At 43.9% G+C, this 72089-nt stretch overlaps 3 protein-coding genes across 3 annotated transcripts in view; 1 reads left to right on the plus strand and 2 right to left on the minus strand.

The window, feature by feature from the left end:
* The window catches only part of LOC311309519 (cytochrome P450 2K1-like), a gene marked incomplete at both ends in the record, with an annotated part of 7573 nt that extends 5222 nt beyond the window's left edge, over window positions 1–2351 (minus strand). The window contains one exon of the mRNA XM_084438843.1: window positions 2160–2351. Within this exon, the coding sequence (XP_084294969.1) occupies window positions 2160–2351 (192 nt within the window). The remainder of the gene's footprint in view (window positions 1–2159) is intronic.
* Window positions 2352–33300: 30949 nt separating this feature from the next.
* LOC311309443 (tetratricopeptide repeat protein 39A) lies at window positions 33301–53878 on the plus strand. Its single transcript, XM_084438740.1, has 18 exons — window positions 33301–33487; window positions 35871–35975; window positions 37031–37162; window positions 39376–39431; window positions 39767–39834; window positions 40274–40338; window positions 41037–41136; window positions 42742–42807; window positions 43104–43212; window positions 43622–43689; window positions 44374–44433; window positions 44656–44817; window positions 46304–46395; window positions 47108–47228; window positions 47324–47435; window positions 48247–48361; window positions 49884–50000; window positions 53156–53878. The coding sequence occupies exons 1-18, from the start codon at window positions 33453–33455 to the stop codon at window positions 53265–53267; spliced, it is 1695 nt and encodes a 564-aa protein (XP_084294866.1). The 5' UTR covers window positions 33301–33452; the 3' UTR covers window positions 53268–53878.
* Window positions 53879–54248: 370 nt separating this feature from the next.
* Window positions 54249–56519, minus strand: gadd45gip1 (growth arrest and DNA-damage-inducible, gamma interacting protein 1; the record flags this gene model as incomplete). The annotated part of the gene is made up of 2 exons (XM_084438262.1): window positions 54249–55146; window positions 56119–56519. The coding sequence occupies 2 exons, from the start codon at window positions 56517–56519 to the stop codon at window positions 54846–54848; spliced, it is 702 nt and encodes a 233-aa protein (XP_084294388.1). The 3' UTR covers window positions 54249–54845.
* Between the last annotated feature and the right edge of the window lie 15570 nt (window positions 56520–72089).

Consider the following 72089-nt stretch of genomic DNA (forward strand, 5'->3'; position numbering starts at 1 on the left):
AGGCTATGTATTTCACCAAGTGATAAAAAAAAATAAGCCTGTGAATAGCTAGATATAATCAAGTTTAAAGCTATTTATGTAGCCTATTTATCATTTTGAAGGATGTTTTTGTACTTAACCTACACTGGCTGGCAAGTTCGTAAGATGCAGTGTTGGAACAGTGTAATTCAAACAGGCCCAACTGTCTTTACATTTATATAGCATGCTCCAACACCAGAATCAGCAGGCCTACTGTAGGCTGGTACAGTATGTCTGGCTGAGATGAATGATATTGACGCGTTCTGGTGTTGACACTGATGCAGTTAAAAAAAAAAATAGGTCCAGGCTACTTGCACATTTAACTTATTTACTAAGCCTATTTACTATTACTTTCCCAGCTGTAGTGTTGAATTTATTTTAAGTCAAGTTCCATCATAATGTTTTTACATCTGTGCTGGCAGCATGATGTTTTGCCATACACCAAATCCTAGTTTTGGTGTGCCACTGAGCATCCTTTTGTATCCAACAGGAATGCGCACTCATCCTTGATGAGTGACATCTGGCTAACATCCGAAATATATGTTGGAAGGACATCTTATATTTAAGCAATAAACCACTTGAGGCCGTGTGTTATGCCTAGTGATTTTATAACAGCTAGGGGGCGTTGTTAGGCACGACGCGAAGCGGCCTCTCGTGGTTTATTGCTTTTATACAACGGTTACTACAGCCATTAGTGTAAAATAAACACACAGCAATGTAAAATATTAACATTTATTCAAAACGAAGCATCATTCCCTCAATTCCGCCGCGCAAAATAGTTCCCCTAACAAAAGGGTTGCCAAGCAACAACAACAACGCATTGGATCAAATGGGAGGCACGTTAATACTGAAAATGGAATGATATGCGGTCCCAGGTGTGTTACAAACAGGGTTGGGGAGTAACGGATTACATGTAACGCCGTTAAGTAGCCTAATCAGATTACAAAAAAACAGTAACTAATCCGTTACAGTACAATTTAAAATAGGTAATCTAGATTACAGTTACATTTGCTTATTAACGGGGATTAGTACAGGCGTGATTACAATGACCCCTCGCCTCCTCGTAAGTTTTACAAAATATCTTTAAAAAAAGAAAGAAAAAGTAGTAGGCTAGTAATACCAATTGCGCGCAGCGCGCCAACAAGATTCCCACTGATGTGCTCGTTGGACACGCAGCACGGGCATCATGGCAGAACCTCAATGTGCATTAAAATCCCGGAAATACCAGCATTTTTTTTATTTATTTACCCGTCACAGAACCACAACAATATTACAGCACAGTGTAACTATGCCTCCCAGCCAACAAAACCCTCTCGACGGCCAAGGACTCAACAACGTCCAACCTGAAAAAGCATTTGCCGGTAAGTTAACGTTAGCTAATGTCAAATGTTAGGGTAGCTAATGTTCAACCAGAAAACCAGACCTAAGCGCCCATTCAGATTATTTTCACTCAATAGTGCCTGTCGGTGTTATTCAAGAGCTATAACTAACTGCCTGGGAAAACTGGTCAGTGGGTGCTTTATCCATAATAAGGCTGTGTGTCCACTGGCAAGCTGTATAGCTGAATAGCGTCAATCACAGCTGCTTAAAATGCATTAGAGCTGGAGTTTAGAGCTGGCTCCGACGTTTACACCTAACGTGTAACGAGTGTAGTGTTTTGCAGACTGCAATTAACTAGCCACGGCAAGATGACACGCACCCTAACCTCTTGGTATTAAAACTTGGTCTAACTGGGCAGGCGCTGGGCAATTGCTGTTTAGCTATGCTGTCAGCTCTAGAAAACAGAAAAATAATAAATAATGTAGGATTTCTGGTTAAATACACAGTACATTTTATTTAAAGTAATCCAAAAGTAACTGAAAGTAATCCCTTACTTTACTTTTAAATTGTGGTTATCGGATTACGTTACTGACTACAATTTTTCACAAGTAACTTGTAACTGGATTGCTTTTTAAAAGTAACCTTCCCAACCCTGGTTACAAAGTATTTTAACACGGCTTCCAGCCAATCAGAATCAAGAACCAGAACTAACCATTGTATAAATAGATAGGCTATGAGCCCCTTAACTCAATCCAGCATAATGTCAATTTAGCCTGGATTTGTTTAGCAGCTAACTACGAACAGGCCACTGGTTGGCTCACCTCACACAGGGTGCGGTAGGTCCTCTTGAGATCCAGCAGCAGTAAGTTACCCAGCAGGGGCAGTGGCCTGGGTCCTGGAGGCTCCTTCACCTGTTCCTGGGACCTGAAGGAGAGGAAGTAGAGGAGCAGAAGAAACACCACAGCCCCTAGCAGGGTCACCGAGCTGGGAGTCTGGAGAAGAACACCTTCCATTGCTCTACCTACTGGCTCTATCAGCAATGTGTTGTGGAAAACACGTTTGTGCTCTGGCACACAACAGATCTCAATGGAGCCTCAGGTAATGAGCTCCCCAGCCTCTGGGGAAGTGGAGCGAGAAACTGCCTGCGAGGAGGGGCACGTTTTTCTTGTTTTCTAGTTGTTCAGCTACAGATGATTCCAAAGCTATGGAAACACTCTACAATTGTTCCAGTAGCCAAGAATAACACCCCTGAAATGAGCTTTGAAAGAAGCGTCTTTCTATTGGAGGAATTATCTCCCTTGTCGTTTCACGCACAATTAACCATCACCTTGCAATCACGATAGATAGGCCTATAGCACAGCCGTCACTATTCACAGCTGTCACTAATGTATCGGCCGGCTCTACAACAAGCTAATTTGCTAGAACCAATCACTTCCGTGTATCAATCTCACACGCTCATTCTCGAATCTAACCCACCAATAGCAGGCTTATCAGCTGCTTTAAATGATAGGTTCACTGAATAACACTTTAAGCCCTATTTCTAGAGCCCCTAGCATGTTTCTGAGACGTAGGCTACAGGTTAAAATTTCTCAAATACCACCACCCCAGACCTAGGGCTGATTTTCGAGTGCGCGCGCATCAGGCATTACAAGCATAGGGCCTCGTTTAAAAAAACAACAATGATAAACCTGCATTTCAGACTCGGGAATGGCGTGGTGTAATCTACCGGGCTGCTCTCCTGTAGACGGTAGGCTAATTGCCATACGAATGTCGAAATAACAGCTAAAATCAAATATAACTATTTGAGAGAGAGAGAGATGAACACAGTAGGCTAGGGACATATTCACAGAGCACTAATGTTGCCAATGAGTTTTAAATCTTAATTCAGAAAACCCGCATAGTTTGTTGTCAGACAAAAATTAAAAATCTTTCTGCAGTCTGAACTCACAGTAGCAGAGATTCCACTAGACCTATAGCCTATATTGGGGGGTTGTTGTACCACCACTAAAAATGGACAGTCTGAGCGGCCAACACTGGTGCGGTGTTGGGTCGGTGGAGAAGGATGGAGATCTGAGGCCATGTAGGTGCCCAAAATAGTGAGGGCTGAGGAGTTTATTGCACCAGTGTGAATAATACAAAAATAGGAATTAATCAATAATAATGAAAAATCTAAAGTAATTTTATCCGGATACACAAAGCAAAGTCAACTTAAATTCAACTTATAATAGGCTACCAGAAAATAACGCGGCAGAATGCTCCGTAGCCAAGCTGCGCACACTCTCCTGTCCCGAGCCGGACTGAGGCGAGGCCATTTATCCCCGCAGCTCCGCACTGGACCGGATTGGCAGAAACCATTAGGAAAGAAGAAGAGGGAGGAATTTCCAAACTAGTTTAGTAACGCAAGAAATACGGGCGCGCAAAAGCGTGCACCCGTTTACCAGCCTGGGGCCTCATTTATCATTGAGGTACGCCATATTTTACACGGTCTTTTTCGCGATTTCAGGCGTACGCCATTCCCCCCCCCCCACATTGCGATCTATCAAGCCGAAAGGGCGAAAATTTAGTCGCCTTTCTACACGCTTTTGTAGGACACCTCTCAAGTAGCCGTACCGATTTACACGGTTTTCTACACCCTTTTTGAACACAGGGGGAACTGGCGACGCAGGTGGTGCGTCAGTGAATTACAATGTTTGATGGAGAGAATAGTGGACTGCCTCCAGTCTAGCCCCTACCCTGCTGTGCGCCAGGGTGAATGAGTCATGCGTGGAGCCAGGCCACCGTGCCACTACACTTGTGATGAGCATGTCGGCGTCACATATGATTTGGGTATTTATAGTGTGCACATTTTTGCGATTCACATAGACGTATTCATTCACTGATGGTGCCCTTATGTGGGTGCAGTCGCCATCGCCATCTTTGGAGTTCTATCTCGGCCAGTAGGCCGAGTAGCGCCGGATTCATTTAGGCTCGCATTACGCACAGGAGGACTGTCATTTATATGCTTACCAAACAGCAAACAGGTCCACATGATCACATATTAATGACGATCTAATTGGTCAATTATTGCCATTTGATGGAGTGCCTGCATTAGGTGTGTGACATATAGCGCGGAAAGGTTTGGGACAGCGCATAGGTTCAGTTTGGGGAACAAATCCATATCGGACCATTAATGAGCCGGTTAGAGGACACGTCTAATCTTGCATTGCGATATATGTTGGTGCTGAATTGGGCTATTAGCCTACATGATTGTGCGTTCATGAACTGTCGCTCTTATTCTCTCCATCAAACATTGTAATTCACCGACGCACCATCTGCGTCGCCAGTTCCCCCTGTGTTCAAAAAGGGTGTAGAAAACCGTGTGAATCGGTACGGCTACTTGAGAGGTGTCCTACAAAAGCGCGTAGAAAGGCGACTAAATTTTTGCCCTTTCGGCTTGATAGATCGCGCTGTGGGGGGGGGGAAATGGCGTACGCCTGAAATCGCGGAAAAGACCGTGTAAAAGAAGGCGTACCTCAATGATAAATGAGGCCCCTGAACCGGCAAGGCGCCGCGGCACTCTTCGCTCCCCACAAACAATTCACTCCCGCCCCACATCCCGAGGTCGGACTCAGCTATTTGAATTCGGTAATAATTCGCTTCATGTAACATACAGGACTTCATACCCTTCAATAGAGTCGCAGATAGCTAGACTGCCTTATACGGCTATTCTTACTGGTAAGCAGTGCGCCGAACCCGCCTTGAATGGCGAGCGCGCACGCTAAATGCGGGACTAGTGAACAAGGCACGGGAGAGCCTGTTCACATGTAGTGTAGTCAGTGCCGGCTCCAGCTTTTTGGGGGCCCCAAGCACAGAATAAAGTTGGGGGCCCCAAGGACCTATTAGATATTCATTTAAAATCGAATAGGCTACTTAAATCCGTTTTCTATAGAGCTATAATATTGTGAGAGATCATGTTAGGTTATGTACATGCCTTCAAAACCTTTGCCTTCTGCTTTTCTTTGCGGCAAAGTCATCAATAATGTCATCATAGGAGAGATGCTGGCCCAGCTCCCGATTGATGCTCAGGATGGAAAGTCCACTCAAACGGTCCTGTGCCATTGTTGACCGCAGGTAGGTCTTGATTAGCTTTAGCTTTGAAAAACTCCATTCTGCTGAGGCTACAGTCACTGGAAGAGTGACTGCAATCCTGAGAGCAACCCAGAGGTTAGGATACACTTCTTTCAGCTGCTTGTCATGGATGTACGTCAGCAATTCAAGTGCAGTCATTGTCTGAGATGGAAGACCTGATGACAAGTTTTCAATTTCTTCTGCCAGTTCTCTCCCGTTGAAGTCAGATACACCATCATGGCTCAGTATCTTCTCCACCGCCAAGCAGTCAGTTTTCAAAGACTCCCTGGACATTCCTGCTCCAACTCCACTATTGAAATTCAGCAACACCCCGAATTTGTCTTTTACCTGCTCAAGTGTCTGGAATCTTTCATTAATGGATGTTAAGGCAGAGTCCACAACCATGTTAAAGAAGCTGATTTCCAGGTTCTTCAGTGCATCACTTACTGACTTGTTAGGGGCTTCGTAAGAAAAATGCCTCTTTGTGTTTCTGAGCCTTTTCTGTTTAAGAAGAGGCTCCACATTCATCTGCTCACACATCTCCTTGGCAGTTCTCAAAGCCCCTGCAAACCCTGTATCTCTGTAGGCTGTAAGAGATGTTTTGGCCTTTGAAATGAGGTCCACTGCAATATCCAGTTGCATTGAAGTGGACTGCAGGAGCTTGTTTATCAGGTTAATGTTGGTGAGAATGTCACACCAGACCACGGTGCAGAATATAAAGCGGTAGGATCCAACTTCCTCAGCTAGGGCTTGTGCCTACACCTTGGCAACTGGATCCCTGCAGCTTTCCCTCACTTCCAGTAAGGCCTCCCGGATCTCAGCAGCCTGGTGTCTCACAGCCATAACACTTTGGAGTCTGCTTTCCCATCTAGTCTCACTCCATGATTTAAGAGAGAGATTGATGTGTGTTTTGAGAACTGTCCATCGTTGAGTGGATGACGAAAAGTAAGTGAAAAGCTTTTGGACATGTCCAAAATAGCCAACTGCATCCGTGGATTTTGCTGCATCGGCGATGACTAGGTTCAGTGTGTGCTCCACACGGGACAAACACAGCACGGGGGTTCTTCTCCAGTAGTCTTGCCTGCACACCTTGATTCTTTCCCTTCACGTTGGCCCCATTGTCATATGACTGCCCTCGACAGTCATCAAAAGGAATGGTTAGCCCCTCCAGTCTGTCCAAAATGACATTTGACAAATTGAGCCCTGTCGTTTCCTCCACAACCACAAAGCCTAGGAAGTGTTCCTTGACCTCTGGTTTCTGCTCAAATGTCACAATATGGATTATTATGGACATCTGTTCCTGGTGGCTGATATCAGGGGTGCAATCCAGAATGATTGAATAGTACTTTGCCTCTTTAATATGTGATACAATGGTCTGCAGCAATTTGTCACTTGTCAGTTTGATCAGCTCATTTTGTATATTTTTACCCAGATAGTGAGCATGAGTCTTGCCATCTTTAATCTGGGCTAAATGGTTCTCCATTACTGGGTCGAATTTGACAAGAAGCTCAACTTCTTTCAAAAAGTTGCCGTTGTCTGGTTTGTATATGGTGTCGGTTGAGCCCCTGAGACCGAGGTTGCGTTCAGCAAGAGACTGAATGATGGCTATCAGTCGTGTGAGAATGTCCCACCAACGCTTTTTCTCAGCCTCCATGATGGACATCTCAATGTGATCAATAGTCTTGCCTTGTTTCAAGCGCATTTCGAGTTCTTTCCACATGATCATACACTTTCTGTGCTCTGCACTACCATCGTGTGTTCTGAGATCTGCATTTATGTTTGACCAGTCAGAATGTCCACCTTTAGTCAATCTGTAGTCCTTCTGACAAAATAATTTGCAACAAAAGCAATACACTGCATTGCCTTTAATGGAGTACATAAGCCAGCTTCTACGTATGTTTTCTCCATTCTCCAGCTTCCTGTACATTAAACTGTCATGGAAACCCCCTCCCGTCTGGATTTTTGGGGAAGGAAAACTTTGAAATGGTCCACTGTAAACTAAATCTGTTCTCATAGAATCTGTTAAAACAGGTGGCCAATCAACAGGATCAAGAGGTTTCCCATATGAGAGAATAGGGCTGTGTCTTGATTGTGGCTGGTGTGATGGCACCCTCTCATCTGGGTCTTCACTAGCTGAGTGTGTTTTGTGTGATGTCCCCACACCTGGATCCTCCTCACTGTCTGAGGATGCTTGGCATGGCACCCTCTCACCTGGACCCTCCTCACTGTCTGTGGGTAATTGGTTTGAAGCCTCTTCGGCTGGATCTTCACTGGCTGAAGAAGGCCCTGGTGTTTTGGTAATATATTTTAGCATTGCACCTGTGGAATGACACACACAAAGAGTAAAATGAGTAAATTTCTATAAATATTAAATAGACATTATAGACAGCTTACTTTACAGACTAAGGGTCATATTTACATTATATGTTTTAGATATGCAAACCAATACCACAACCTGTAACTGGTGCAATGCAATCACCTTGACCAATCAGAGGTTTTGCACTTGCTAAAGGCTTCAGGGGCCTTAAGATTTAAGAGAGTATAATTTTTATTGTATTTTTATGTATTCATCTATTCAGGCTTGGAGTGAATGTGACCTATCTGACTTTTCCACAGGGTGGCGCCATTGGCCTACTACTAACGTTGGCTATGGGCTATGGCATTTCTAGTACCCAGGCAAATAGAACGTGCGTTCAAACGCACTTATTCGCACAGATATTCATGACAGTGGCTATGGATTTTCCGCACACTGCCTTGCTGTAGGGTGGACAGAATTCCATCTTCTAACATTTCCCCCTCCTCCTCCTCCCTCTGCGCAGAGAATCGTTTTGCCATCTTTGTGAAGATAGTCTAACCTAAAGCGGGAATATGGGAGCAAACAGATTGTCGATAATGTATAATATTTATGTTCATGGTTCTCTGTAAAGCGCATTGTGTTGCCTCTGGGTATGAAATGCGCTATACAAATAAAGCTTTGATTGATTGATTGATTGATATGTAACCCCTTTTTTTCTCGCTTCTCTGCTCCCGATTGCCATGTTCTTTTGGACGACATTGCTGCTGTTCTGATGTTGGCCGTTTCTGACAACAGGTACACCAAAGCGGCAACGGGGGGGTGGCGGCAGCGGGTCTCGGAGGCCCCCTAGCGGTGGAAGGGCCCCACGCGCAGCGCGTTATGCGCGTTATGGGACGGCCGGGCCTGAGTGTAGTATATTTTTATACTGTATTACATCAATCACATTTGTATTACTCTCATGTAGTAATCATTTATTAGAATAATGAATAAACTTCACATTAGTTGAAACTGTATTAATTTAAGGAGTTTAACATGTGAGTTACAACAGATGGCCTCTGAGTCAGCATGATTCTTGTCTATAGCAAATGGTCACCTCTGGAGTGAGTAGCCTACAGTCTTATAACATGATCCTAGGAGGACACAGGAAGCTCCTAGGGTCCAGGGGGCAGAGCTCAGCTGATACCTTGACCATTCAGAAGACTAGTTGATCTTTTGTGACCATATCTGTGTCAATTAACATTCCTTGTATGCAAATGTGTTTGTCATGTGAGTCCTGACTTGAAGCCAGTTTAAAAGCTGAAGTCACAGAGCCCTAAACTGAACCCCATTAACACCTTTGGGATGAACTAGAACGGAGATTACGAGCTGGGCTCTCTCGTCCAAAAGTTTCAAAGTTCCTGAGAAGGGCTAACATTTCAAAAACTTTTAATTTGAAGTTTAGTGTCACTTCCCATTCGCCCTCTCCCCCTCCCGCTCTTGATTGATTCCATTGACAATGTGTTTGATTTCATAAAAAGAAAGAAAAAGCAATCAAGCAGTAGGCTAATAGGCTGCACCTTTCAGAAAAGGATACACGAAAAATAACCAAAGGGAAAAGGCAATCAAGCATCGCTATCGCTCTTCATGTTTGCAAAAAAACAAAAACGGTTACAGGATCATGAATTCAAGCAGTGAGGAGGGTCCGTGTAGGTCAGGGTATCATCGTATAATTCCTTATTCCGTAATAATTTCAAAACGAATAAACGGTAAATCGACCATAATTCTGTTTTTTGTGTCTAAACCAATAATGGAAACACCTCTTCCAAAATGGCCTTTTTTTGGTTCTCGGCTCGTTCCTTTTATCATTATTCCTTTTGGGACTGAAGAATGTGCCCACAGTTATCTATCGCGGTATATTCATTATTTGGTTTCGAGCCGTGAAATGGATAAATGAAATCACATGGTCTGTTGGTCACGTGGCCCAGTCTAGCATCACGGGAAGCGAAAAAACGTGTTCAAACATTACAAAATAAAAGTCCATTGCATTGAATGGCCATCTTTCAAGGTTTAATTAACACACAAGTAGCGTATATATATATATATATATATATATATATATATATATATATATATATATATATATACATATAGCGATGACACTATATGTAGTTTTACTTCAATGCGTGCTGTACTTATGTATGGATGTTTTTATGTGAGTATAGGTGCCTCAGCATCCTGAATATGTAGCAGAAATATCCCCATGAAACACAATGGGGATCACTGTCCGTTTTGTTATTTTGAGTGATATAACACAACTCTCAGCTTGTGCAAGTTGAGAGGTTTGCCCTCAGTGAAATAAGAGTTATGACCAAATTCAATCATCTTTGTGGGCATTAACAGTCAATCTTGGAGTTTTAAACAAGCCCATGGCCACCACAAAACCAAAGCCTTGCTTTTAAATTTCAACTTTATTAAATGAATCCTTTATACCCAGGGTTCTTTGGTGAATGCATTGAATATGGGACAGTCGAGATGCAGACATGATCTACTTCTTGGGGCAAAGAGGCTCCTCCAGCTAACTGTTCTCCTGTTTGAGGCGTTCATGATCCTGCTGCTGCAGGCAGGGTAGGCCTAACACCAAACCCTGCAAGCAAGGATGACCCCTACTCTTTCAGATAGACCCCAAGAACCCAGGATGATGTGAGCTCCTTCTGATAGACCCTACCCACCATGAATAACCCCTAGCCTACATCTTGACCTTGACCTAATCTACTTGAGCTCACTAGCATAGGCACCAGTAGGGTGATGATCCTTCCATGCTCCTACATATCTTGGGTCAATCATACATGCACCTGTGTGGATTGTTATTAGGAAGAGCCAATCCTGATTTTAGATCTGTCTTTTAGATCTGATTTGTCTGACCTAGGAAGTTTAACCCTCCTGAACTAGTTTGTGTGACATGTTCCACCAGCAATAACCTACAGTAGTTGTCTAGGTAGCTTTTAGCACCTACTGTAGGGCAGACCACATTATCAATGTACTGATGATAAAATATAGTCTACATTTATCAGTCTGGAGCAGCAGCACACAGGATCACAAGGCCCTACAGAGAGTGGTGTGGTCGACAATGTACCTTAGGGGGCCACTCCCCCACCTTGAGGACATCTACACTAGAAGGTGCAAGACCGAGGCCAACAGAATCCTGAAGGATCCCAGCCACCCAGGCAATGGACTGTTCTCTCTTCTTTGGTCAGGGAAAAGGTACCGCACACATATGGCAAACACAGACTCAGGAAGAGCTTCTTCCCACAAGCCAGCCGGCACCTGGATGAGTTCAACTAATGTATACAGTGCCACTATATCTAGTGTGTCAGACTATCTAGTGTATATGTGAATCCTCTGTATACATTGGTATTTATCCTGCTATGCAATATATGTATATCAAGTAGTGTACAGAAGCTGGTTACCCTGAAACAGGCTTGTTCTGTTCTGACTGCTGTGTTGCTTCAATGACTCAGTGTGCTACTAACCGTTTTCTGCCTCCCCTAGTGCCTCTCTCTCTCCCTCCTATCCTCTAACCAGGTCCAGTGTCAGCTGCGGAGCTGTGGATATCGTAGTATTTAGTACACACACACACACACACACACACGTACACACAGACACACATCATTCCACATCCGGCTTAGGCCTGGACCTGATGCTCTTAGCCTTTCTTGCTCTGAAAATTTAATTTAATGTATTGTTAAATGTTCTTAGCCATTAGACAAATATACTCCAGGAGCTTGCCCCAGGTTGCCTGTTTCAATATCTGTGTGGTCTGTATGGCTCTATGTGCTACTAACCCTGTTCTGCCTTCCTTCTCCCTAGTGCCTCTCTCTCTCCCTCCTATCTTCTAACCAGGTCCAGTGGATGCCCCACTGTCACCAACAGACCTCCCGGAGTCCGATAGATACCCCCGTGTCTGCTGTGGATGTCGTAGCATGTCTGTAGAATGTTCTCTCTCCTATGATGCTTTTAGCCTCTCCTACTCTGAAATGTAATTTAATGTATTGCTTTATAAATGTTCTTGGCCGGTAGACAAACATACTCCTGGAGCTTGCTCGATCGCCTTGTTGAGAGGGGTCAGGGAAGAATTTTTACAGCTCACTTATCTGGCCCCCGGGTGATTACTGTTTTTTTGCTTCCCTCTGGAATATGTAGAGAGTGGGTCGTATGCCCACCTCCCTTGTTCTCTGTAAAGCGCATTGTGTTGCCTCTGGGTATGAAATGCGCTATACAAATAAAGCTTTGATTGATTGATTGATTGATATGACATCACCACACATGTAAATGCAGACAACAGTATTGTATATACTAATATCTCACCCCCGGGATTATTTATTCAAAGCTATAGCATGTACATAACACAGCGGGTATGTATATCCATAATAGCACATCACGGAGCCTGCAGCTACATTTCACTGTGAATTCCAAGATTGACTGTTAATGCCTACAAAGATGATTGAATTTGGTCATAACTCTTATTTCACTGAGGGCAAACCTCTCAACTTGCACAAGCTGAGAGTTGTGTTATATCACTCAAAATAACAAAACAGACAGTGATCGGCATTGTGTTTCATGGGGATATTTCTGCTACATATTCAGGATGCTGAGGCACCTATACTCACATAAAAACATCCATACATAAGTACAGCACGCATTGAAGTAAAACTACATATAGTGTCATCGCTACATGTCACTGTGCCACTGGTCCATTTCACACACAGGTGTCTGGGGAGGATGACAGCGCGACTTATCAAGTTAATTTCCTCATATCAGTTTGAGGACATTTTGCAGCCATGATAGTAACAGATGACAGACCGACACAGTATGGATACCAGCTCTGGCAGATATGGTAAACAACAGTGGTGTAGTGGAGGGTCTTCATGGGGTCTATCCACTTCTTTATCCACAGTATAGGCCTATTCCCTTCTTTAAACACCACTAATGTAAAAACTGTAACATATACCCACTTCTTTACTCAGAGTTTACCCACGTAGGCTATTTAGTCACCACTACACCCCTGCTAAACAGGGACTTCTGCTGGTCATCGTAGTAAACTGACCAGCGCGGCAACAGCACTTGCTATTTCCAGGCTATTAATCCACACTTTAACTAAATAAAATAGTGTGTACATTAAATCCATCCATATATATATATATATATATATATATATATACGCTACTTGTGTGTTAATTAAACCTTGAAAGATGGCCATTCAATGCAATGGACTTTTATTTTGTAATGTTTGAACACGTTTTTTCGCTTCCCGTGATGCTAGACTGGGCCACGTGACCAACAGACCACGTGATTTCATTTATCCATTTCACGGCTCGAAACCAAATAATGAATATACCGCGATAGATAACTGTGGGCACATTCTTCAGTCCCAAAAGGAATAATGATAAAAGGAACGAGCCGAGAACCAAAAAAAGGCCATTTTGGAAGAGGTGTTTCCATTATTGGTTTAGACACAAAAAACAGAATTATGGTCGATTTACCGTTTATTCGTTTTGAAATTATTACGGAATAAGGAATTATACGATGATACCCTGACCCGTGTACCCTCCGTCCAATCGTTATTTCTCTTGACTCAGTAAAAAGGAAAAGCAAATTTACTGTTTTTTCGCTTTCTCTAAATGGTAAAAATGGGTAAACTGAACACGTGATAATCCATTTTATCCTTTACCGTTTCCTTTTTGCTTTCATGACAAGAGAATAGGATGCTCGGTTGTTTTATCCTTTTACCGTTATTTCCTTTTATTTCCTCGGTTGTTTTATCCTCCTTTACCGAGGAGGAAAGTGTTACACAACAATATGAGAAAACAATCGAGCATCCTATTCTCTTGTCATGAAAGCAAAAACATGTAAACATTATCAAATTGGACATTTCTATTGTCCGAACTACGATAGGCCTCGGTGGGATTTGGGACTGGAGTTTGAAAGCAAGCTGGAGGGTTGGCTATTATAACAGGTAAGCCTACTATGAATATGAATACAAGATTAAATTCCAAGTTTGTTTTATTATGACATAGGTTACATAGGTTACATGATGCAAACATAAGTTGTAAAGGTACATACAATAGCAACAATATGCATAGCGAACAGGTACATTTGAATTATTGTCTTAGCTTGTCCTCGGTATCAGTGCTGATCAGTTCCTCATTCCAGTCCTAGGTACGCAATTAGACATTTAAAGGCAATTTACTGGAAAACTAACATTCTATCAGTATCACGCTCATCTTTGTAGTATATTTTTATACTGTACCATACAGTATTACATCAATATATCTGTATTACTCTCATGTAGTTATCATTTTATTAAGAATAATGAATAAACTTCACTTTAGGTAGAACTGTGTTAACTTAAGTAGTTTAACAGGTTAGTGACAACATATGTTCTGTCCTAAAGTCAACATTCCTTTGTCTTTATCTCTGGGTCAGCGTGACCTAAAGTTCACCTCGGATGAAGAAGTCAGTTAGCCTACAGTTTGTAACGTGATCCTAGGAGGACACAGGAAGAACCCAAAATAGCCCCATGTCCGAGGGGGGCAGAACATCAGTTGACCGTTTGTGACTATGTTTATATCCCTTGTATGCAAATTTGTTTGTCAAGTGAGACCTGGCCTGAAGCCAGGACATATAAACTCGGCCCCACCTTGTGAACCTTAGTATTGCCGAAGATTTGACCCCGTGTAAAAGGCTTGCTCAATAAATTGTTGATTCGACCGCATTTTTCTCCTGAAGTACTTTTTTACTCAAAGTTGTGCATTTGAAATATACAACATCTACTTATCCCATCTGATCATGGATGGCTGAATTAATGGATGGCTCAATTAATGAACAGAAATACTGATCATGAGCCATATTACAAGAAATTCCCAACTTGCAGATCCCATCATAATTGTAGGTTATGGGTTATGATTTGCTTAATACCTACTGGAGAAAAACATCCTTTCTTAATCCCTTCACTTAATTAAGTGATTAAGTAATTACATACATGTACATATTTCTTAAACAGCCGCATTTTCCAGCAACTACAACCTCAAATAATGCAACGAAAGAGGGAACACATTTGGAAGCATTGGCGATTTTATAGGGGGGGCAGGGGGGGCAAGTGCCCCCCCTGATTGGACAGCCCAACTCTGCTCAGATTCTAAAAAATAAAAAACTTTTTTTTTTTTTTTTTTTACTAATTAACACAATTATTAAATACATAATTGTGGTTTGTACCAGTTTGTGTTAGATCAGCATTCATTTTAAAAGTGTATTTATTACTTAAACTAGGCTACCTTTAAAAATATATATATATTCATAATCCACTAATGGCACAACTCGTCCGTCGAAAAAAATGAGATCTGACTGTACTGCTCAGTGCTCAACAAGCTACAACTAGCCAACCTGCTCATAATGGCAAAAAGAGCTATAAAACAATATACCACTTCTTCATAAAATAAAATCTGGCAATGCTAATGAAGAAGCTACCACTCGAAATGACAGCGCAGCAGGTGCAATCGAATGCAGAAGTGCTCCAGAGGCTATCGGAGCTAGCACTAGCACTAGCAACATCACCATCGGCGAGGAAGCTAGCACCAGCAGGCAGTTGCAGTTTGATGTTGTGATGTTGGGTATGGCCTAGTGCTCGGTCATAAAGTCATATTGACATGCTCGTGGTGTCTAGATGAAGTTTGATGCGTTGTACATATTGAATTGTCATACAGATTTCTTATTAGCATACTGTTCACAACTGGTATTCTTCGTAAATAGATGGGACGAGACGGCAGAACTGTTTTTTTTTTTTTCCTCACGTCAAAATGTTGCCCCCCCTACTCTCAGAGGGTAAAATCGCCTATGTTTGGAAGGGTAAGGCCTAATTATTATTCTTACCTTTCCATCTTTGCCTCGGTGTTCTGATTTTGTTTTGTGTAACGAAAAACCGAGGGCACAAAATCAGGACTCTCGTAGTCCAGTGACATCTCACCTGTAAATAGGAAGATACACATTAGCCAAATAATACCAACTAACTTTAGCTAACGCTGCTTATAAAGTGCTCTAAAATGCTCAAGTCAAAGCGTGGGGAAGAGGGCACACACCTCATCACAACCAATGGTGTGTGCTTCGTCTTGTGGTGGCATAATCAGTTTGACACAATTAATTCATCTACAAAACAGACTGTACATTTCCTTAAAGATTAAAAAAAAAAAAAAAAACAGCACATAGTATATTAAGGAAAGACTTATGAATTTCACCACAAGGATCCCTTTCATTAATGTTATCTTTTTGGTCTGAATATCCTGCCTGTGTGTGTTTTGGGGGGTGTGTGTGTGTGTGTGTTTTGGGGATTGTGTGTGTTCGTTCTTTGCTCTTTTTTGACCTGGGTTCTCTGCTGGCACTAAACCTCACCCTGCCTAGTGATTTTATCAAAATGTTTGTTGTCTCATCTTTTCTTCTCTGATTCTTTTATTATTATGTAATGGGAAGATATGTAGGCTACTGTAGCACCTTTGCCCTCAGCTAGCCTCCATCCTTACCCGAGCCCTCACACCTGTACCTCCTTACCTGAGCCTTCACACACTTCACTGGGGACTATCAAAGTTAGAGGGCCTGCCTGCTCACTCATGGTTTTATTTATGGTTTTAGGAGGCCATCTAGTGGATTTTTTATGACATCACAATTCTCAAATACTCCCAAGTCGGCCAGATGCCAAGTCTTCTTCTGGACTAGACTTAATGTGTGCCTGGGAAACAAGCTCTAGATGTGATGTTTTTCTTTGGGAGACTTGGGGAGTGATGACATTAACTGTTGTTCTCTCACCCATTTTCTCTCCCCTCAACTCCCATTGGTGTCACCAGGCCCCTCTCCCCCCTTCACCCACACAATTGTCACAGTCACTGCGCCAGGCCCCCATCCCCCCTCCACGACGGCATCGGAACCACCCTCTGTCTCCTCAGCCTGATAAAGGCACAGCACATCCAGTTACTTGTTTACAAAATACAGCAAGCTCTTACTGATATGTACTGGATCCAGGCTACAAGGCTAATGGCACTCACGCCGGGGCCCAATGGGCTGGTATCTTCAATTCCTGTCTTGATAGGTCATAGAAAAAGAATGGTGAATCTGCTGTAACAGGAAACACTCAACTGGTTCTGCAGATTTATCAAATTTAGCATCCATTCCTCGTCAGCCACAAACTATCTCAGAAAACTGGGCAGATAATACCTTTAGCACACTAAATTTAGCTTTATTAAATGTCAGGTCTCTAGCAGGAAAGACATTTTTAATCAATGATTTTATCAAGCACAATCTTGATTTCTTGTTTTTAACTGAAACTTGGCTAGACCAAGGTAACAGTGCAGCTGTTCTTATCGAGTCGACCCCTCCCAACTTCAGCTTTATGAGTGAGACTAGAGTGCATAAGAAAGGAGGTAGAGTTGCCATTTTTTTTCATGACTCCCTCCAATGTAAGCAGATGTGTTACGGAAATGTTGGTTCCTTTGGATATGTGGCTCCTCAGTTGAATTCCTCTTTTCAAACCATATTTCAACCACATCTACAGGCCACCTAAATACTGTCCAAACTTTTTTGATGACTGCTGAACTGCTGTCTATTATCTGTAATGACTTTGACTGTGTGGTTATTGTTGGTGATTGTAACATCCATGTTGACAACCCCCAGAACAGAGTGGCAAAAGAACTGTGTTGTCCTTGATAACTATTGACTGACTCAGCATGTGACGGAGCCCACACACAACAAGGGGCACTCTGGACTTTATAATCACCAAAGGTCTGAATATTTCTAAGGTTGAGGTGTCTGATGTTGCGCTCTCTGATCATTCCTGGGTTTTCGTTGAAAGTACTATCTCCATGCACACAAATGTTCAAACAGAGGTAATCACAAAATGGTACTTCACTGAAAACACCGGTGAAATATTTACTCAGGCTTTCTCGTCCACACCCACCCTCTCTTGGGTCTCAGTCAATGAGCTTGTAGATAATTTCAATTCTAAAATTACAAATATTATTGATGCCATTGCGCCCACTAAGGTGAAGGTGGTCTCTGGTAAGAAAAGATCTCCATGGAGAAGCGCCATGCTAGTCAGAACAGAGAAAACTGAACGCAGGTGGCGAAAAACATATCTCCATGTTCATTATGTCATCTATAAAGAGAGACTTTGCATTTATAATTTGGAGCTGAGAAATGCACGGCAGTCCTTCTTTTCTGACATCATCACCAAAAACAATAATAATGCTCATGCTGTGTTTGCCACTGTTGATAGGCTAACAAACCCATCTGTGTCAGAAGCCTCTGAACTTCTATCCACCAGGGCCTGCAATGAATTTGTCTCATTCTTCACTGACAAATTTCAGAAAATTAGACAAGCAGTCAGTGCCTCCATATCAAGTACAGGATATGTGTTGTCCCAGTGTCCACTTAAAATCAATACCATGACACAATCTTATCCGATCAACCATAAAACCCTGGAGGACATTATACAATATATGAAATCCTCCTCGTGTTGCTTTTTGTGCGTGGCTGTAAGCCAGCGCACCTAGAATAGCAAATGTCCGGTAGTCGTCCCTCCCTGGCTTCCTCCCTGGCTTCCTCCCTGGCTCCCTCCCTGGCTGCCTCCATCCCGTTGTTGACCTGCAGTTCTATGTTGCTACCACAAGAGGCAGATAGACTGCATTTACCGTTTTCGGCCACGGGAGGGCAGCAACAGGCTTAGATAGACAGTGGTTGCTTGTTCAGTTTCAGCAATTCAATGAGTATTTGACAGTGTTTCCGCTGGTAAGGTTTTGCTGTGGCGCGGCATTTTCTTCCTAAATGCGCTTTCAATGTCGTGCCCGCTTTTTTTTTTTCAACAATAGCTTGGGCCGCGCGCTCCGCGAATGCTGCTTTCTGTGCTCAACTCAACAGCAAGATTTGCGTGTGAAGGGATGTTTTCTTTAGCGAGCCTATTACAAAATAATATAGGCTAGTGTTTAACCAGTGTTTGAATTGGACCAAATCGTGCTGGTAGGCTATCTAGCCTACTCCTCACTAGGGTACATAGCAGTTAAAAATATATTAATGTTTGTAATCAATAAGTGGACTCATACAGCGTAGAGCTAGATAATGTTCCAGTAAGAAAAGTCTGGACAGGTCCTGCCCATCTCTGGCCTATTTGGTCTTATCATTCGCTGATGACAACTGGCGGATCCTAAAGCATAGCCTAAAGCCTACATTTTCCAGATGGACATCCGACAATATTTGAAGAGGAAAAGAAAGTAGAATGATGTTGAGAGCAGTCAATAATATTTGAAGAGGAACAGAAAGTAGAATGATTTTGAGAACAGTCAGTAATATTTGAAGAGGAACAGAAAGTAGAATGATGTTGAGAGCAGTTCCCCTAGACCAGTAAACTCTGTTCGGGCAAACTGTGCCTCATGCAGTTGTCTGATTGGCCAAGTAAAAAATATAGTTGAAGTGTGATAAATATGTAACGTTATCTAAAAATACAGTGAAGAAACACGACGTGGAGCTACAGATGCACCCAGTAGCCTAGCCTATGTTTGAGTCGAAGCGGACCCTCAATCTACGTAACTTACGCGCTGCTGTCTGTCAGTCAGCAAGCATTGTAAACGAGACGGCCCACACCACAAGCGCGAGTACAACATGCAAATCAAAGGCGCTGCCTTGACTGACTGATTTATTGAGCGACCGTCTTTTTGGCTGGCTGAACCGAAAGTTTAACGACACTAGCTTGCGTTAATTTTCCTCCAGTCACCTAAAAAGTGCCAGTCAAAGCAACAGCAAATGCAACGAAATATCAGTTAAGCATAGCCTAATCTAGCCTATTATTTATGTAAGCTATGTAAAAACGGCAGTGATTGTGGTAGAAGACAGGACCAACACAGAGTTGAGGTATAGGTGAGAGTAGCCTCGCGTCACCAGTCTCTCCTCGGGGAGAAGAGCCGAATCACATACTACCCTACTATATAGTATGCCAAAACAGGATGTAGTATGTCCCAATACATAGTATGCCACATGCAGTATGGCAAAAATACCAGGATGTCCTACTACATCCGGTCGTATTTTGCAGTATCCAAGCCATGGAGGTATAATATGGCCCAATCCCAATGTCCCCCCTAAACCCTCAAGCCCTGAGCCCTCACAGACTTATTGACGTCACCTGGTGAAGTGATCGAGTGTGAGAGGCTGCAAGGGCTCGAATTGGTATAACAAGGAATGGGACAGCACTTGTGACATCACATTACGTTGACGTGAAAACATATTTCTTACTATTGTGGGCGTGGGGCTTTTTTTAAATCAATTTGTAAATTGTACATGTTTTTCTTGTAGGCCTTCGTGTAAATTAATTTTGGCTGAGTCAAATCCCCTTTACATTATCAGAACTCTCTGTGTTACCCTCAAAACATTTGTTCAACTTGAAATCATTTCATTTTGTGGTCATATGCGATCGCATCTGCGATCAAATATCAACCCAACCCAGTATTTGTTAGTAGGATCGCATCGATCCTACATTACTGCCTGTGATTCTTGTTTGTGATGAATCCAAAAGTATTAACTTAAGAATGATAATATATTATGTATACACATTCCTGCACCTCACAACTCTTTCCATATTCATGTTGGAAATCTCAATTCAAAGAACACTTCACCGAAATGGGTAATTAATGTCATACTGCTTTTAACTGGGCAATCATATGATTTAGAGCAACAGAAATCGATGTAAATTATAACCATAGCCTACATATTTTTAAACAAATCACATTATACAAACCCATGGGGTTAATAACCCATACTTAAAAATAATGAAACCAAAATAATTATAAGGCTACTTGTGCAGATAAGCAAGTCCAGCTGAAAACATGAAAACATATTTTGTTCTGTAACGTGAACGTTACGGTTGGTTGATCTGTCCGTGCTTGTTTATTGGCTGTTCTTCAGGTAACCCCGTGTTTCACGTCACGACGCTATGAACTGTGGGTAATTCCCTTGGGCTAAGTCTGCAGAAATGCAGACTTACGGGAAGGGGCCATAAAGGGCTCAAAATGGCTGCCGGAGAGCCCTCACGCACTTGCCGAGTTGACATTGGGACACCCCTAAGCCCTCGCGGACTTCGCGGGAGCGCGCCCTTAAGTCTGCGAGTCTGCGAGGGTGGACATGGGACTGGGCCTATAACTGGAGACGGCATTGAAAATGGCTGCCTATTCATTTCAATGAAAGTTGCTCACCGGCGCATGAAGCCATTTGACGTAGTGGCCAAAGCCCGGTATTGCAAGTCACCTCACGGCATGCGGCCCAAGAACCTTATTTCCCATGTTAGTGGATGATGATAGATAGGGCTAGAAAAGGAAAACAAAATTTTTCTCGGTATCATTCAGCATCAGAGACCAATCTAATCAATATAAACTTTTAATTCAATGGGGTTTTGTTTGTTTTTGAAGCCACCAATACCTGTAACGAGCCCATTTGAAACATGTGCTGTGCACGAGCCTCGGGGACGCTGGTCGCGCGTTCGTGAGTCCTGCGAGCTCGGGAAAGCACGTCACCATAGGAAGACCCGCCCTACTCTGCCTCTGATTGGATAGGAAGTCATGTAATGACGTCGGCTAACATGCTAAGCTTTTAGCAATGAAGCTGCTACGATGATGCTAATCATAGATATGAACGTATGTCTATGATGCAAATGATCATGACATGTGGTTACTTTAGGACATCGTTGGAAAAGATCTAGAGGGTAAGTGGGTCAATGTTGAATAACTTAGCTAACATTATCTAATGTTACATTTCTTTATATTAACATCAACTATATTGATAGGCTAGCTATGCTAACGGTAGCTAATGCTAACGGCTTAGGGTTAACGTTAGTTAATGCTAACGTTACGTTCGGAGGTCTCATGTATTTCAATTTTAACAATGTTGAGCATGATCAATGTGACATTGTTCATACATTGATTACAGTCTGTAATCTTGTCTGGCATTATTTAGCTATAGTGGGCTGATGCTACTATAGCATTTGCCACATTATACATCAAATTAATCAAGCATAGTTAGTGTTATTACCTGAAGGCATTATTACCATTGCAAGTAAGCATGCCATGTATATGCCATACCTGGAAATCAAATTAATAGTGTAATTCTTCCCCATCATAGCTCATTGTACACTGATATAATCATTCTCCTTGCCTTTGCTAATACTCATCTCTTTTATCAAACTTTGTGCTAGGAAAGAAATCTGGCTGTGATTCGGCGCTAGTGCTCATCCAGGCTGTTGTCATCTCCCGCCTGGACTCCTGCAACTCCCTACTTGCTGCCATCCTGCAACGTTGGCCATCAGACTCCTGGAGAAAGCTGCTGCTGACCTGGTGTTCAATAGCCCCATGCTCTATCACAAAACTTCCCTACTCCGTTCTCTGCACTGGCTCCCTGCGCTGTCCCATCCAGTTTAGGACTGTGGTTCAAGCCTACAGGGCAAATGAACAGCTCCCTCCGACCTCCAGGCTGTGGTCAAGCTCTGCTGCCTTGAGGTGATTGGTTCCCCAGTTGCTCCAAGCCCCCCTACGGCAGATTGGCGTGGCCATGGCTTTTTTCTGTCCTGGCCTCACAGTGGTGGGAACTGTCCACTGATGTCAGTACAGCAGAGTCGCTGCCCATCTTTCGCCGCATGCTGAAAATTCACCTGTTCAAGATGTGCCCTGGACCCTTACTTTTAACACCTATTTTATTTGTTCTTGTACTTTGTCTTTAGCAACAGGTTAAGCTCTTAGACGCTTGTTTAGAAAGGAGATGCACTTATGAGTTCTAGCGAGCAGTGGTACTGTAGTGAAGCTGCAGTGTCACTAATGAAAGACTAATGGGGTGCACCTGAACTGGGCCGCTGACAGAGGCTCTGATCACCCTCGGCTGGACTTGATTGCTGAGGGGTGGACTAAGAAAGCAGAGCCAGTCGGGCAGTCTGGGGAGCGGAGCTTCATTTCCGTCAGGGCAACTAGTCTGACGAAGCAATTGTTAACTTGCACTCACGGGAGAGGATAACATGCCTGTCTAGCCCAGCTTAAACTATGCGCCCATGTACCAGTGTGCCGACTCAGGGTGATATCTAGTGTGTTTGCAATTGAGTGTGCCTGCCTATACAGGGTGATCCAGTGTGGACTTGATTGATGTTGCACATGAGCGATTGGAACTAAACTAACCTTGCGTTGCATTTGTCTTTCTCTCTTTGGCTCTATCGTGTCCACTCTGCTGGCGCTGATGGATGGGTTGGACAGTCAAGGGGAGCCAGTGGTCCAGTTCCTGTTCATGCTTGGTTGTTGCCTACTCACCTTCCCATCTCCTGCATCACCTGCCACCTGTCTCCGCTCTGCCCAGCTGCACCTCATCCCTCATTACTCTTAGCATTAATACCAGTCAATTTCCCTTGGTTCTCTGTAAGATCATCCAGTCATCTACCAAGTCTGCTCAGCTCTTCTGTCTGCCATATTTTAAGTTGTTTATTGAAATTGAGTTAAAGTAGTTTGTATGGGTCAAGCATCCTCCAGTTTGTATGACTCAAGATCTGTTTACTGCCATGTATATGGTTCACACATACTAGAAATTTGACTAGGGTTAAGGCATACACTGGTGACATGTTTTTAATTGTTTTGTGATCACTGTCTTTGTGATATTTTCTGATGACCAAGCCTTTGATCTAAGCAGAGCCTTATCACATTATGGAGGAACCATGTCCCTTTCTTTTACCGATCCCTGAAAGCAAGACCTGTGAATGTCCTGAACAGTGTGGTGGCCACATTTGTTGGGAATTTGGGTGGAAATAGTGTTGAACATCATTGCATAGTTTGACTGCCATTTCATACCAACAATAAGAGAAAGTGGAGAAGTAGGCTATACCTAGAAAATACTATAGGTGTGCAATTCGTTTGTACAGTCTGGTAGTTAAATGGTTAAAAATAGGCAAGCAATAACATTGGAGGGAAATGTATACTGACACTGATTGTTTCAGAAATGGTCTGAGACAAAATAATGAAATGTTATACATCAGTATTGTGAAACACTGAACATATTTTAATGACTGACAAGGAGAGAGGAAACAGTACAAGTTAATCAATAATAACTAGGCTCACTATGAACAGTGTGTATTATTGGCTCTGTTCTGACATCAGTGCACAGTTCATTCCACTGTGAGGCCAGGACAGAAAAGAGCCATGGCCGTTACAATCTGCCGTAGGGGGGCTTGGAGCAACTGGGGAACAAATCACCTCAAGGCAGCAGAGCTTGACCACAGCCTGGAGGTCGGAGGGAGCTGTTCATTTGCCCTGTAGGCTTGAACCACAGTCCTAAACTGGATGGGACAGCGCAGGGAGCCAGTGCTGAGAACGGAGTAGGGAAGTTTTGTGGAAGAGCATGGGGCTGTTGAACACCAGGTCAGCAGCAGCTTTCTCCAGGAGTCTGATGGCCAACGCTGCAGGATGGCAGCAAGTAGGGAGTTGCAGGAGTCCAGGCGGGAGATGACAACAGCCTGGATGAGCACTAGCGCCGAATCACAGCCAGATTTCTTTCCTAGCACAAAGTTTGATAAAAGAGATGAGTATTAGCAAAGGCAAGGAGAATGATTATATCAGTGTACAATGAGCTATGATGGGGAAGAATTACACTATTAATTTGATTTCCAGGTATGGCATATACATGGCATGCTTACTTGCAATGGTAATAATGCCTTCAGGTAATAACACTAACTATGCTTGATTAATTTGATGTATAATGTGGCAAATGCTATAGTAGCATCAGCCCACTATAGCTAAATAATGCCAGACAAGATTACAGACTGTAATCAATGTATGAACAATGTCACATTGATCATGCTCAACATTATGTTAAAATTGAAATACATGAGACCTCCGAACGTAACGTTAGCATTAACTAACGTTAACCCTAAGCCGTTAGCATTAGCTACCGTTAGCATAGCTAGCCTATCAATATAGTTGATGTTAATATAAAGAAATGTAACATTAGATAATGTTAGCTAAGTTATTCAACATTGACCCACTTACCCTCTAGATCTTTTCCAACGATGTCCTAAAGTAACCACATGTCATGATCATTTGCATCATAGACATACGTTCATATCTATGATTAGCATCATCGTAGCAGCTTCATTGCTAAAAGCTTAGCATGTTAGCCGACGTCATTACATGACTTCCTATCCAATCAGAGGCAGAGTAGGGCGGGTCTTCCTATGGTCACGTGTTTCCCGAGCTCGCAGGACTCACGAACGCGCGACCAGCGTCCCCGAGGCTCGTGCACAGCACATGTTTCAAATGGCTCGATACAGGTATTGGTGGCTTCAAAAACAAACAAAACCCCATTGAATTAAAAGTTTATATTGATTAGATTGGTCTCTGATGCTGAATGATACCGAGAAAAATTTTGTTTTCCTTTTCTAGCCCTATCTATCATCATCCACTAACATGGGAAATAAGGTTCTTGGGCCGCATGCCGTGAGGTGACTTGCAATACCGGGCTTTGGCCACTACGTCAAATGGCTTCATGCGCCGGTGAGCAACTTTCATTGAAATGAATAGGCAGCCATTTTCAATGCCGTCTCCAGTTATATTATACCTCCATGGTCGTGACAGCTGTAGACGAATGTCGCGTTATGGACAGCGACGGATGTGGGCAAATTTCAAGGCGCAATGTTATGACAAGATAGTATGTCCCAATTGGATGCCTACTGCTTGCAAAGTACATACTTTCTAAGGGCAGCTGTAGTAGGTACTGGTAGTAAGAAGTAGAAGTATGCGATTCGGAACGCAGCCACGGTGTCTATTTACTTCACAGCCTTAAGCCCACCCCTTCTTCCGGCTCGAGCCTGTAGAGCCCGCCTCTAACATCCGCTTGCTTTATTTTTCCTTAACCAGTAGCTCTCCTCGCATCTTCTTTTACAATTTTCGTCGGTGTTATGCCTGGTGATGCCATCGCAAATGTTATCTTCTCAAAACTTCACCATGTGCAGCCTACAGTAAAAACATTACAACAACTGTTCCTCTTCCGGTCCAGACCGGATGATTATGCGATGCGTCATCGCGCTTCCGCTCTAGACCGGCGAAACAACTGTGAACGAGAAAGGCCCCAGACTAGGTGAGAGAGGAGAGGATAGAGGTTGTTGAGAGGAGAGCAGGAGAAGAGAGATGAGAAGGAAGGAGATAGGAGAGTGAAGATGAGAGATTAGAAAGACAGTCTGATGGTTTAGACTGTATGAGCATGCAGTTAAGCATGAATGGGCATCAAACATTAATTTTTATTAAATAAAAAAAAATAAAACTCTGAAACGGTCCTCCCCGCTTTGGTATAGAAATCCTCCCTATTTTGGCGGTCTTGAGCTTGGCACCACCACACCAAGAGATCAATTCCACAGGAAACACTGTTTGAGTTAGGCTATTTAGTTTATTATAGTATAGGCCCAATATGACGTGAGGGGGCGGAGTCTTGCCACCACGCCACTGTCCACACCACGGACCCGAGAGGGCTAGATAAACACAGTCTTCACCGGTGGGGGCAGGTGGGTAGCCTGGAGAGCACTACACTGCCCCCGACCCAATATGACACGAGGGGGCGGAGTCTCGCCACCACACCACGGACCCCACAACTCAGCCCTTGAGTGGGCTAGAGACACAGGGTCTTCATTGGTAGGGGCAGGTGGGTGACCCGGAGAGAGGTACACTATCCACAACCAGCTCTGACCCAAGGGGGCGGAGTCTCGCCATCACGCCACAGATCCCACAACTCTGAGACACACTTGTCTTCACCGGTGGGGGCAGGTGGGTAGCCCAGAGAGGGTTCCACAGCCCCCGACCCAATATGACGCGAGGGGGCGGAGTCATGCCACTGTCCACGCCACGGACCCCACAACTCAGCCCCTGAGTGGGCTAGAGACACACTTGTCTTCACCGGTGGGGGCAGGTGGGTAGCCAGGAGAGGGCTCCACTGCCCCCGACCCAATATGACTTGAGGGGGCGGAGTCTTGCCACCACGCCACGGACCCCACAACTCAGCCCTTGAATGGGCTAGAGACACAGGGTCTTCACTGGTGGGGGCAGGTGGGTGGCCCGGAGAGAGGTACACTGTCCACAACCAGCTCTGACCGGAGGGGGCGGAGTCTCGCCATCACGCCACTATCCACGCCACGGATCCCACAACTCAGCCCCTGAGTGGGCTAGAGACACACTTGTCTTCACCGGTGGGGGCAGGTGGGTAGCCCAGAGAGGGGTCCACAGCCCGCGACCCAATATGATGCGAGGGGGCGTAGTCTTGCCACCACGCCACTGTCCACGCCACAGATCCCACAAATCAGCCCCTGAGAGGGCTAGAGAAACACGGTCTTCGCCAGTGGGTGCAAGGAGATTGCCCAGAGGTCACTGTACTGCACTCAATCAGCTCTGACCCAAGCGGGTGGAGTCTCGCCACCACACCACTATCCATCCAATGAACTTCACAACTCAGCCCCTGAGTGGGCTAGAGACACACGGTTTTCACCAGTGGGTGTATGGAGATTGCCCGGAAGTAACTGCACTACACCTGAACTGCTCTGACGCGAGGGGGCGGAGTCTCGCCACCACGCCACAGACCCACGGCCAATAGGCCTAGGATATAGACAATTAACTACCGGTGGAATGGTGGTGGAGCATCCATCGGAGACCCGCTGTAGGTCCGCTAAGTTGTGTTATATTCTGCCGGAGGTCAGGCAACTCGTCCATCGGGGACCCGCTGTAGGTCCGCTAGCCTTGTGTTATCTGGGTTTATCCCTTACCTTTGTCCAGAAACAGAAGTTGAACCAATTGCAGCAAAATAGCTAACGTTACGGGAATCATCAGTGTAACTGCTTTAGCCACTGACCGCTACCATTAATGTTATGGAAGCTGCTGCTAGTTGTTGTGAGCTCATGAGCTAACTGGCTATCTCGCTCTTATTGTGCAGGATTAGCATTGGAAGCATTGGAACTGATGTGTCTAGGCAACAAGACCTATCTTAATTTATCAGACATTATTTCATGTAATTTCAATTCACAGTTATTTCAGTGGCATGACTAGTTTCCGTCCTACCAGTCCTGAACAGAAACAAGCCAGCCACACATATACTGTAAGCCAGGCTGAAAATGTATCTAACTGCATGGCCTCTGATTTACTACAAATTGTAAACACATCTCTTCTTTCAGGTGTGTTCCCACAAACCCTGAAAACTATAGTCGTCAAGCCACTCTTAAAAAAGAATAATCTAGACACCTCACAAATGAACAATTAAAGGCCCATATCAAACCACCCATTTTTAAAGGAGTAGTAAAGGGAAAAATCATGTTTAGCCCTGTTTTAAGGTTACTTATGATCATATACAATGGTTCAGATCAAAAAGTTGACAAAACTAGCGCTTTTGAGAAAGTTTGATAATTGCTCTACCACCGTTTTGGTCATACAATGGATGTTAAACTCTCAATTTCAAGAAAACTCAATTTCAAGAAACTCACTGAGTTGTTAGTTGGTGTTCTGACATATAATTCGCCATAAAGTAAGATTCTAGGTCATCTGGAAAAGCTTTTTTAAATATTTAGCATAGAAGTATTTAGTCGCAGCACATACGTGTGTAAACTTCCACTTGAAAAATAACAATAGCTACCGTAAGTAGTTCCGCTTCCTGAATCCCCTCTGCGGATTGACCTACACATCTACAACGGTCGTGTCAATACAAGTCAATGGATTTCATAAAATGATCAATAAAACCCTACAGGATTCATACTTTGCGGCGAATTTGATGTCAGAACACCAACGGACACCAATTACCCCCTCGGTGAGCTTCTTGTCTTTGAAGTCGAGAGTTTAACATGTTTGTGAATGATTTTTCAAGGAGCCCACCCACATCCATTGTATGACCTAAACGGTGGTAGAGCAATTATCAACTTTCTCAAAAGTGCTAGTTTTGTCAATGTTTTGATCTGAACCATTGTATATATATATAATTTGTATTTAGCCTTTATTTAACCAGGAAAGGTCCCATTGAGATTAAAAATCTCTTTTTCAAGAGAGACCTGGCCAAGACGGGCAGCAGTGCAATCCAAACACAGAGTTACAGACGGAAAATACAACAGAAAACACAGAGATGCAACAGTAATACAATTTACACATGTGACTTGGTGATTTGGCTATATGACAATACGCTAGTTAAAAACATGAACATACTGTTAAATCAACCTCTAAAACCTTCATAGTGGATTTAAAAACATCGATTGAGACCTGCTCCTCAAGTTTGAGATCATTTTGTAGCATGTTCCAGGCAGAAGGAGCCGAATAACTAAAAGACATTTTCCCTTTTTCTGTTCTGACTTTGGTAACAGACAGCAGCAAGAAGTCCTGTGATCTTAAGGAGTATTTCCCAGTACTTTTTTGTATAATGTAGGCACAGAGGTAAGAAGGAACAAGACCAAGAATTGCCTTATAAATAATGATGTACCAATGAATAAGTCTACGAGTAGACAATGCAGACCATCCAACCCGATCATACAAGGTGCAATGATGAGTATGATTTCTACAGTTTGTGATGAATCTCAAAGCACCATGGTAAACAGTATTGATTGCATTGAGGCACTGAGAGGAAGCATGCATGTACAGAACATCACCATAATCAAGCACAGGCATGAATGTAGCAGCAACAAGTTTCCGTTTAACCTCAAAAGAAAAACAAAACTTATTTCTGAAATAAAAACCCAATTTCAGCTTCAGCTTCTTCACCAGGAGCTGAATATGTGGTTTAAAAGAGAGACCATCATCAATTAAAATTCCAAGATACTTATATGAAGAAACAATCTCAATGTCTTTTTCCTGAAAAGTGACATTGGATGATAGGCTCAGTGGCATTTCTCGTGTATTTCTGAACACCATAGGTTTCGTTTTGTCAGAATTTAAGACAAGTTTCAGTTGGCACAAGGTATTTTGTACAACATCGAAAGCAGATTGCAAATTATGGAAAGCTTCGGCAAGACTTGCAGCACAACAATAAATAACTGTAAATAATTGTTTTGATGTCTTCCAGTCAGGATTTTGACCACACCACACCACTGAGACTGCTCTTGTTAAGGTCTTCAATGACATCCATTTAAATAAATGGCAGAATTTCAGTCTTAGTATTACTGGATCTCAGAGCTGCATTCGACACGGTTGACCACAACATATTACTAGGCCAACTGGAAAACTGGCTAGGAATTTCTGGCACAGTGCTAGACTGGTTTGAATCCTACTTGAAGGACAGGGACTACTTTGTGTCTATAGGCAATTACAAATCTGAGCGGCCAAAAATGACCTGTTGTGTTCCCCAAGGCTCCATTCTGGGGCCTCTTCTGTTCAACATGTACATGCTCCCACTAGCTCAAATTATGGAAAACAACAAAATATGTTACCATAGCTACGCAGATGACACACAAATGTACATCACCATATCACCAGGGGACTATCCATACAAGCGCTGAGTAAGTGCATTGAACAAATCAATGATTGGATGTGCCAGAACTTTCTTCAACTAAACAAAAATAAGACTGAAGTAATTGTCTTTGGAGCCAAAGAAGAACGATTAAAAGTCAGCGCTCAGCTTCAATCAGTAATGCTAAAAATCACAAACAAAGCCAGCAATCTTGGTGTAGTCATGGACTCAGACCTGAATTTCAACAGTTACATTAAGACAATTACAAAGTAAGCCTACTATCACCTGAAGAATATATCAAGGATTAAAGGATTTGTCTCAGCAGGATTTGGACAAACTTGTCCATGCGTTTATCTTCAGTAGATTCGACTACTGTAACGGTGTGTTTACAGGTCTCTAAAAAATCGATCAGACAGCTGCAGCCTATTCAGAACGCTGCTGCTCAAGTTCTCACTAAGAACTGAAAGAAGTGAATCACATCACTCCAGTTCTGAGGTCTTTACATTGGCTTCTTGTCTGTCAAAGAATTGACTTTAAAATACTGCTGTTGGTTTATAAAGCACTGAATGGTTTAGGGCCCAAATATATTTCTGATCTGCTGTTAAGTTATGAACCATCCAGACATCTCGGGGGAGGGAGAATCCAACTACTTAATTACAGCTGCTGCGCGGCACTGGTTCAGTGCCGAGCATTTGAACTCACAAACTAATAAACAACATAGCCTACATGGGGTTTGAGTCAAAGATTTGGTCAACATACACAACGGGTAGTTCCGACCTCGTAGGTAATGTGATTGGTTAAGAGCCGTTGAATAATCACGATGCACCATGTCACAGGTAAAGAGTCTTTACTGATCTTTATTATTACTGAAGCAATAACTCACTCAAGGGTTGTGGTATATTGCCAATATACCACAGGTGGTGTTGGTCGCAGGTATACTGCCATTTCATGAGTTATTCCTTCAATTTCCAGTAGAAATGGTACGTCCACCTCTAATAGGCTAGTACTGGGGATTTCCAATCATAGCCTATATTATTTACAAAACAAATGAGAACCATTGGGAGTGTTCACTTTAGGTAACATCAGAAGGACATATTCCTTTGACCTTGTTGACCTGGGTTTTCCTGGTTCTGGAGCTTCTGAGTTCTGGCCCTTTCTAGATCTGCTCATTTTCAGCTACATACATTGCCACGTGGCTGATTGTGAAGCTGCTCGGCAAGCTGTGGGTAGTACTAGTAGCCTACTAGTAAATAGTATTGTAGATGGGAGTGTGCGTGAGAATCATTGGGAGTGTTGCCTTTAGGTGCCTATATGACATCAGAAGGACACATTCCTTTGAACGTGTTTACCTTCTGGGTTTTCCTCATTCTCTGTTCTGTGAGCTGTAACAGCCTCCAGGGCAATGTTCATGAACAGCAACAGAGAATGGGACTTCCCTGAATGTTATTTCCTGCTCAGCTGAGATGAGTGGATGTTGTGAGATTATTGGCCTAAAATCTAAGGTAGGCAGTTGTCGTAATTGCACGTGACCTACCGTTTTCCAGGAACTAATAAATTATATACTTTGATATAAGATTACAACAAAAGTATTTTTTTTTTTTTTTGCATACATCATGAATAGGTGAACACTATGACCAATTGAACCAAAATGGGACAGAACGCTTTTTTCATTTCAGTGCGACTTAAAGGTTCAATGAGATAACTTTTTTATAGTTCAATATTCACCTTTACTTGCTATTAGTTTATGAATTGGCCTTAGCAAGACTCTCAAAATCGTTTTCATTACATGAGACTGCATGAGACCCTGTGAATTTATTATTTTAGAATTTCGGTGCACTGGCTAGTACACTGGCGGGAAATCTTGTGGTGGAAGCGGAAGTAACGCGCTCTGCATGTCACAATATCAGGAAGGCAACAAATAGGCCTACTTCGCCCCGCAAATTTATCTACATGCACATAAAAGAAAGAAGCCCGGTATTTACCTACATTGAGGCCATCCTTCCAGAAAGTCCATTGAAGTAGCTACAATCTTCTAATCCAGTCTGCTCCACGCACATTTGTTATCATATTCTTTCCCATCATTACAGCGAGTGAGTGGGGAATTGTGGAAAGTGTGGTTCTTAAAACGCAGTGCCGATTTTATCACGACCAGAGAGGCCGCCAAAGTGCTGAGATATCTCATGTAGCTTTAGGCTAATTATTTTATTTCCCTGAGCGTATCCTATAGGCCTAGTAATCAGCTTTGCAGGATGTAAAGTCCCAGCCATAGCCTATGGCGTGACGGGTGCTAGAGAAAAAAAGCCCCAGAGTGTCTTCTTCACCTGCAGTCAATCAAGTCATTTAAAAAAAATTATATGTATATGATCAATGAAAGGATAGCCTATTCAGTAGCTGAAATTGTATCATTCGGTCTAATCTTTTTAATGAAAGCTGCTGTGTGCGTGACAGGGGACCTGGTGTTGCTAATGAAGAGTCATCGCAACCCTGGGGTGAGTTCAGCCCCGACAAACGTTGCAAACGGAAATTGTGGTGCGTTGAGCACCGTTTTTGTGTTACACCAGTGTTGCACCTAGGGCAGCTGAGAAGATACGGCGGGGATTATATATCAGTCTGCTGATTGGGTAACACCTCTGATACACCCACCAAATGAGAGAAAAACCTACCTAAGAGCAGGGGAGCCATAATGGGGGGAGAAGGTAGGATGATTCCAAGGGCACTGCACTGACAGGGGCCCCCATAAACCACAATTATGATGATGATGATTATTGATATAATAATAATAATAATAATAATAAATATTATTATTGTTTATGACTATTATTATTATTAGGATATTATTATTATTATTATTATTAATATTATAAGGTCTAGGTTTGGGGATTCATAGGGCCCAAAATTTCTTGCGCACCCCTGCCTCAATGCCCGTTGCTCACCATTTCACACCGTATCAATGACATAACTTTCAACTGAAAAACTGTAGCAAAACGGTGCACACCGTTTTCAGATTGAACTCACCCCTTGCTGTTCTATCCTGCTCTCTCCCTCCCTCCCTCCCCGCTCCTACGGCACAACTCGCGCACTTTGGGGTTTCTGTTCAACACTGCAATATTCCACGATTTAGTGCGACTTCTCTACATGCGGAATCCACATTTTAATCTTTTTCGTCAAGTCCTTCTGAGTAGGCCTACTTTTAACCAGTGTTTGGGCTCGGCGCCCGGAGAGAGGAAACATGTCCGATGGGAAAGATGCACCTGCGACGGAGAAGTAAGTTAACAAGCAGGCGTCTCTGCGCTGCGTCGGGACTTTATTCTGCTTCCTTCGTCCACATTTTGTTTTTTTCTGACAATAGGCTATTAGTTTTAGTTTTCCAAATAGCCTACACGTGTATAGAGATAGTGATTCAGGCTATAGTCCTATCATAAAGTATTTGTAAAAAGATTCCAATGTTTTTCCAGTTATTTGGTCAACACCAGCCGAAGACATAGGTGTAAAAGATAGGCCAACACGATTTCCTTCCTTGTCTCATCTTCCTTGTATGACAAGACAGTTATTTGCAGTTCGCAATTAGCTAGCTTCATTACATTTTGATTTTTTTTCTTTTTAAGAAGTAGGCTAGGCTATGGTGTAGGCTATTGTTAAACGTAAGGGCATGTTAAAGTATTGTTTGTTTGTTGTTTATTAGCTTGAGGATTCCGTGTATCATTGGAAGCTCAGTGGATGACACTGACGACCCGAGTCCCGAGATGAGATGAGCTCTTCAGCCCATTGACAGTCTTTAACTGTAGAGACAGATAGCCTATAACTGTAGAGACAGTCAGCCTATAACTAGAGACAGACACAGTGTATAACTGTAGAGACAGGCAGCATATAGCTGTAGAGACAGACAGCCTATAACTATAGAAGCAGCCTATAACTGTAGATACAGCCAGCCTATAACTGTAGATACAGACAATCTATAAGTGTAGAGACAGACAGCCTATAACTGTAGAGACAGACAGCCTTTAACTGTAGATACAGTCTATAACTGTAGAGACAACATATAACTGTAGAGACAGATTGACTATAACTGTAGACAGACAATCTACAGTATAACTGTAGATACAGACAGCCTATAACTGTAGAGACAGACAGCCTATAACTGTAGAGGCAGCCAGTCTATAACTGTAGAGACAGACAACCTATAAATGTAGAGACAGACACGTCTATAACTGTAGAGACAGACAGCCTATAAATATAGACAGACACAGTATATAACTGTAGAGACAGACATGTCTATAACTGTAGAGACAGACAGCCTATAACTGTAGATACAGACAGTTTATAACTAGAGACAGACAGTTTATAACTGTAGATACAGATCGTCTATAACTGTAGACAGTCTATAACTGTAGAGACAGACACAGTATATAACTGTAGAGACAGACAGCATATCACTGTAGAGACAGACACAGTCTATAACTGTAGAGGCAGACACAGTCTATAACTAGAGATAGACAGTCTATAACTGTAATGACAGACAGAAGTCTATAACTGTAGAGACAGACAGCCTATAACTGTAGAGACAGACAACCTATAACTGTAGAGACAGGTAGTCTATAACTGTAGAGACAGACAACCTATAAATGTAGAGACAGACACGTCTATAACTGTAGAGACAGACAGCCTATAAATATAGACAGACACAGTCTATAACTAGAGACAGACACGTCTATAACTGTAGAGACAGACAGCCTATAACTGTAGATACAGACAGTTTATAACTAGAGACAGACAGTTTATAACTAGATACAGATCGTCTATAACTGTAGACAGTCTATAACTGTAGAGACAGACACAGTCTATAACTGTAGAGACAGAGAGCATATCACTGTAGAGACAGACACAGTCTATAACTGTAGAGGCAGACACAGTCTATAACTAGAGATAGAGAGTCTATAACTGTAGTGACAGACAGAAGTCTATAACTGTAGAGACAGACAGCCTATAACTGTAGAGACAGATAGCCTATAACTGTAGAGACAGACAACCTATAACTGTAGAGACAGGTAGTCTATAACTGTAGAGACAGGTAGTCTATAACTGTAGAGACAGTCTATAACTAGATACAGACAACCTACTGTATTACTGTAGAGGCAGCCTATAATTGTACAGACAGCCTGTCTATAACTGTAGAGACAGACACAGTCTATAACTGTAGATACAGACCGCCTCTAACTGTAGAGACAGACAGTCTATAACTGTAGAGGCAGACAGTCTATAACTAGAGACAGACAGCATATAACTGTGGAGAGAGACAATCTATAACTCTAGAGCCAGTCTATTACTGTAGAGACAGACACAGTCTATAATTGTAGAGACAGACAGCCTATAACTGTAGAGACAGACGCAGCCTGTAGATCATTACTGTAGAGGCCAGGAAGCTGTATGTTATGTTAAGTAAACAGGAGACATTTCGGGCTGTGTGTGCAGCAGAGCAGATTGCTCTCTGAGTACAGTGGTGTGTGTGTGTGTGTTCTCCCCAGACAGTACATGTGACTGCAGGATTACCTGACCTACTGTATGGGCTTTATGGGGGCTCTCATTGACCTCTGCTCACGCCCTCAAAATATCAGTTCTTGTTTGTGTGTGTGTGTTTGTGTGAGTGCAGCTCCACACAGATGACCCTGCAGGAGTGTCTAGACGAGTGTATGGAAGCCCTAGACCTCTTTCTCAACAATTACTTCAGCGAGAGCCTGGACAAGCTGCGGCCACGGTAACTACAACAGCGTCTCCTCAGACAGGTTGTTCCAGTACCAGGCCTGGTCAGACCGCAGGGCATGATGGACTCTGGATAGTAGAGTGCAGGAACATATTAATTCAATTACACAGCTTACACCTCCGAGGTCATTTTATTGGACACATGGCAATTCCAAACCAATACACACAGAAGTATAATGTGCAAGGGAAGAAAACTAACTGAAAATGTGCTATGCAATGTCGTGTACCGTTGTGTCCTAGTGAAGGCCAGCGCTCAGACCACGTTAGTAGTCCAGGAAGTGGCCTCACACCAAACCAGGATATGTGCTATTTGCTGAAGTTAACGCCCAAGGCAGAGCAGACAGACAGACAGACAGACAGACAAGACAGACAGACAGAGACCAGAACAGCAGAACAGAGCAGAACAAAGAACAGAGCAGAACAGAGTAACAGAGCAGAACAGAACCAAGTAGAACAGACAGAGTAGAACAGACAGAGTAGAACAGAGCAGACAGAACAGGGCAGCAGTGGCTGCTCTAGAAAATCTACAGCACACAAGGCCCGGTGTGGGAAGGAAGAGATAGGCAGATAGAGGTGTTTACTGAGTGTTATATTTGCTCTTGGGGAAACTGAGCCATGTGTGGTTCTTCAGTCAATATCACATTGCTCATTTGAAACTGTGTGTGCCTGTCCATCTGTCCTGCATGTGTGTTACGTTGTGTGTGTGTCCTGAATGTGTGTGTTACGTTGTGTGTGTCCTGCGTGTGTGTGTGTGTTATGTTGTGTGTCCTGCATGTGTATGTGTTACATTGTGTGTGTCCTGCATGTGTGTGTTACGTTGTGTGTGTCCTGCATGTGTGTGACGTTGTGTGTGTGTCCTGCGTGTGTGTGTGTTATGTTGTGTGTGTGTCCTGCGTCTGTGTGTGTGTTGCATTGTGTGTGTGTGTGTCTTGCATGTGTTACGTTGTGTCTGTCCTGTGTATGTGTGTATTGTGTCGTGTGTGTGTCCTGCATGTGTATGTTATATTGTGTGTGTCCTGCGTGTGTGTGTGTGTGTTACTTTTTTTTTAGGGCGAGGGAGAGCATGTACCATGCTCTGATCTACGCCACTGTGTTGGAGATGCAGGCCATGATGACGTTCCAGCACGACGACATCGCCAACGCTGGCGACACCATGAAGACCGCCCAGGAGGTCTGCCAGAGGTCTGCCTACGCCTCTGTCACAAGCTTCAACATGATCAGAACAGAGCAGAACAGACAGACGTGTGTGTGTGTGTTTATGTATGACCTGCCCATGAGCTCTGTCAGCAGTGCACACGCCTCCGTCTCAAGTGTTCTTCATGTGGACATCCAACCACTTGGTTCCACTGCAGCTGTCAGTCGTTTACACTGTTATTGTGTAGTAAGGGTTGGGGTTATTGTGTAGTGAGGGTTGGTGTTATTGTGTAGTGAGGGTTGGGGTTATTGTGTAGTAAGGGTTGGGGTTATTGTGTAGTAAGGGTTGGGGTTATTGTGTAGTAATAGTTGGGGTTATTGTGTAGTGAGGGTTGGTGTTATTGTGTAGTGAGGGTTGGGGTTATTGTGTAGTGAGGGTTGGTGTCATTGTGTAGTAAGGGTTGGGGTTATTGTGTAGTAAGTGTTGGGGTTAATGTGTAGTAAGGGTTGGGGTTATTGTGTAGTTAGGGTTATTATGTAGGGTTATTGTGTAGTAAGGGTTGGGGTTATTGTTTAGTAAGGGTTGGGGTTATTGTTTAGTAAGGGTTGGGGTTATTGTGTAGTAAGGGTTGGGGTTATTGTGTAGTAAGGGTTGGGGTTATTGTTTAGTAAGAGTTGGGGTTATTGTGTAGTAAGGGTTATTATGTAGCGTTATTGTGTAGTAAGGGTTGGGGTTATTGTGTAGTAAGGGTTATTATTAGGGTTATTGTTTAGTAAGGGTTGGTGTTATTGTGTAGTAAGGGTTGGGGTTATTGTTTAGTAAGGGTTGGGGTTATTGTGTAGTAAGGGTTATTATGTAGGGTTATTGTGTAGTAAGGGTTGGGGTTATTGTGTAGTAAGGGTTGGTGTTATTGTGTAGTAAGGGTTGGGGTTATTGTTTAGTAAGGGTTGGGGTTATTGTGTAGCAAGGGTTATTATGTAGGGTTATTGTGTAGTAAGGGTTGGTGTTATTGTGTAGTAAGGGTTGGTGTTATTGTGTAGTAAGGGTTGGGGTTATTGTGTAGTAAAGGTTGGTGTTATTGTGTAGTAAGGGTTGGGGTTATTGTTTAGTAAGGGTTGGGGTTATTGTTTAGTAAGGGTTGGGGTTATTGTGTAGTGAGGGTAGAGCTTATTGTGTAGTAAGTGTTGGTGTTATTGAGTAGTGTTATTGTGTTGGGTTATTGTGTAGTGTTATGGTGTAGTGTTATTGTGTAGTGAGGGTTGGGGTTATTGTGTAGTACGGGTTGGTGTTATTGTGTAGTAAGGGTTGGGGTTATTGTGTAGTGTTATTGTGTAGTAAAGGTTGGTGTTATAGTGTATTAAGCGTTGGGGTTATTGTGTAGTGTTATTGTGTATTAAGCATTGAGGTTATTGTGTAGTGTTATTGTGTAGTAAAGGTTGGTGTTATTGTGTATTGAGGGTTGGGGTTATTGTGTATTAAGCGTTGGGGTTATTGTGAAGTGTTATTGTGTAGTAAAGGTTGGGGTTATTGTGTATTAAGCGTTGGGGTTATTGTGTAGTGGACAGTTCGGCCTAGCCCTCATCCCTGCCCAGAACCATGAGTCCTCACTAGCAGGCAAATGAGCTGATTTCCATGATCAGATGCCTGCTGGTGATTTCCCTGTGTTTGCTTAGATAGAGCTGTCCTGTTCCAGTTCCATTTTGGAATTGTTCAGATGGCTGTTACAGTAGCTGCTGATTTCATAAAAGTATTTAAGTCCAGCTGAAACGGATGTTTGAGATCATGTAACTTCCGTAGTTTGACATATTTCCTGCTATAGGGGCTAACATTAACATTATAACATTTAGAGGAATTTGATTGGAACATTGACAAGTGGGCAGGCTATAACAACTTTAGACAGATTCGATAGACAGATAGTGTTGATTGACGGGTGGATGTCGTGACATTATTGGTTGACCTTTCTATTGCCTTGCTGACGTAAGCACTCTCATAAGCACAGATTTTGTTTTACAGGAAGAAAAAAATCATAGGATTTGATATAAGATTACAACGAAACTGAATAAATAAAAAAATGCTGGCATACATTGTTAAATAGGTGTACACTATGACCAAGGATGTGATCCAAAATGGAGAAAAAAAATGCATGTTTGATATCATGGCATCTTTAAGGCGCAGGAGGTGGGGCCTGTGTGATTTACATGTAAAATCATAATCTTTTTATGAATAATGTTGACTGTTCATATCGATTGTCACATTTCAGGTATAGACGGAAAGCACCTTTGAGCAACAAGAACTCCGGAGAGACGCTGACTGAAGGTGAGGGGTCAGGGTTAACTCTGGAGAGACGCTGACTGAAGGTGAGGGTTCAGGGTTAACTCTGGAGAGACGCTGACTGAAGGTGAGGGTTCAGGGTTAACTCCGGAGAGACGCTGACTGAAGGTGAGGGGTCAGGGTTAACTCTGGAGAGACGCTGACTGAAGGTGAGGGGTCGTGGTTCAGGGTTCAGGGCTCATCACCTCTGCAGTCCCATCCTACTAGCATATGATACATTCCTGAGATTCTTATTAAGGAATGTGTCTTAAAAGGTATGTGTTTATGTTTGTTTGTGTGTGTGGGTGTGTGTGTGTGGGTGTGTGTGTGTGTGTTTCCAGAACAGCTCCATGCGGAGGTGTGTTATGCTGAGTGCCAACTCCAAAGAGCTGCTCTCACATTCCTACAGGTGAGACACGTCCTCTTCCCCAAGACAACTCTGATTTACTGTTCACATTCAGGACTCCTGGACTGAAGTTTCACTCACTACATTGGGAGGACATGTTTTAGGGTTAGGAAGTGATGCGTTTGTTGTGTGTCATCTGGTGTGACGAAGTTCAGATATTACCACATGACCTCTGTGTTTGGTGAAATATGATAGGTGATTTGCGGTGGAATTTCTATTTTACAAATTACGAACATGGCAGTTGTGCACGCGATTAAGATCGCAGACGACCTCGGTAATTATTACGAAGCACTCCAGGTCCCCGGGTGATACTAGTACCGTGTGAAGAGGCCTGCCTTGTCTTCATAGCGGAGACGCTGATAGAACTGGTCGAACCAGTCGTTCTGGCACCGCTCCGCGGCTGCCACTTTCTCACCGCGCTCTCTTCCTCCTCCTCCTCCAGGATGAGAACATGGTGAGTTTTATCAAAGGAGGGATCAAAGTACGCAACAGCTACCTGATTTACAAGTAAGTCTGCCGGAGATTCAGGCAACCCGTCCCAAATGACACCCGAACCCGCCGCCCCAGGGTGTGCTCCTCTTGTTCTGGTGCAGATATGAGTCAAGTGTAGCCATGTGGATCTCAGATACGGGTGACAGGTATAACCCATGTGGCCAGATCTCAGATATGAGTGTATTGACAGGTGTATGCCGTGTAGATCTCAGATACAGGTGTATTGACAAGTGTAAGCTATGTAGATCTCAGATACGGGTGTATTGATAGGTGTAAGCCATGTAGACGTCAGATACGGGTGTATTGATACTGCACTGTAGGTGTAATCTATGTAGATCTCAGATAAGGGTGACAGGTGTAATCTACTGTATGTAGATCTCAGATACGGGTGTATTGACAGGTGTAAGCCATGTGGCCAGATGTCCAACTTGTCCTCTGATGGGCCTTTAGGTGTTGATTTGGGATGGGCCAGTGTGACACCGAAGTCCCAGTAGTGAACAGTCGCTCTAGTTAGCTTGTGAGAATGTAGCTTGTGAAAATGAAAGAGACTATTCACAGCACTAATGGCCATTTTGTCAGGTGAGTGCTTGCAGTTATTATCAGTCCATTTAGCCGAGTCTTTACTGTCTAATCGTACATGATTATGCCTCATTATGTAATTATGTGTAATCCATGTTGGGAAATGAATGACATAATTGTCTTTAATCACCCAGGGAGCTGCATGGCCTCATCCAGTCTCACAGCTCTTTACAAGGACCCAGCCACATCCATTTGAAAGGAGGGGTGGCGTTCGGGATCGGAGCGTTCAACTTGGTACGTCTCGCCGGCGTCCAGTCCGGTTTAGGGTCTTAGACCCTGTTATTCCCGCAACTGTCCATTCCTGCACCAAAAAGGATGTTAAAGGATTGAACATTTTTATAAGAATGAAATCGCCTGTACAATGTGTGGCATGGAGGTACTGTAAATACTGTACATACACATGTAAAAACAACAGATGTCTATGTCCATGCATTAGATAGGCTATTTCCAGTGTTGGCAAATATCAGCATACAGCCTACTCAGAATGACTCACAGGAATAGCCTACCATAAAATGCAAAAAAATAAATAAATCAGGGGCTTTCACAGATATCAAATATGTAATATTATCCAATAATATACATTTTAAACAATTGACAAGCACACACGTTTGCATCACACAATAAACAATTAATAGTTCTTAATATAAGTAAAACAGAATAATAATTAGATTTTTTTGCCTCTGGCAATGTAAGTCTATTTCCAGCATTTGTTTATGAAAACAAAATATTCTGTTCTGACTCAGAACCCCAAAACGTGTTTTAAAGGTAGAAGGAGAATTAAACTGTGATTATAATTTGGTGAGCACAACACTTTGTGACTCAGCAGCAAACAGTTGCTGTTGGACAGACAGAAATAGTGTAGTAGTTGTGGGTGTGAATTGTCTTGCAGAAATAACCAACAAGGGGAACTGCTGGGTTCATTCTCATAACTTTAGTGATGTGTCTAAAAGTGCACAGATCATCAAAATATAGTCTACATGCTGCAGAAAACAGGCATTCTCTCTATTCCTTCAAATATTCTTGACTCTTACAATAGGAAACAAAGTGGCACATTGTGTTATTACAGTCAATGTAGTGTTATTACAGTCAATGTAGTTTTATTACAGTCAATGTAGTTTTTCAGCATGAGGTCGGCTTCTCAGTGCTGCAGGTTGAAGGAATAAGCAATTTACAGGACCAACGTTCATTTGATATGAACTCAACGTTGGAATGGCCGGATTAACGCATCCCTATAACGATTAAAGGTATTACTGCTCCTTATAAACTATTAAAGGCATTCAGTTATTTCAGTTAACACATAGCTCCATATAAACTATGAAAAGCATTCAGCTATTTCAATGGCATTAACACAAATAAAGTAGTATACAGGACAATATGACCGATTTTAAGCTATGCAATGTATCCAACGTGCCAAGCAATTGAATTGAATTGTGATAATAGCTTGGTGCGGCTCTGGAATGGCACAGCTTTGGGGGAAGACCGTCCAGCCCATCTGTTAGATGGGTGGTATAGTTTGTAATAGTATTTTATATGGGTGGTTGGTTTGTAATAGTATATTATATGGGTGGTTGGTTTGTAATAGTACTGTTTTTTATATGAGTGGTTGGTTTGTAATAGTATTTGAAATGGGTGGTTGGTTTGTAATAGTATTTTATATGGGTGGTTGGTTTGCTATTGTATTTTAGATGGGTGTTTGGTTTGTAATAGTATTTTATATGGGTGTTTGGTTTGCAATAGTATTTTATATGGGTGGTTGGTTTGTAATAGTATTTTAGATGGGTGTTTGGTTTGTAATAGTATTTTATCTTTCGATGCTCATCATTGTCCCATCTCCCACAGACACTCTCGCTGTTCCCTGCCCGGATACTCAAGATCTTAGAGTTTGCTGGCTTCTCTGGAGACAAGGTGTGGTACTGTAGCATGCTAGGTCTTAGAGTTCGCTGGGTTGTCTTCTGTCTAACACACCATGTCTCTCTCTGTCTGTCTCTCTCTCTCTCTCTCTTTCTCTGTCTGTCTGTATCTCCCTCTCTACTCTCTGTCTGTCTGTCTGTCTGTCTGTCTGTCTGTCTGTCTGTCTGTCTGTTTGTCTCTCTCTCTCTGTCTGTCTGTCTGTCTGTCTGTCTGTCTGTCTGTCTGTCTGTCTGTCTGTCTGTCTGTCTCTCTCTCTCTCTCTCTCTCTCTCTCTGTCTGTCTGTCTACAGGAGTATGGTCTGTCCCAGCTCCATGATGGTGCCACAGCTATCAACCTGCGCTCCCTACTGTGTGCCCTACTGCTGCTCTTGTACCATACCTTCCTCAGCTTCATACTGGGTAGGTAGCTCACCACACCCCTACTGTACATGTGTGAGTGTGTGGATGTGTGTGCGTGTGAGAGAGAGAGAGAGAGTGTGTGTGTGTGTGTGTGTGTGTGTGTGTGTGTGTGTGTGTGTGTGTGTGTGTGTGTGTGTGTGTGTGTGAGTGAGTGAGTGAGTGTGTGTGTGTACGTGTGTGTACGTGTGTGTACGTGTGTGAGCGTGCATGTGTGTGAGTGTGTGTGTGTGTGTGAGTGTGTGTGAGAGTGTGTATATAAGTGTGTGAGATACATTATGGGTCCACGCCCTGCGTCTCACCGTGCCCTCTGACATCAGAGACAGGCGAGGGGGAGGTGGCTTACACTGAGAGACTTGTGTGTGTGTTTGTGTGTATGTGTGTGTGTGTGTGTGTGTGTGTGTGTCCTCAGGGACAGGTGAGGGGGAGGTGGCAGATGCTGAGAGACTCCTGAAGCCCTTCCGCCTGCGCTACCCTCAGGTGATTAACCCCGCCCCTCCCCCCACCCCTCCGCCCACCCCAGAGCAAACTCTGCACTGCAGTTACAACAATGTACGGATAGCAGAAGACGTCATGGCAAACATAGTCACACACTTAATAGGTTTTCAGTGTGGGTGCTTCCCTATAATGATGTGTGGTGTAGGTGTGCTCATTTAAGCAAGGCGTAGGTCATATTGGCCCAGTCAGGGATGCTATGGTTCTATTGTGTACGGTATTGTTTTATACTGTAGGCCTTGTCTATATGTCCATGTGGTGATAATGGTGTTATTAGAGGGTTAATTCCATGTGGTGTTATGGTGTTATTAGAGGGTGAATTTAATGTGGTGTTATGGTGTTATTAGAGGGTGAATTCTATGTGGTGTTATGGTGTTATTAGAGGATGAATTCCATGTGGGGTTATGGTGTTATTAGAGGGTAGATTCCATGTGGTGTTAGTGGTGTTATTAGAGGGTGAATTACATGTGGTGTTATGGTGTTATTAGAGGGTGAATTACATGTGGTGTTATGGTGTTATTAGAGGGTGAATTACATGTGGTGTTATGGTGTTATTAGAGGGTGAATTACATGTGGTGTTATGGTGTTATTAGAGGGTGAATTACATGTGGTGCTGTTGTTATTATATGGTTATTAGAGGGTGAATTGAAACGCCTCTTCCTCTGCCAGGGTGCCGTCTTCCTCTTCTTCGCAGGCAGGACTGAGGAGATTAAAGGCAACATTGATGAGGTGAGACTGAAAACGACAACTAGTATCATACAATGAGATAAAAAATAATACTCAGAAAGAATGGTTTATGTGTAATGTCGGTGGGTTCATGTGTAATGTCTGTAGGTTTATGAGTAATGTCTGTAGATAAATGTAATTGAGTTTGTAGCGATAGGGAATCATGTATTGTAATGTGTCGGTCCTGCTGCTGGCTGACGGGGTGTAATGTTGCTGTGTGGCCAGGCAGTGGCGCTGTTTGAGGAGGGCTGCAAGGCGCAGCAGCAGTGGAAGCAGTTCCACCACATGTGCTACTGGGAGCTGATGTGGTGCTTCACCTACAAGCGGGTGTGGAAGATGGCCTACTTCTACGCTGACCTGCTGAGTCAGGAGAGTCGCTGGTCAAAGGTGACGGCCGACTGGTCACTGACCAGCATTCATCCTGAGTCACATCTCCTACTATAGACACTGTAGATGTTTACAAAACAGATTATAGAGGATTTAGATGTTGTATACAGATTATCTATAGATGATTTAGATGTGATATCCAGATTATATATAGATGATTTAGATGTTGTAGAATATATTATCTATAGATGATTTAGATGTTGTAGAATACAGATTATTTTATTCTATAGATGATACATATTTCAGAGTGCAAAGCGATGTATGTTGTGTTGGTGGAGTTCTTGCATAAGAAGTAAACCATTGGAGTAAATACTTCATTCAGTTCACCATGTATCATCTGTGAATGTAGTCATTGTTGCCTACTGTATGCAGAGGCCAGTGCACTGATGTGCTGTTTGTCCCAGACCATCTATGTGTTCATGAAGCCTGTCTGTTAAAGGTAGTGGTGTGTGTTTCTGCTAGGCCATGTATGTGTTCATGAAGCCTGTCTGTTAAAGGTAGTGGTGTGTGTTTCTGCTAGGCCATGTATGTGTTCATGAAGCCTGTCTGTTAAAGGGCAATGCTCGTTTTTTACAACCTGGACCTTATTTACGACATATTATAAGAAGTTTGACTCACCGAGATCACTTTGGTGTAGTTCGGAGGCCTGTAGAAGAAATTTAAAATCCAGCGCGAGCCAGTATATCCATGTAATGACGGTGATCGGGGCACCGAGAATGCAGTTTCTCAAAATCCATTTTCGGCCGCTAAACGGTTGTTTTCAACAATCAGATTGAATGAATCGACAGTTGCGATTCCTCAACGCGAGGCATTGTTGTTGTTTTCAAATACGGGGTCTTTAGCCTCTGTAATATGATCTTTACACGCCTTTCCCCACTTGCCCCAGCACGCATGCGCACAGGCCAGCGCGCAGACTGGCTATTCTCCGGCTCACATTCTCTGCGCTACGATCGTTGTTGGTGCCGAGAATATTGTCGTCGTCATTCGTCAGCAACAATCCGATCGTAGCGCAGAGAATGTGAGCCGGAGAATAGCCAGTCTGCACGCTGGCCTGTGCGCATGCGTGCTGGGGCAAGTGGGGAAAGGCGTGTAAAGATCATATTACAGAGGCTAAAGACCCCGTATTTGAAAACAACAACAATGCCTCACGTTGAGGAATCGCAACTGTCGATTCATTCAATCTGATTGATGAAAACAACCGTTTAGCGGCCGAAAATGGATTTTGAGAAACTGCATTCTCGGTGCCCCGATCACCGTCATTACATGGATATACTGGCTCGCGCTGGATTTTAAATTTCTTCTACCGGCCTCCGAACAACACCAAAGTGATCTCAGTGAGTCAAACTTCTTATAATATGTCGTAAATAAGGTCCAGGTTGTCAAAAACGAGCATTGCCCTTTAAAGGTAGTGGTGTGTGTTTCTGCTAGGCCATCTATGTGTTCATGAAGCCTGTCTGTTAAAGGTAGTGGTGTGTGTTTCTGCTAGGCCATGTATGTGTTCATGAAGGCCGCCTACCTCAGCATGCTGCCCCACAACGAAGCACGGCCGTTTGGGGAAGATGAGGTGGACCTCTTCAGGTAAAAACACACCTGCTGGGATCCCCTGTTGGGATATTATCCCAGACGACCGCCCATCGAACCCTAAAGCCCAATTTCTGCTTCGTCGCTTGACACTTTTGACGTCATGGGCGACACTTTTTTATGAAAAAAAGAGGGCTGTCGCGCACCAACAGATTTTTCTAATGTCGCTGACTCCGTCACATATTGTCGCTCAAGTGTGATTGGATAGCTAGATAGAAGGCTCGTGCGTTGCCATGGATATGCTTGTTCCACAGCCTTGTTTTAGGTTTGGTTGTCATTTGACGTTTGGCTGTCATGGAAGGAGTGGAGGAACGGCTCTCCGAGCTTGTGAGGAGATATCTTCATCTATACAATTCATCCCTGCCCCTTCACAGAGATGCCCAAGTACTGCGGAATTTGTGGAAGGGAATCTTTCCCGATCAGAATGAAAACAAACCACAATGAAAACCTTTCTGAGGTGCTCTCTGAATAACCTCTTTACCTCAGATTAAACTCTTTCCCTCAGAAAGCCGCTTCTCTCAGAATGACAACAAACGCGCAACAGAAAGACAAGCGCGGCTGATTGTTTCCATAGAGACGACACAAAGTGTCGCCCGAAGCATAAATGCAACATGTCGAGCAACACTTTTTTTTGTCAAGCGACATTTGTCGAGCGACACTTTTCAAGAAGCATAAATTAGGCTTAACTCTCTCTCTGCCCGTTCCTCAGACAGGTTCCCACCTTCAAGCAGAAGATCGCAGGCAAGTCTCCGCCCACTGAGAAGTTTGCCATCCGCAAGGCCAGGCGCTACAAAGCAAAATGTCCCATCATCCTCCCTGTGCCTGTCCTGGTTAGTACGACCAATGACCCTCTCACTCACTCAGTCTCTTACCCTATCAGTCAATCAATCATTCACCCACCACTCCCCCTGTCTGGCCACTGTAGGAGATGATGTACATGTGGAACGGCTTCACCATGATCAGCAGGCGGCCGGAGCTGACAGAGGGAATGATGCAGACGCTGGTGGAGGCAGAGCGCGCCCTGCTGGAGTCTCCAGGTACTGCAGCCTGTCTACGCGTCACCACTTGATCTGGCAGTCACACTGAATAGGCAGTAGGGGCCGTGTCAGGAGAGATGATTTAAAGGGCCTCTTAGTTGTACACTAGTCTTCATGTGTGTCATTCTGTCTTAGTTGTACACTAGTCTTCATGTGTGTCGTTCTGTCTTAGTAGTAGGCCAGTCTTCATGTGTGTCATTCTGTCTTAGTTGTACACTAGTCTTCATGTGTGTCATTCTGTCTTAGCTGTAGACTAGTCTTCATGTGTGTCGTTCTGTCTTAGTTGTAGACTAGTCTTCATGTGTGTCATTCTGTCTTAGTTGTAGACTAGTCTTCATGTGTGTCGTTCTGTCTTAGTTGTAAACTAGTCTTCATGTGTGTCATTCTGTCTTAGTTGTAGACTAGTCTTCATGTGTGTCATTCTGTCTTGTTGACTAGTCTTCATGTGTTGTTCTGTCTTAGTTGTAGACTAGTCTTCATGTGTAACATTCTGTCTTAGTTGTAAACTAGTCTTCATGTGTGTCATTCTGTCTTAGTTGTAGACTAGTCTTCATGTGTGTCATTCTGTCTTAGTTGTTGACTAGTCTTCATGTGTTGTTCTGTCTTAGTTGTAGACTAGTCTTCATGTGTAACATTCTGTCTTAGTTGTAAACTAGTCTTCATGTGTGTCATTCTGTCTTAGTTGTAGACTAGTCTTCATGTGTGTCATTCTGTCTTAGTTGTAGACTAGTCTTCATGTGTGAGAGGCTGCTCCATGGTGCTGTGTGGTTCTGTCTGGCCAGTGAGTTCTCTGTGGACTTTGTGGTTCTAGTGAATGAATTCTCTGTGGACGACCGTTGCGTGATCCACCTGCTGAAGGGGCTGTGTCTGAAGAACCAGGGCCAGGCCCAGGCGGCCGAGGACTGCTTCAACCAGGTCTATCGCAGGTGAGCAGGAATTAGCTTTTAACAAGGTCTACCACAGGTGAGGACTGCTTCAACAAGGTCTACACAGGTGAGCTTCAACAAGGTCTACACAGGTGAGTGCCAACATGCTCTACACAGGTGAGCTTCAACATGGTCTACACAGGTGAGCTTCAACATGGTCTACACAGGTGAGCTTCAACATGGTCTACACAGGTGAGCTTCAACATGGTCTACACAGGTGAGCTTCAACATGGTCTACACAGGTGAGCTTCAACATGGTCTACACAGGTGAGCTTTAACAAGGTCTACACAGGTGAGCTTTAACAAGGTTCACCATCTGTGTCCCCACCTCTCAAATTTATCTGAATTCATGGTTTGACAAATTATTTAAACATAAAGGTAAAATGCCAGAGTTAACACTGAAGGACAGTTCCAGTGCTGGTAAACACATTAAACACTGAACACTAACATTAACACAGTCACACTTGTTTGAGTTGATATTATTTGGATTAAATGCTTAAATCCTGTCTTTTTTTTTTTAAATGAAAGTGTATTGGCCATGTGTAAGCAGTATAGGTATAATTCTTGTCATCGCTGATCCTTACAGTATCTTATCAAAAGGTGTCCAGGGTGTATCTTCATTGTCAGTCTTCTGCAGATGTTGGCTTTTGAGCTTAGGGACCGTGTCAGGAAAGAACCAGTTGTAGAACCTCTCCTTCGCTGTCCTGATGCTCAGCCATTTTCCGTATCTCTGGCGAGATGGTGTGAACAGGTGGTAGCTGGGGTGTTTTAAGATCTGTAGGGCTTTTTAAGTTCACCGTCAGTGTAGCTGTTTCCTACTGTATATATGGGAACGTTTCATATACATGGGAAATATAAACAAAGGCCGACATCACTGGACTTGAAAGGATTGTGCTGCGGCATTTCCCACATACTGTAGGAAACGGCTACACAGATGGTGATTCTAAAAAGGCATACACAGAATTTAAGCATTTAATCCAAATAATATTAACTGAAACAAGTATGATTGTGTCCCTTTAAACTCTATCTGATGTGGAAATGTTATTCATTTCTAAATAGAACGACTTTATGGGAATGCATTTATCCATGTATAAACAGTGTGGTGTTTGCTTTGAGGTTATAAAGCATGCAAGCTCATCCAGTCATAGAATTCATATTTGCCTGGCTGTGTCTTTGTTTGACTAGCCACCAGCTCCTCAGAAAACCACGTCTCTGTACCCTGCTGTTTGGCTCTGCCACAGCAATTAGAGTAATTATTTTATTATTGACAGCAGAGCATAAAATAAAAAATAAATAAAAAGCTTGGCCTTGGCATGGCCACACCTTGTTCAGTGTGCGTTGAGGCTGTGATTCTTCTATGGCCTTATGGGTACCAAGACCCACCACCTGTGACACTGAAGCAGGATGTGGGTGGCAGTGACTTGCCCATGTCTCCTATGCCCCTCCCCTCAGCGACTTGCCCATGTCTCCTATGCCCCTCCCCTCAGCGACTTGACCATGTCTCCTATGCCCCGCCCCCCAGTGAGAAGAAGATCAAGCTTGACCACTACCTGGTGCCCAACGCGCTGCTGGAGCTCAGCCTGCTGCACATCGAACAGGGCCGCAAGGAGGAGGCCCTCAGACTGCTACGCAAGGCCAAGTAAGTCAAACTGCTACGCAAGGCTAAGTGAGTCACACTGCTACACAAGGCCAAGTGAGTCAAACTGCTACACAAGGCTAAGTGAGTCAAACTGCTACACAAGGCCAAGTGAGTCAAACTGCTACACTGCTACAAGTGAGTCTTCTTCTTTTTCTTCTTCTTCTTCTTCTTCTTCTTCTTTTTCCTCATCCTCCTCCTCCTAGGAAGTCTGACTTCCCATGCATGAAAAATCACCAAACACTGTACATAGGTCCAGTCCTATGGCAAAAGTCCTCAACTGGAATTGTGGGCCAATAGTCCTGATGGTGGCACTATAGCAACAGTCTAAAGTGTAAAACTTAAAAAAAAAAAATCATGACAAATCAGCCGTACGTGATATCACTTTGCAACCACCACTAAAATGTAGGCCCAAGTCAGCAGAAACTTCCATATGCTTCGAGCTGGCCATGAAGTCCATCACTCGTTTGTTCGCAAAAACTGTAAAATCTACATCTTCAGACTGTCCTCCACAAACAATCTTCACATATTTTTGAAATATATAAAATTGAGCCCACAGCACATCAAAATGTTTTACTGTAAACAATACTTTATGCAGCTACTGCAAATATTCTCTCAATAAATCTCCAATGTTCATGAAAAAAATGACAACATTTTCATGACATGGTAGATGTAGTGTGATTTCTTTCAGAATTTTATCGCAAAAACTATTTTTGACAGTTTTTTGAAGTCTGTCCTCATTTTGTCCCCTTAAACTACTGTTGTTCATACAGGAAACCAGGCCAGGTACACCCTGGCTTATGTGCGTGGCTGGCTTGTTTCTGTTCAGGACTGGTAGGACGGAAGCTAGTCATGCCACTGAAATAGCTGTGAATTGAAATGACATGAAATAATGTCTGATAAATTAAGATAGGTCTTGCCGCCTGGACACATCAGTTCCAATGCTAATCCAGCACAGTAAGAGCTAGCCAGTTAGCTCATGAGCTCACAACAACTAGCAGCAGCTTCCATAACATTAATGGTAGCGGTCAGTGGCTAAAGCAGTTACACTTATGATTCCTGTAACCAAGGACGTGCACAGATAGACACGAGGTGGTGCTAGAGCACCTGCCCTTTGCCCTCTGGCAAGCAAGTGCCCTTTTGAAAGTTACTTCTTTTTTTTTCTTTAACAGTTTAGGCCTACTGTATGTGGCCCATGGTGACATCGATTCTCGATTAAAAGCGTGTAATAAAGTAACTTTGCCAGCCCCCCCCGCACACACACACGTGCCCGCGGCACACCCGTGCCCCTCCCCTCCCTCTCTTCCTTTATCAACGGTAAATGCGAAAAGCGGTCACAAACGGAGGCGCGCTACTCCTCCACTGCCCTTTCCCCATCCAGAGTGCCCGAGTGATGACAGCTAACCAGCCAGGTAACACATAAACCAAACAAGTGTATTGTTTGCCCCCTAAGCCTCAGTTGCAAAACTATAACTTGCATTTATTTGTCTCTGTTGTGAAGTAAGTCTAATACAGCGCCAAACAGCTGAGCATAAATTAGCCGACTGCCCACCTGCTTAACAAGCTAGACGCTAGGATTTAAATGGATTTAACGTAATGATGACCACCACACGACCAATGTCGGTCGAATTTGTTGTTGGTACAGCATGTGAGGCTATCAGTATACTTAAGCTTGCGCGACAATTAAAAAAAAAAAACTGTCAGCACCCCCACCCCCCCCGTCAATATATCTCCGCGCAAGGTGCCCTAATTTTTCACTGAGCACCTGCCCCCCAAAATGTCTGTGCATGCCACTGCCTGTAACGTTAGCTATTTTGCTGCAGATGGTTCAACTTCTGTTTCTGGACAAAGGTGAGAGATTTCAGAAGTATACAGCATCTCAAATACTGTCATTGTATTTTGAATTCTGTCTCCCTCTACCAATCAGAGATGTTCCTGTTGGCAACCCCTCCCAATGCCAGCCTAGGACTACAGTACATCCGGCCCCTCCCAATGCCAGCCTAGGACTACAGTATATCCGGCCCCTCCCAACCCCAGCCTAGGACTACAGTACATCCGGCCCCTCCCAACCCCAGCCTAGGACTACAGTATATCCGGCCCCTCCCAACCCCAGCCTAGGACTACAGTACATCCGGCCCCTCCCAACCCCAGCCTAGGACTACAGTACATCCGGCCCCTCCCAACCCCAGCCTAGGACTACAGTATATCCGGCCCCTCCCAACCCCAGCCTAGGACTACAGTACATCCGGCCCCTCCCAACCCCAGCCTAGGACTACAGTACATCCGGCCCCTACCAACCCCAGCCTAGGACTACAGTACATCCGGCCCCTCCCAACCCCAGCCTAGGACTACAGTACATCCGTCCAGATTGTTACTGATTCAGCACAGCCGCAGTTACTCTGCAATTTGGAAGACAGACAAAAAATGTTCCACACTTCACTAGTATGAGGAAGCTTTTTAAATCCCAGAATCGTGTCTCCAAAGCAGCCACATGTATATGAGCCTTTTCCCAAATCTGTTTTAAGTAGTGGTCTTATAACTCTGAAAAATATTTTATTTATAAGATCATAAGTAACCTTAAAACAGGGCTAAACATGCATTTTCCCTTTACTACTCCTTTAACTTTGACCCCATTTCCACCTCATAGAAGCCTGCCGCCTCAACATGATTCAGCTCTACTGGCTTTACTTTTTTTCACTGCGCTTTGCACCGCAAATAGTATCCTCCTAAATGTAACTGGTCATCATGCCGTCATATAGAGGGGTTTCTGTATATAGAGGGGTCTGGTCTGGGTTGGGTTCTGGTCTGGTTCTGGGTCTGGTCTGGGTCTAGCAATTGTCTCTGACCAATCAGCGGTCTGTAGTGTTTACATGACCTCACTACAGCTCACATTGGACCTTGACGGAGCAGGTCCTAAAAAAGTAACCCCTGACCTCACCTCTACTCACCTTTTTTTCTGGTGCAAAACCCTAAAAAGCAAGTTGAGTTGAGTAGGTACTTTTCGGTGCGGTGGAAATGGGGCATAAGACACTCCTTTTCAGCCCCCCTACCCTCACGAGGCCTTGCCTCTTGCCAGGCCGCTTTTGTAAATAAAAACTTGTTCTTAATGGATTTGTGTGGTCAAATAGAATTTTAAAACTCGTTCTCTGTTCCCTCAGAGAAAACTACAAGGAGTACTCCATGGAGTCTCGTACCCAGTTCAGGATCCACGCCGCCCTGTCCAAACTCAAAGCAGACACTGGCAGCCAGGACGAGATCACGGAGCTGTAGAGAAACTAGGGATGGCTGGAGCTCTCTGGTCAAGGCACTGGTCTGTCTCCCCCCTAGGCCTGTGGCTGAGTCCGAGTGGAAGCCATCCGTGTACAGATATCCACAGCTGTGAACCGCAGGGGGCGAGGACTCTGGTACCTTCAGAGACAGTGATCCTTCCTGACGGACATGTGGAGCGCTGGGTTTCCTATGGTGTTGGAGTTTAAACGTATCACTGTCAAACATATCTTGAGTGTGTGTGCTCTTCAGTTGCTCACACATACTATACACTATGTCAGCCCCTTCATGGACACTTTTTATAAATGTTCAGATTCTAATTAAAGAACACTGAATGCAAATGACTGACGTGGTTGTGATGTTGGATTGTGCTGTTAGGCCAGTTATTAATGGAAACATTGCCTCGCTGAAAGTGATTTGAGTATTGTAGTCTGGATTAACAAATGATCTGTGTACAAGGATATATGTAGATCTGTGGTCTGATACGTTTACTCTTCCCTGAATAGTTTGAACTATTCCACCTTTTACTGTTTCATAAAATGTAGTTTGACGTACAAGACCTACATGCATAACACCATCTCTCAAGGCATTTTGAGGTTGATGCACACACAATATTCTAAAGCTGAACATACTGTATGTTGTTACTGACTGCAAATGTCTTCAGAATAAAATTATTTTAACTCTACTTCTCACTTGAGGTCATGTTGTGTTGTCAACGGTGTGTAGCATTTCCTCAGTCTAAAACAGTTGTCCCGCACCCGATGGAACAGCAGAACTGCATCTGCTTCACGTTCACAAGCAAACAACTGACTGGGGCATCTTTGCCTAGTTTAATCTTTGCCTGACAATTGAGTGGTTTTCTGGATTTCTAGACTTGAAAGAGTTCAGGGGCCCTTCCACTTTTTCAGTTTAGAGTTCTGGGAGTTAAATACTATGCACATGAAATGAGTAACACGTAAAACATTTAATATATTCATATTCATTTAAAAAAATAACACGTTTCCACTCCATTGTCACAAAAGAACATCATGGGTGGGAGACATGTTTACATCATGCGTGGGAGGCAACATGTTTACTGTTTATATCATGCGTGGGAGGCAACATGTTTACATCTGGCTTGCTTTGATTTTGATGTCCTGTAATGACATTTACTGCATGGACAAAACATTTGATTGAAGTGGAGAAGACATGACAACAGACACATTTACAAAAAACTTAAACGCTATGTACAGAGGGCAGTCCAGGCCAAGCTGAGGACAGAGTATAGTCCAGGCTACTCTGAGGACAGAGTGTAGTCCAGGCTACTCTGAGGACAGAGTGTAGTCCAGGCTACTCTGAGGACAGAGGGTAGTCCAGGCTACTCTGAGGACAGAGTGTAGTCCAGGCTACTCTGAGGACAGAGTATAGTCCAGGCTACTCTGAGGACAGAGTATAGTCCAGGCTACTCTGAGGACAGAGTATAGTCCAGGCTACTCTGAGGACAGAGTATAGTCCAGGCTACTCTGAGGACAGAGGGTAGTCCAGGCTACTCTGAGGACAGAGTATAGTCCAGGCTACTCTGAGGACAGAGGGTAGTCCAGGCTATGCTGAGGCAGTAGGTGTTGATCCCTCAGCCAGCGGCGTCTGACTCTTCTCCTCCTTCAACCTGCGCTTCATGAGTTTCCTCTTCTTCTTCTCCTCCTTCTCGATCTCGGCCACCATCTCCTGGAACTTGCTACTGCGTGGGTCGACGGTATAGCCGAAGCGGTCGCGGGCCTCAGCCAGGAGACGCTCACGCCTGGTCTTCTCCTCCTGCAGCTTCTGCTTCGCCTCTCGCTTGGCCCTCCGCCACTCCGCCACCATCTTGGGCATCTTCGCCATGTTGGCTGCTGTCAGCTTCTCTCTGGAATAAAGACGTACAAATGTGACAAACTGTTGTGGCGTAATGGAGGCTATGATTGATGGGCTGATTACACTAGTGTCCCACCCATATAGATCAGGGTAAAATATTACATCACTGAATATGCTCACTCCTTTCAAGCATTGATGTGTTTGACAGAGTAGCCTGGCAGTGGAGCGTGACTCGTAGCTAGAGACTTACTTTCATACATCAGGTCATCCTCCTACAGTTGTCCATTTTGAAGGTCCCTACTATCACCTTAGCTGTCCAAAAATGTACAAGCCCATGAAGTGAATCTAACAAATGTCTCAACACATTGAATGTTGTTCTTTAACAAACGTCTGTCATAAACCCAATAGTGGAAGCTTGACCGCCACACGCAGTGCAAACATGGAGTCTAGCTAGGCGGCCTCACTGCTTAGGTCACCTGCGCTGTGCTCACCTGTACCAAACTAATACTCGGGTGGAAAGTCGAGTTCGACATGGATTCATGAATAAACTGTACATTTTTAGGACAGAAGGGTTAACGTACCTTTAAAGGCTTGAGGATAATGTAGCCTACAGGTAGATACCTTGGTAATTGACAAGGTTCAGCCATAATGCTTACGCTATGAAACGTAGGAGATGATCTTGCTAGGTAGCTAATTTACTTTAGCCAACCTTAGCTTAGTGGCTAGCTAGTTAACTTTAGCTTAGTAGCTAGCAAGTTAACTTTAGCTAAGCTAGCTAGTTAACTGTGGCTTAGTGGCTAGCTAGCTGGTTAATTTAGTTTAGTGGCTAGCTAGTTAACTTAGCTTGCCTACCTAGTTAACGTTAGCTTAGCGGCTAGCTAGTTAACTTTGCCTTAATTAGTAGTTCGCTAGATAGTTAATTTTAGCTTAGTCGGCAGCTAGCTAGTAAACCTTAGCTTAGTGGGTAGCTAGTTAACTTTGGCTTAGTGCTAGTTAGTAGCTTGTCCTCCTATCACGTTCTTACCTTGCAAGTCGTTTCTCCGCGACCTCCTTCTCTTTGGCCTGGATGTTCTTTAGCATGACCTCCAGCGGCGGGTTCCACTCCCGCTCGTCCAGTAGCAGCTCCTCTAGCCGGGCGGGACTGGGCCACAGCGTAGCCGGGTCGACCCCCGAGGCAGACCCGTACCTGCCGTACAGCTTGCGCTCATACTCCGGTGTCTTCTGCCATTCTGGCGTTTTCTCGCTCTCCTTGTCTGGCAGATATGGGTCTTTCAGATTAAATTTTAAAGGTTTGGGATTATAGTTTGCGATTTGCTGTAAAATCCCACATTGTGAACTAACGGGGATAAGACATTGTATAGCCGAAATACCTCTAAAAGCCCTGCAAAACATTGCTGTACTCCTGCCTAGCACGGAGGTCGCCATTTTGGGGGCAGACTGTAGGACCCTAATCAATGACGTATTGCGATAGGCGACTACAAAAGTGCCTGTCCATAACTCATAAAGCTCTCTATTCTATCAAGGTATTTAGACTACCCAATGAATTCAGCTTTTTTTTGATATTATATTTAAGTACTTTTGAGTCATTGTTGCATTATTCATTCCCATTCAGAAATGTGATATAATAAAGCATGAGAATGACAATATCTCTCATGAGTCAGTCCATGTGAAGGGCAGTGATAATCAGTTGTAATTTGAAAAGTTGTTTAAATTAGCTTTACTTTCAAATAAAGTCTATATTTAACAGAGAAGAAATTCCCAGCAAGACCAGGTGATTTGAAACCAGTTAATTTAAGGCAGGTGGGCTATAGGGCCCAACCCAGAGGGACTCTTAACACAAACTCTTTGGAATACCATATAGTGAATTAATCAGAAAACACACAAGAAAGGTCCTTTGTTTTAACTCCTTTCTCGCCTCCCCCTCCTCCCCTTCCTTGTTTAAACAGCCTCCTCCCACCAACTACCCTTTTATTTTTTTGATTTCTTTTCAGAAGGGTGAGCTAGCACAAACGGGATTGCTCTTGAGTGCAGCATTTACAGGGACAGATGTCACTGCTTTTGTGTCAGGAGCGCGCAGAGCCCTCCACCATCATTAAAGATGTAGGGTTCCCAGGGCAGGGGGGGGGGGTGTCTGACAGAGGCTTAATTTGGCTTAGGAGCAATCCAGTGCCAAGTGTAGGGCTTTAGGGATCAAATCAACGTCAGTCACTGGCAAACGGGCTTGTTAGCAGCTAGAAGACAAGGCCTGGAAGGTTCTGTTTCTGGGCAAGAGGAGGAATGTGAGCTGATAACAAAACTGAATAGAATTAAGTAGGACATGCAAAGTGGGTGTATCACAAAAAGCCTTTGAATGACAGAGGTCACTATAAAATTCCTTACTCCCTTGATTTCAATATTAGTCATTTGTGCAGGTCCACGCAAAGAGTGTGTTAACAGAGCTGAAAGGGAGCTGACAAAAACCAGAATTAGCTCCTCAAACCGCACTGGGTGTCCTGCTGGAGGTATGAGGTCAGGGGAGGTAGCATGGAGGTCACGGGACTCCTGGAGAGGAAAGAAGGAGGAGAAGCTAGACTCCTGCAAGTGAGAAGAAGGAGAAGCTAGACTCCTGGGGAGGAGAGCAGGAGGAGAAGGAGAAGCTAGACTCCTGGGGAGGAGCAAGGTAGAAGAAGGAGAAGCTAGACTCCTGGGGAGGAGAGAAGGAGGAGAAGGAGAAGCTAGACTCCTGGGGAGGAGCAAGGGAGAAGAAGGAGAAGCTAGACTCCTGGGGAGGAGAGAAGGAGGAGAAGGTGAAGCTAGACTCCTGGGGAGGAGAGCAGGAGGAGAAGGAGAAGCTAGACTCCTGGGGAGGAGCAAGGGAGAAGAAGGAGAAGCTAGACTCCTGGGGAGGAGAGAAGGAGGAGAAGAAGATGCTAGACTCCTGGGGAGGAGCAAGGGAGAAGAAGGAGAAGCTAGACTCCTGCAAGGGAGAAGAAGGAGAATCAAGACTCCTGGGGAGGAGAGAAGAAGGAGAAGGATAAGATAGACTCCTGGGGAGGAGAGAAGGAGGAGGAGGAGAAGCTAGTCTCCTGGGAAGGAGCAAGGGAGGAGGAGCTTACTCGTGGAGTGTTGGCAGAAGAGGGGAGGGGAGGACAAGGAGGAGGACAGAGTCTGGCACCAAACATGGTGTCCCATGGAGGACAGAAATATGCATCAGAATTAAATTCCCTCGTTGGCCAGATCTGATAAGTGAACCCCCACCGAGGCCATCCATATGGGCTTGATGGAGATTAAATATTAACATGTCACACACACTCAGAAACACATGTCAAATTCATGTTAAAATTAAAAAGATATTCATTGTGTGGTGTGGCTCTGTGACCTGTGCTGCAGTCTAATCCTGTTACCACGGTTCCTGCTCCACCAGTGGAGCCATGCTACAGAACCCCTCGCCACACACACACACACACACACACACACACACACACACACACACACACACACACACACACACACACACATACACACACACACACACACACACACACATGTTCACCCAGTCTCAACTGGACTGGCATTGTCCAGCCATCGCCATCAATCCTTCTTTCTCTTTCTCTGTACACTCTTCCTCTCTCTCTCTCTCTCTCTCTCTCTCTCGCTCTCTCTCTCTCTCTCTCTCTCTCTCTCTCACACACACACACACAAACACACGCGCACACACACACACACACACACACACACACACACACACACACACAAAAACACACAAGTCAGTTCATCCTTGGCTTTCGTATCATTTGCTAAGTCAGCATTACTATTTGTTGACATATTTTGAGACAGAGAAGAAATTATAATGAAGTGGGTCTTAATGAAATCCCCTCTTGTTTGGTCTCAAACAAATGAAAGGGGCTTCATCCAAAAATTTGGCAAAAACAAGCAGATATGTCAGTCAGCATCTTTTCACCACTAGAAAGATAGGACCAATTCAAATAAGAAGAAAAAACACATCAGTACACCAGTACTGATGACATAGTAGGCTAAAACCCTGGAAAAACAAGCCACTCTGTTAAGATGGGGATGTGGTGTTGACAATCTGTACTGGAGGGATTTCACTCTGGAATAGAGAAACATTCCTTAGATATGCCCATGTACAATATATCATGAAATCAACTTATTGATTCTGTTTGATAATCTAAAGTTCTGTACTTAATTGTAAACCTGGTCATAGCTAGACAGCTAACTGTAAAGATCAATCAATGTCTATAGACAGCTATAGGTAACTGTAAAGATTGATGTGTGTCCAGATCGATGCGTGTCAATAGACAGCTATAGGTGACTGTAAAGATCAATACATGCCAATAGACAGCTATAGGTAACTCTAAAAATCAATACATTTCAATAAACAGCTATAGGTAACTGTAAAAATCGATGCGTGTCAGCAGACAGCTTGGTAGTCAGTAGATGTGGAGTGCTGATCTGTGGTTCCTGTCTTGTGGAGGGTGGAACTGCTCAGCAGGCGGAGAGGCGTCTCCCTGCAGAGCTGGGGAGGAGTTCCCCATGTGGAGACTCTATCACTGAAGCAAAAACCTAGGGCTCTGAGCCCTTTCACAGCCTTGGGCAGGCTGCTTTTTAAACAGCCCTACCCCAACACACACACACTTGCATGCACACGCAGCACGCGCGCACACACACACACACACACGCACTAATGTTAAACTTGGACACAGCCCAATTCAGAACTGCCGGCGTAAGCGGTCTTATGAAGGGGGTCTGTGGTGGGGTTGACGTGCGTGTTCAGCAGGGAGCAGCAGAGTATTTTACGGTAATGGATGTACCACATGGAGATCCGGTTAGTGCTGTGTTTGGAGCGCAACGGGAAGCGGGGCCTTCATGCCCCCTCGGAGTCTGGGGAACAAGGCAGGGATGGCTGTGGCTTTTAAAAAGATTCACCCACCTGGGCCTGGGAGGGCTGTGTTTGTGTGTGTGTGTGTGTGTTTGTGTGTACAGTACATGCGAGACTGTGTCTATATAACCCACAGGGAGCTTTAATTTCTGCTCACTTTGCAGCAAAGAGAGCTGTTAAACATAGGCCTGCGCGCGTGTGTGTGTGTGTGTATGTGTGTGTGTGTGTGTGTGTCTGTTATATCTAAGCCTGTGACTCCCGGGCCTCTCTGCACTTCCTGTGTGTTGCCACATAATAGCAGAGACATTTAACCAAATTAACTTACATCAACGAATGCTGCTCAACATGTAAACACCTGCAGGGAAACCCACATGCCCTTAGAAACAAACAGTTTACATTAGATTTATAAACATACAGTACAGTGTGCATCAGACTTATAAACATATATGATGTACAGTAGCAGACTAATACACATTAGTTTACATCAGGCTAATATAAACATCTGGTGTATCAGATTTATAAACATACTGTATATGGTGTAGCAGACTTATAAACATATATGGTGTACATCAGACTTGTAAACATATATACAGTTTACATCATACTTATAAACATATATGGTGTACATCAGACTTATAAACATACGGTGTACATGAGACTTATAAACATATATGCAGTGTACATGAGACTTATAAACATATATGCAGTGTACATGAGACTTATAAACATATGGTGTACATCAGACTTATATATATACAGTGTATACGGTGTACATCAGACTTATTAACATATAAGGAGTACAGTACATCAGACGTTGTGATGGCGCCAGCAGATGTAGAGCTGTACTCGTCCCACATGTACCCATGCAAGCCTGCATAAACACATATAGTATACACATGTCTCCCAGCCAAAAATACTGTCTGTGTCACTGGCGATATTGGTTTGTGAAATATTGACGCCTTAAAACTAAATCTATCAAGATATCCTGATCAAATGTCATGTGACTGGGTGGACACTAATCTGCCTCGGTAGCACCTCAGTAACACTTCCATACTGTGTGTTTGATTCTGGATGAGGCTCCGGGACCCTGGCCCCCCGACCGTAATGAGATGATGAATGGTAGCATTCGGTGTGATGGAGGCCCTCTACCCACCAGTGACTGCAAATTCAAGGAGAGATTCATCAAACACTGGGGCGCGTCTCCATAACAGGGTGCTGGGGTCCTGGGAAGATGAATAGGGTAATTACTGGCCCAAGCGGTTCCCAGCCATCCTTCTCTCCTCAGCTCTCCTGTGGTCTGGGTGGTGGTAAGCTGGGTAAAGACCTCCACGTGAATGACAGTTAACTCTCAATCTGACTTATGAGGGTCTTCAAAGGCGGCATTTTCAGTAAAACTGGATGCTTTATATTGTTATTTTATCTGTGGAGCCATTGTTGACGGTGTGCGGCTGGTCCCATTGACTGCGTACCAAATCTATCTCCTAACTTAAACTCTATGTTCATTTCTCTTGGCCTCCATCATTTTTGTTGGATTAGAATTTTTACGATAAAAGAAAGTTGGCATGTTGTCTTTGAGTCATATTCGGCCCCATTAAGTCCATTGCCAAAGGCACTGAATATGGTTAATTGCAGTTATATGAATTGAATTGCCATCAGTACGAATGCAGCCAAGTCAGCATGGTGTTATGAGTTAAACTCTTGCGCTGCTTTAAGATCTTTCTGGGTTTCCATGTCCCTTTACACTGAAGCAGGAAAACACCTTTGTACTTTACCCTCTCAGAGAGGTTTTTTGGCAAATTCTAGCATTTTCTCACTGCAGTGAAAGAGCAGAGTGATATATGGAATATAGATTTGACCTCATAAGTTGTTTGCTAGTCTAACCATCCCTTGATGAGTGAAAATGGAAATACTATCGGATTTGTTCCCAGCTTTTCCGAGCTTTTTTTTTTTTACTATGTTACCTGATCCAGCCTAAATACAACCTATATACAGACATGCTGTCTATAGACACAGACATATCCTGTCTATAGCTTCCTAAAACATACAGACGCAGACATACTGTCTATAGACCCAGACATATACTGTATAGCTGCCTAAAACATATATCCCCGACATGCTGTCTATAGACCCAGACATACTGTCTATAGACCTCGACATATACTGTCCATAGACCCAGACATACAGTATACTGTCTATAGCTGCGTGCCAAAACCTTGATACCCTGTGGTCCAAGGGCGCTGAGTCATTCTAGACACACACACACACACACACACACACACACACACATACACACAGAGCACATGAACACACACATACACAGAACACATGAGCACACACACAGAACTCACACAAGCATGGTGGAAAAACGGACACACAGACACAGATGCACACACACACACACACACACACACACACACACACAGACAGACCACACGTGTGGGGATGGGGTGCAGTTTAAGAGGGGGGTGCAGGTGGCTCCAGACTCGGTCCCGTCTCTGTCTCTCCTGCGCCATCTGTCATCAGCACCAACATCTGCACAGCCAAGGTGCCCTTGTCACCCAGCGTTACAGCAGCACGCTGCCCGCTTCCATTAGCAGCACCATGTCAAAGATCCAAGTGCAGAGATCCAGCTGGGAGGTTACTGGTGTGGCTACTGGCGAGCTGGTGGTTCAGCTGTGTGGCTACTGGTGAGGTTACTGGTGAGGTTACGGGTGAGGTTACTGGTGAGGTTACTGGTGAGGCTACTGGTGAGGTTACTTGTGAGGTTACTGGTGAGGTTACTGGTGTGGTTACTGGTGAGGTTACTGGTGTGGTTACTGGTGAGATTACTGGTGTGGTTACTGGTGTGGTTACTGGTGTGGTTACTGGTGTGGTGGTAGTTCAGCTGTGAGTTTACTAGTGAGGTTACTGGTGAGGTTACTGGTAAGTTTACTAGTGAGGTTACTGGTGAGGTTACTGGTAAGTTTACTAGTGAGGTTACTGGTGAGGTTACTGGTGAGGTTACTGGCGAGGTGGTGGTTCAGCTGTGTAGTTACTTGTGTGCAGCCGCGTAAAGTATACGGGTGGCCCCGCAGTCTAGAGGGCCCCGCCCCGCCGGTCAAGAAAAAATAAATACATACTGTAAATATAAACCATATATACAACCATAAATAAAGAAGGTGAACAGTTAGGCTATAATATTGCTATCACAGCAGCACATATTTTTACATTGCATTACATTACAGTCATTTAGCAGATGCTTTTATCCAAAGCGACTAACAATAATTGCATGTAATGTAGGAAAAGCCAATGTACTACTACTTTCCAGAACTCACAAGTGCATCTTCTTTCTAAAACAAGTGACTACGAGCATAATCTACTGCTGAAGGCAAAGTGCAAGAATAGCAATCTAAAATACAATAAGAGGGAGGATCATTGTAGTACTTCTTGAAGAGATGAGTTTTGACCCTGCAACGAAAGATGGGCAGCGACTCCGCTGTCCTGACGTCAGTGGGCAGTTCGTTCCACCACTGAGGGGCCAGGACAGAAAAGAGCCGTGACCGTGTTGATCGACCGCAGGAGCCTCGGAGTGACGGGGCAACCAGTCGCCCCGAGGTAGCAGAGCATAGCGGTAGGGAGGGTGTATAGGGTTTGACCATGGCCTGGAGGTAGGGGGGGGGCTGTTCCTTTCATTGCCCTGTAAAGTAGGAGAACCCATGCGAGCGAATGGCAGAGCCCAGAGATGTGGTGTAGAGGGAAAAAGGGAGAGGACCCAGGACAGACCCTTGTAGAACCCCCGTAGTCAAACTACGCGGTTCTGACGTCAACCCTCTCCATGTCACCTGGTAGGAGCGGCCCGTCAGGTAGGATGCAAACAGGGAGCGTGCAGAGCCAGTGATGCCTTTCTCTTCGAGGGTGGAGAGGAGGATCTGGTGGTCTACCATATCAAATGCTGCTGACATGTCTAGGAGTATCAGGACAGAAGAGAGAGAGAGAGTTCTCGCAGTGTGGAGTGACTCCATCACTGCAAAGAGGGCGGTCTCTGTCGAGTGGCCAGCCTTGAACCCGGACTGATGGGGGTCTAGGAGGTCGTTCTGGTGGAGGTATGAAGACGTTCAAGTGTTTTAGATAGAAGGGAAACCGGTCTGTAGTTTTTGACATCAGAGGGGTCGAGAGAAGGTTTCTTCAAGAGGGGGGTGACTCTGGCAGTCTTGAAAGCGGAGGGAAAGCATCCTGATACAAGAGATGCGTTGATGAGGTGGGTTAGGAAGGGAAGGAGTTTGGGTGCAACAGACTGAAGGAGAGTCGAGGGAACAGGGTCTAGGGAGCACGTGGTGGGGCGGTTAGATGTTACAAGGTTGAGGCCCTCGTTGGGGGAGAGGGGAGAAAAGTGGGATAAGGTGGAGCATGGAGAGGAGGGGGGGAGCAGAGAGGGAAGAGAGGGTGGGGGTGGGGAGGTGAGGTTGGTGCACGGAGCATTGACCGGGAGATGGGGCAAAGAGGATCTGATATTGTTAACTTTCTTGTCAAAGAAGTTGGCGAAATCGTCAGGGAGAAGGGAGGAGTTGGGAGTAGGATTGAGACTCAATCTCTAATTGAGTGAACAATTAGAGATTGAAATAAAAGTATGCCATCTTTTTGGATTCGTTAAAAAAATAGATTATTTTAAAAGCAAGGAATGCTCACCAGACATGGAATACAGGGGATGGAAATGTTGCCTATTTATTTGTTGAGGAAATGTATTTGTTGGTGACTGTTGGCATTGGTTGGATGGCTTGACAGCTGCTTTAATATATTTTAATCAGAGACAATGTGAATTGCACATTTTAAAAAGAAAGAATGTGCAATGTGTTGGCTCAGGTCAAACTGGTCACAGTGCATCATGAGCCTTTGCAATCTCTTGGAATCCACGGCCTAAATTCACTCCAGGAAATGGCGCTAGGCTGTCAAGCGATATTATCTACAAGAAAAGAGCAGAACATTACCAAGGCAAGTTTATTTATGCTTATAATTCAAACTGAGCCCAGTAGGTCTGTTATATAAAATTACTTCTAAATTGCTGTGTTAGTAATAAAATGCTTACTTCATGCTTAGCCGTCCGTTTCTCCCAGGTGGTTTGACGTTTCCAGTTCACCTTTTCAATCCTAAAATAGCCTAACCCTCGCTGTATTCCGGTTCGTACAGATAGCCACGTTGGTTCGTACAGATAGCCATGTATGTCCGATTCCAAAGTAGACTTTCAAAATCCTCTTCATGCACATCAGCTAAAAATTGCCTTCTGCCATGATCATAAGTGGATCCTGTCTATTGTTGTCCACAGGGTGTTGTGGCTTTCTTGCAGGAGCGTGGGTGCCACCCCTCATCAAAAATACAGAACTAGAAGTTGTAGTTCTGAGCAGGAAGACCAAATCTCTACAATTGATGTCAAACGCTTCATTTGACATCATTTGCAGAGTTTTTAGGTGTTTTGGAAAGTGGGAAAAATAGCCCCAGGAAACACTGAGGGGAAGAAAACCACATTCATTGTAAAATACTGCACATTTGGGAATGATACAAGGCTTATGCTAATCGGTGATGTGCCCCTTTAACTAACAACATTCTAGAGTAGACTATGCTACTATCCAAGAAAAATATAATATACTTTTGATTGCTGTAGCTCAAACTCGTAAATCACCTGTTTGATATGCTCTTTAATGGTGGTGTGATATGCGTTTTCGGGCGTGTTATTGTGATAAGAGATCTGAACAGATCTTTACATGCAATTTCGCGCGTAATCGCGGATCGTTGTCCCCGTTCCAAAACGTAGCCAAGGACATCCGCGCTTGTGTAATCCAGGCTGGTGAGGTGGTGGTTCAGCTATGAGGTTACTGGTGAGGCTACTGATGTGGTTACTGGTGTGGTGGTGGTTCGTGCACACTGGATACTGGGTTTGTCCTCCGGGCTCGTCTGTCTGGCTAGCGTGACGTCTCATCAGTATCCACTGAGTGACTGACAGTCTGGCCGCGGGCGGTTTCTCTTTATGAGTCTTCTTGGCTCCTCCAACACCGCCCCCCCCCCATGCACACACACGCCTCCCATTCTACCACAAAACAGATGGCCTTATCCTTTCCTTGTTTTTAATCTCACTAGGACTTCAGTGAACCGCTGGCGCTGTGTGTGTTCATGTGTCACATTTGAGGAAATTAATTAATTATTTAAACATTTATTTCAACACATTAATGAGCAGATGATTCTGTTCTAATCAGCCTCAGCACGGTGCCAACTCCTATAATGAATCCTGGAACCAGGGAAATGACACACATTCAATTTAGGCTGAACACGATCACAATCATATAGCCATCCCTTGCATATATTGTACAGAAGGATAAGAGATAGGAGAAGAGACAGCGAGCTGTGGCCAGAGGCCAGGAGAGACCAGCAGAGGCCAGCAGAGACCAGGACAGTCCAGGAAAGACCAGGAGAGACCAGAAGAGACCAGGAGAGACCAGAAGAGACCAAGACAGACTAGGAGAGACCATAACAGACCAGGAGAGACCATGACATACCAGAACAGACCAGGAGAGACCAGGACAGACCAGAAAAGACCAGGACAGACCAGGAGAGACCAAGACATACCAGAATAGACCAGGAGAGACCAGGGCAGACCAGGAGAGACCAGGACATACCAGAACAGACCAGGAGAGACCAGAACATACCAGAACAGACCAGGTGAGACCAGGAGAAACCAGGTCATACCAGAACAAACCAGGACAGACCAGGACAGACCAGGATATAATCTTCTGGATTACTCTTCAGTGAAAGACGATATAATCTCCTGGATTACTCTCCAGTGAAAGAGGATACAATATTCTGGATTACCCTCCAATGAAAGAGGATATAATCTCTGTATTACCCTCCAGTGAAAATGTATATAATCTCTGGATTACCCTCCAGTGAAAGAGGATATAATATCTAGATTACCTTCCAGTGATAGAGGATATGATCTCTTGATTACCCTCAAGTGAAAGAGGATGTCATCTCTGGATTACTCTCCAGTGCAAGAGGATATAATCTCCTGGATTATCCTCCAGTGAAAGAGGATGGGATATAATCTCTGGACTACTCTAGAATGAAAGATGCCCCTGCCTCTGAGGAGTGATAGCAGGATTCAAGACGAGGCTTGGCAGAGAGGCCTCTTTTCCAGATTTCCAGATTTCTGAGACTCAAGGTTGATGTGTTTATTTCTCTTCTTATAATTTTCAGTGGCTTGTGCCTAGAGTTGGACTCAGCAGTAGTACACTGTATTACTGTTGTGCAGAAAATAAAGGTACAAAGATCCCCGCCAAAATTGAGTCAATTTACACAGTATAAGACAATGGACCCACACACGTTTATTTCTGATGAAATTATATTAAATGGGTAAGATTTCAATTAATACCGGATGTTCAAAATGCATGGGATTTCTTCCATTCTGAATTTACTAAAGTCGTGGCTAAAAATTCTCCCTGGAAACTATCAAAAGTTAAGGGCAAACACCTACCTTGGATCAACTCTGATGTCATATCTCTTTTTAGACAGAGGGATAAAGCATGGGCAAAATTTTGTCAGACAAGGAGACATGCTGACTGGGAATTACAGACAACCAAAAAATATCTGCAAAACTCAATCCTGGAATGCCAAATCTAATTACTACAAAGAATGTCTGAGTAATAATTCCAAACAATTCTGGAGTAATTTTTTTTCTCCGTACATCAGACAAATCTGCTAGTCAATGAACAGTTGCTAACACAATAGTGAATGATCCCTCACTTGTTGTATGTGCATTCAATCAGCATTTTTTCTTCCTCTGTCCTAATTTAACTCCAAACAGTACACACATAACTTGCCACTCTATCTTGTCAAGCTCTTATGATTTTAATACAATAACTCCTACTGATGTCTCCAATGCCATTCACGATTGAAACAGAGCAGTGGTCACAGACTTGATGGAATTGAAACAAAGTTTATTAGGGCCCATCATCAGATGTGTGCTCAGGCCCCCCCCCCCCCCCCCATGAGCTGCCTGTCTGGATCGACTTCACCCTCCTCTGCAGCAGCGTTTCCGTATGTGAGAGGAGTCTGTTTGCGGTTGCTCAGTTCAGCTTTCCTGAGGAGAACATGAATGCAGCCATTATTACCAGTGTAGCAGGTTTATGGCATACTTTCTTTTAATGGAAATCTTGAAAAGTTTTCATTTGGTCACAGTGGGTGCAAATGAAAGGAAACAAAGGCTATTCAAAGAGTAAATAAAACAGCCAAACAAAGGCCCTCAGCAGCACAACATTCACCACCAGCCAAGAAGAGCTGCGCTCAGCCTGCTTGAAAAGAGCACCTGCGAGGTGAGTCTCCATCACATCACCACAACAAAACTCCACACAACTCTTAAAGAAAACATTGGCACTTAAGTACACTGTTTTAGAGCAGGGTAAACGCTAAGCGATGAATGCAGTCGGTCCGACATGGGCTTTCCTGTCCTTAGAAACTCAACTCTTCAGTGTAATAATTTGTCACCTGGCTTGTTTTGGTTCTTCTGTTCAGTTACAGCCCACCTTTGTCCTAACAGCCCATAGGGCTTTTTCCCAGCAGCCATTTAGATGTGTCATTACAGGGTAAACACAGGTGTAATTAATAACATTAATTACGGCCCTCTTCTATTTAGGATTTAGTTGGGCCAGGTGCAGGGCCCTGATATTGTGCATGCTGGCTCACTGGAATGGCTGTGACACACTTAATATAACAGGGCCATAATTCATTTTTATCATTTACACTTGTGTTTACCCTACTATGACATGTCAAAATGGCTGCTGGGAAAAGGGCCTATTAAAATATAGGTTAAGTAATGAGACTGTGAACACAAGCTGGCTTTCTTCAGCTGAGGAAGAGACCATATAGTTTCATTTTAAAGTCGAATTTTCATAACTGCTTGTGCTAAAATCTATATTTTCCTAGGAAATATATAATGCAGTCTATTGGAATGTCTTAGTTTTTGGGGGGTAACATTTATTTCACTTGAAATGTTTGGCCTATGTGCTCACAGCACATTTCAAGTCAGTGGGAGCAGGTCTTGAGAACGGTATGGAACATCAATCTGAGGTCCCGGTAGTTTCCTGTGTTCAGTGCTGCAGGCCTCATGTAGCTCCGGGCTGCTTTCACAGGTGATTTATAGACGAGCCTCCACCAAAGCCTGCCGTGGACCAGGAGTTCATTCAAGGACAATTAAGATATGGTGTATGTGTGACTGGCAGCTTGGCCCATACGTTATAGGCTAGCAAGGCACACACACACACACAAATCCTGGAATCCTTGTATTCAGAGAGCCCTACATGGGGAGTTATTCTTCTTAGAAAAGAGACCAGTAAAAGTTATTTCTCACCTGAATCCTCTGCATAAAACTAGAGTAGCTGATGAGATGAGCACTCAGATCCTCTTACAGCTTCTCCACACTTTCCACTGTTCTCAGCCAGGTGGGGGGGGGGGCTAGGCTGCCTGCTGATTGGTGGAGAGAGAACAGGAGATGGAGTTGGATGAAGTGGGATGGGGGGTATATGAGGGGAGGAGAGAGAAAGAGGGAGAAAGAGAGAGAGAGAGAGAGAGAGAGAGGAGAGAGATGGGGGGAGGGGGTAAAACTCAAAGCAGATGGTAATCCTGGCACCTGTCTTGCGCTAAAATCAGTTTGGAGCTGTTTTCCACATGTTTTAAAAAAAGAAAAAAGATCCAGTTGTGCTTATTGAGCCAAAGGAACCTCAGGTTTAACCCTTCGTGTGACCGAGGCCTGCCTCACTTCAACTCCATCATGAGGGGAGGCGCCCTCTGTGTAGGAGGTACCAGACAGCCCTACCCAGACTCCTCCCATCTCTCACACTCAGCTCTGGGAAGCAAAGAGAAATCATGTGATGAACAGGGGAGAGGGTTAGGGTTATAACAGGGGAGAGGATTAGGGTTATAACAGGGGAGAGGGTTAGGGTTATAACAGGGGAGAGGGTTAGGGTTATAACAGGGGAGAGGGTTATGGTTATACCAGGGGAGAGGGTTAGGATTATAACAGGGGAGAGAGTTAGGGTTATAACAGGGGAGAGGGTTAGGACTAGAGAAGCCTGTTGGAGGTGATGATCTGTAGGCCACATGCTGCACAACAACAAAGCACCAAGAGACGTTGGCACGACAGGATCAAGCACACCTGGAGCGCATACCTCTGTACGCTCAAACACACACACAGACACACATACCTGTACATGCACAAGCACACACACACACACACATGCGCACACACACACATGCGCACACACACACACACGCACACACGCATACACTGCTGTACAGTACTGCTGACACACAAACCCAGTTTTAACTTAGGAATAATTTTACAACAACTGAAATAACCATAGATGATCAAACGTTTTCTTACTTGGAAGGCTACCACATCTACAATTAGTTTCCTATATGACTTGTAAAGATGCAAGATGCAATGCCCAAGCAGACCAGCAGGGAGCACCAGAGGAGGGGTATCCCCTGCAGGCTACTATGTCTGCATACCTCTGATTTATCTGTGACACCAGACCAAATCCTGGGCTGACCTCAACTCATACACAGCGCTTGATTGGATCCAAGAACAGGCACCTGTCGAAGGTTATTGTCGCCCGTGCGTTTCAACCTCAACCAAACCTTTATAAACTGAAAATAGCCACTTTCCTTCCCTCCACTCTTGTGTGTGTGTTTTTTAAGGGAACCAACCACAAATCGTTTCCAGGTTTTCACACATAGTAACTTAGTGTTTCGAGGCTATTTGGAACAGAAACAATTACAAACAAACCTGTATTATACGCCTCCTCCACTAATGGACCTAAGTTGAAAAGACAGGAAAGAATACGCTCCATTTCCTCCCCCTCAGGTTATTTTAAGTTTGGTGTTTATTTTGTAATTACGATGGCCTTGCTTTGAGCTTAGTATTTTTCTATTTCTTCATGGAATCGGGGAGATTTGATAGAGGCTCCCTGACATGTTTTGCTGTGTTAGCATCATCCCTATTACAGTCATTTCTGTGACAGATAATGGATGATGATCTGAATATAATTGCATGAGCTTTTAAAACTGTATAGATGTGATGACAGATTGATGGATTCAATGGAATAATATGTACCTCTGTCATGCAAGTTTGTGTGTGTGTGTGTGTGTGTGTGTGTGTGTGTGTATAGCCTACTATAGTAAATGGAAACATAATTTTAACCGCTGCTCTGAGAGAGAGAGAGACATAGAGAGAGGGAGAGAGAGAGAGAGAGAGAGAGAGAAAGAGAGAGGCAGAACATATAGGAGAACATAGAGACGAGTCCCCTCAGCCAGCTGGTCCTGAGACTCACTTCCTCTAACAACACAAGGCCTCAGGACAGCCCTCACACCCTCTGGACCAACCAAATCATAGGTAAAGAAAACAGACAGTACACAGTGGCAAACTATCTGATTGCCGTAACTGATGAGAAACTGGGAAAGACATTAACTATGTATAGCTCAGTGATCACAGCCTGGCCATAGAGACTGGCCGACACAGGCAGACCTGGCTGCCCAGAGAAGAGAGAGAGCTGGAGACAGAACATTTCCTGCTACAATATAGAACATATGATGATATTAGAACAAAGTTATTTACAAAATTTAAATGTAAACTGAAAAACTTTGATACACTCTCTGACCAGACTAAAATGCAACACATACTTGAAGAACATAGTGTCAGCGCCATAGAAGCAGCAAGATATGTGAGAGCATGTCACAGCCTGAGAGAAGACCAGCACATCACATAACAATCTCCTCACAGCTCACACTCTGCCTTTTCATTTACTCCTCTACTTCAGGTGGATCTCTTTTGTTTGTTTGTTTGTTTGTTTGTTTATGTATTTACTAATTCTACATGACATTTGATACATTTTATTTGGCATTATTTTTGTTAATTGTCTCTTTATTGACCCATGTATCTGTTAGTTTACTTAATTAATTGTTTTTTCATATCATTATTAAATTGTATTATCCTTGACGCTTTGGTAATATTGTTCACCTGACATTCATGCCAATAAAGCATATTGAACTGACTTGAATTGAATTGAGAGAGAGAGAGAGAGACAGAGAGAGAGAGA

The sequence above is a fragment of the Borostomias antarcticus genome (genome assembly GCF_949987555.1).
Source record: "Borostomias antarcticus genome assembly, chromosome: 5".
NCBI classification, from domain to species: Eukaryota; Metazoa; Chordata; class Actinopteri; order Stomiiformes; family Stomiidae; genus Borostomias; species Borostomias antarcticus.

Coding starts and splice junctions, on each gene's coding strand:
- LOC311309443 (XM_084438740.1), top strand. CDS start 33,453: ATGTCCGATGGGAAAGATGCACCTGCGACGGAGAA. Junction 35,976..37,030: donor CTGGACAAGCTGCGGCCACG/GTAACTACAACA, acceptor CTTTTTTTTTAG/GGCGAGGGAGAGCATGTACC. Junction 44,434..44,655: donor TTAAAGGCAACATTGATGAG/GTGAGACTGAAA, acceptor CTGTGTGGCCAG/GCAGTGGCGCTGTTTGAGGA.